The sequence below is a fragment of the Carassius auratus genome, chromosome 21 (genome assembly GCF_003368295.1).
Source record: "Carassius auratus strain Wakin chromosome 21, ASM336829v1, whole genome shotgun sequence".
NCBI classification, from domain to species: domain Eukaryota; kingdom Metazoa; phylum Chordata; class Actinopteri; order Cypriniformes; family Cyprinidae; genus Carassius; species Carassius auratus.
In genome coordinates this window covers 2,374,249-2,446,337 of record NC_039263.1, presented here as the reverse complement: position 1 = coordinate 2,446,337, position 72,089 = coordinate 2,374,249, and the positions used below count along the sequence as shown (strand labels likewise).

Here is a 72,089-nt window from a genome sequence, read left to right as displayed (position 1 = left end):
ATCCGAAACCCAACAGGAAGTCGGTTATTACTAATATTATGAGCAAATTTTGTGTCATTTTTGTCATTTCCATGCGTTGTATTTTGACGAACTCCTCCTAGAGATTCATTCAGATCAACACCAAATTTGGTATGCCTAATCTGAAGGCCTTTGCGATGTTAAATTGCGAAGCTTTTGAGTTTTCGTTAATGGGCGTGTCCGTGGTGGCCTGGCGAATTTCGATGATTCGCCATGAAACTGGAAGTTGCTATAACTCAGACATACAATGACCAATCTGCCCCAAACTTCACATGTTTGATGAGACTCCTGACCTGAACAGATTGACATGCCCATATTCAGTTATAGTCATAGCGCCACCTATTGGCAACAGGAAGTGACATATTTTACACTGCGATGAACTACTCCTAGAAATTTTATGACATCAATGTATTTTTTGTTGTCAGTCTAATCTAAAGGCCTGTGCGATGTTAAGTTGTGAAGATCTTGAGTTTTCGTTAAAAGGCTTGTTCATGGCGCCGTCACGAAGTTCGATGTCTCGCCATGGGAATAAAAGATGTTATAACTCAGGCATAAAATGTCCGATCTTCCCCAAACTTCACATGTGTGATAAGAGTCCTGGCCTGAACACATCTGAAGGCCAAAATTCCATCAGGTGTGGCAAAATGGCTCAATAGCGCCACCTATACACTTTCAACAGAGTGCGCCTCGAGCTATGTTTCACGTACATGTACAAAAATCGGTATACACATGTAACACACAAATACCTACAAAAAAGTCTCTTGGTACGAAATCCGAATCCCAACAGGAAGTCGGTTATTTAGAATTTTCTCTGCAAAATTGGCGTTGTTTTTGCCATTTTCAGGGGTTGTACTTTAACGAACTCCTCCTAGAGATTTATTCAGATCAACACCAAACCTGGTCAGTGTAATCTTAAGCCCTTTGCGATGTTAAATTGTGAAGATCTTTAGATTTCGTTAAAGGGCGTGTCCATGGCGGCCTGACAAATTTTGATGTTTCGCCATGAAAAAGGAAGTTGCTGTAACTCAGACATACAATGTCCAATCTGCCCCAAACTTCACATGTTAGATAAAACTTCTGCCCTTAACAGATCTACATGCCCACATTCAGTTATAGTCATAGCGCCACCTATTGGCAACAGGAAGTGACATGTTTTACACTGCGACAAAATACTCCTATAATTTTTTTGAGATTAACATATATTTTGTGGTCAGTCTAATCTAAAGGCCTGTGCAATGTTAACTTTTGGAGATCTTGAGTTTTTGTTAAAGGGCGTTTCCATGGCGCCATGACAAAACTTGATGTCTTGCCACAGCAAGAGAAGTTGTTGTAACTCAAGCATAAAATGTTCAATCTTCCCCAAACTTCACATGTTTGATAAGAGTCCTGGCCTGAACACATCTGAAGGCCAATATTCCATTATAATGATAGCACCACCTGCTGGCAACGGTAAGATTGGCACATATATTGGATATACTTTGATATATTCCACTTATATTTAGGACATTAAATGCATATTTCTCACTGTTCACCTTTTTACTAAAGCCACTCGCTGGCGGTGAGCCCGGGTGCGAGGGCCCGTTCATCGCTGCTTGCAGCTTTAATTAGGGCCCGAGCCAATGGGCGCAGGGCCCTATTGTTCCCCTAAGGATTATTCTTCTTATTATTATTTTTATTTTTTATGAACCTTCTGGGGGGTTTTGGGGGCCTTAACATACTCAAAAACTCTTGAAAATTGGCACACACATTGGAACCTGCGGCCATCAGGACGCCACAGAGGCTGGGACCCGGGCGTGGCACAGGGGCTCTACAGCGCCCCCTGGAACACAGTCAGAAACCTTGAACCATAGCTCACACACACTTGCATGTATTTATATGAAACTCAGTACACTTATAGATCTCATTGAGCTGAACAACTTTTGCGCTCTATGTCATAGGCTCCGCCCAACAGGAAGTCAGCTATTCAGGGCTGTTTAAAAAAAGCATGCTCTGGAATTTGAAATACTCCTCTGAGGACTTTCAACCGTTTGCTTCAAAACTCGGTGAACATGATCTCAAGACATTGGGGATGAAAAATTGCGAGGGGATTTTTGATATCTCGAACGGTTTGCCCGTGGCGTGGCGTTGAATTTAGGGCAAAAAATTAGAAACAGGAAATGCCTAATAACATCCACATACATTACCTGAGTTTGATCAAACTTCATCGGTTTGTTCGAAGTATGATACCGATCGTATATATGTGAGTATTAAGAGTCAACGTTATAGCGCCACCAACTGGCAGCAGGAAATTGAGTCATTTTCAAAATGCTTTGAATTCAGCATCTTATTTTTACTCGATTTGCTTCAAACTTCATCAGAATAATGACAAAACATGGCCGATGTAAACCTGTTGTGGGAATATTGATATCTTATATATTGTTGCCATGGCAACGTGTCAAACTTGAATATTCTGTTATGGTGATTTTGAGGCAGATAACAACCTCAGATTTACATGAAACTCAAAACACATATCAGTATTATTGACAGCTAGACAATGGAAAAAGCTTTTACAAGGGCGTGGAAGAGGCACTCTATAGCGCCACCTTTTGTCAAAAGTGGGGGGAGTTAGTTTTAGCTACAGACACCAAACTCGGTGCGTATATTGTTCTTATCAAGACGGACAACTTTCTAATTCACAGTTATCAGCTACGACCAACAGGAAGTCGGCTATTTTGATTTGAATATGGATTTTTGGAAAAAAAAATTAGCTGTGATTTAATCCATACTCCTCAGAGGAAAAGTTCACTATACTCACCAAACTTTATCTACATATTGCAAAAACATTGAGGAACTTAAATTGCAAATGGATTTTGGTTAGCTTGAACGGTTTTGTCGTGGTGATTTTTTGAAATGACAGTCAAAAAAGGAATCATTAACTGTCTTGTATTTTTAAATCGCAGCTTCCAAACACTTAAAAGCATTTTCTCATACAGAGATCATATCATTCTGAGGAAATATGCATAGTTTCATGACTTTACGACACTGTATGATTAAAAGAAAATTAAAAAACTGTCAGACATCTCATCTCACTCTGTCCCTCTGTTTGAGGAATGTATGTGTGCTGACTGAGTGTGTGTGTGTGTGTGTGTGTGTGTGAGTGTGAGTGGGGGATGGGCATGAGCTGAGTGGCAGACAGACAGGCAGAGAGAGAGGGACTTAAACATCTCTTTAATCACCAGAAAAAAATATATTATTTTAAATTGTTTTTTTGTTGTTGTTGTTGTTGCTAATTGTGCTGCTTTCATTACAGCTTAAGAAATCTCTTAGGCCTTATCCTTTTCTGACAGTTTCAGTGATTAAAAAAAATTCTAAAAATACTTATTTGTGCTGCAAATAATAATTTCGGTCCCACTTTATATTAGGTGGCCTTAACTACTATGTACTTACATAAAAAAAATAAGTACAATGTACTTATTGTGTTCATATTGTATTGTAAAAAACTTTTGCTGCTATTGAGGTGGGATAGGGGTAAGGTTAGGGAGAGGGTTGGAGGTATGGGTAAGTTTAAGGGTGGGTTAAGGTGTAAAGTATGGATCAACAGTGTATTTATAGATGCAATTACAGAAATTAAATACAGATGTAATTACATGTAGTTTTTTTTAAATATATAAGTACAATGTAAAAACATGTATGTACACAATAAGTACATTGTACTAAATTAATAATTAAAATGTAAGTACATAGTAGTTAAGGCCACTTAATATAAAGTGGGTCCATAATTTCAAACTCATTTGATACTGACCTCTGACACCCTGTGATTGACATTAATCTGAATTTATATAATCTCATGGATGTAACAGTAAAACTGTTCAGCTCACAGATGACGACCAAGCTGTGATGCAAGCAGAACTATTTCACAAATGCTTATAGGTCAATAAATTTATAACAAAACACTTTTAATTACTTAACGATTTGGTAAAAAAATTAAAATAATGTCTCATTTTTAACATTAGTAAATGCATTGGTAGATACCTACAAAATACCTACCACAAAGTCTCTTGGTAGGAAATCCGAATCCCAACAGGAAGTCGGTTATTTAGAATTTTCTCTGCAAAATTGGCGTTGTTTTTGCCATTTTCTGGGGATGTACTTTAACAAACTCCTCCTGGAGATTTATTCAGATCACCACCAAACTTGGTCAGTTAAATCTAAAGGCCTTTGCGATGTTAAATTGCGAAGATCTTGAGGTTTCGTTAAAGGGCGTGTCCATGGCGACCTGACAGATTTCGATGTTTCGCCATGAAAAAGGAAGTAGCTGTAACTCAGACATACAATGTCCAGTCTGCCCCAAACTTCACATGTTAGATAAGACTTCTGCCCTTAACAGAGCTACATGCCCATATTCAGTTATAGTCATAGCGCCACCTGCTGGCAACAGGAAGTGACATGTTTTACGCTGCGACAAACTACTCCTAGAAATCTTTTGACATTAATGTATTTTTTGTGGTCAGTCTAATCTTAAGGCCTGAGCAATGTTAAATTGTGGAGATCTTGAGTTTTTGTTAAAGGGCGTGTCCATGGCGCCATGACAAAATTTGACGTCTCGCCACAGCAAGAGAAGTTGTTGTAACTGAGGCATAAAATGTTCAATCTTCCCCAAACTTCACATGTTCGATAAGAGTCCTGCCCTGAACACATCTGAAGGCCAATATTCCATTATAATTATAGCGCCACCTGCTGGCAACAGGAAGATTGGCACATATATTGAATAAACATTGATATATTCTACTTATATTTATGAGTTTAAACGCATATTTCTCACCGTTCACCTATTTACTAAAGTCACTCGCTGCCGGTGAGCCCGGGTGCGAGGGCCCGTTCATCGCTGCTTGCAGCTTTAATTCTTCTTCTTCTTCTTCTTCTCCCGAATGAATCGCATTTTTGAGGGCTTTAACATGCTCAAAAAGTCATGAAACTTTGCACACTCGTCAAACCTGGTGAAAATTTTCGTCTGATATAGGATTCAGAAGAGGGTGTGGCAAAATGGCTCGACAGCGCCACCTATACCAAGAAAATCAACAGCCTTCCAGCTATGTTTCACGTACATGCACGAAAATTGGCACACATATGTAACACACCAATACCTACAAAAAAGACTCTTGGAGCGAAATTCTAAACCCAACAGGAAGTCGGTTATTTTTAATATTATGAGCATATTTTGTGTAATTTTGGTCATTTCCATGTGTTGTATTTTAACGAACTCCTCCTAGAGAGTTCTTCAAATCAACACCAAATTTGGTATGCCTAATCTAAAGGCCTTTGCGATGTTAAATTGCGAAGATCCTGACTTTTCGTTGAAGGGCGTGTCCGTGGCGGCCTGGCGAATTTCGATGATTCGCCATGAAAAATGAAGTTGCTATAACTCACACATACAATGACCAATCTGCCCCAAACTTCACATGTTTGATGAGACTCCAAACCTGAACAGATTGACATGCCCATATTCAGTTATAGTCATAGCGCCACCTATTGGCAACAGGAAGTGACATATTTTACGCTGCGACGAACTACTCCTAGAAATTTTATGACATCAATGTCTTTTTTGTGGTCAGTCTAATCTAAAGGCCTGTGCGATGTTCAGTTGTGAAGATCTTGAGTTTTCGTTAAAAGGCTTGTTCATGGCGCCGCGACGAAGTTCGATGTCTCGCCATGCGAATAAAAGATGTTATAACTCAGGCATAAGATGTCCGATCTTCCCCAAACTTCACATGTGTGATAAGAGTCCTGGCCTGAACAGATCTTCAGGCCAATATTCCACCGGGTGTGGCAGAATGGCTCTATAGCGCCACCTATACACTTTCAACGGAGTGCGCCTCGAGCTATGTTTCACATACATGTACAAAAATTGGTACACACATGTAACACTCCAATACCTACAAAAAAGTCTCTTGGTACGAAATCCGGATCCCAACAGGAAGTCGGTTATTTTGAATTTTCCCTTCAAAATTGGTGTTGTTTTTGCCATTTTCAGGGGTTGTACTTTAACGAACTCCTGCTAGAGATTTATTCAGATCAACACCAAACTTGGTCAGTGTAATCTAAAGCCCTTTGCGATAATAAATTGCGAAGGACTTGAGGTTTCGTTAAAGGGCGGGTCCATGGCGGCCTGACAAATTTTGATGTTTCACCATGAAAAAGGAAGTTGCTGTAACTCAGACATACAATGTCCAATCTGCCCCAAACTTCACATGTTGGATAAGACTCTTGACCTGAACAGATCTACATGCCAATATTCAGTTATAGTCATAGCGCCACCTATTGGCAACAGGAAGTTACATATTTTACACTGCGACAAACTACTCCTAGAAATTTTATGACATCAATGTCTTTTTTGTTGTCAGTCTAATCTAAAGACCTGTGTGATGTTTAGTTGTGAAGATCTTGAGTTTTTGTTAAAAGGCGTGTCCATGGCGCCGTGACGAAGTTCGATGTCTCGCCATGGGAATAAAAGATGTTATAACTCAGGCATAAAATGTCCGATCTTCCCCAAACTTCACGTGTGTGATAAGGGTCCTGGCCTGAACACATATGAAGGCAAATATTCCATTGGGTGTGGCAAAATGGCTCGATAGCGCCACCTATACACTTTCAACTGAGTGCATATGCACTTTCAACGGAGTGTGCCTCGAGCTATGTTTCACGTACATGTACAAAAATCGGTACACACATGTAACACACCAATACCTACAAAAAAGTCTCTTGGTACGAAATCCGAATCCCAACAGGAAGTCAGTTATTTAGAATTTTCTCTGCAAAATTGGTGTTGTTTTTGCCATTTTCAGGGGTTGTACTTTAACTAACTCCTCCTAGAGATTTATTCAGATCTTCACCAAACTTGGTCAGTGTAATCTAAAGGCCTTTGCATTGTTAAATTGCAATGATCTTGAGGTTTCGTTAAAGGACGTGTCCATGGCGGCCTGACAAATTTCGATATATTGCGATGAAAAGGAAGTTGCTGTAACTCAGACATACAATGTCCAATCTGCGCCAAACTTCACATGTTAGTTAAGACTTCTGCCCTTAACAGATCTACATGCACATATTCAGTTATAGTAATAGCGCCACCTGCTGGCAACAGGAAGTGACATGTTTTAGGCTGCGACAAACTACTCCTATAATTTTTTTGAGATTAACATATATTTTGTGGTCAGTCTAATCTAAACGCCTGTGCAATGTTAACTTTTGGAGATCTTGAGTTTTTGTTAAAGGGTGTTTCCATGGCGCCATGACAAAATTTGATGTCTTGCCACAGCAAGAGAAGTTGTTGTAACTCAAGCATAAAATGTTCAATCTTCCCCAAACTTCACATGTTTGATAAAAGTCCTGGCCTGAACACATCTGAAGGCCAATATTCCATTATAATGATAGCGCCACCTGCTGGCAACAGGAAGATTGGCACATATATGGGATAGACTTTGATATATTCAACTTATATTTAGGACATTAAATGCATATTTCTCAATGTTCACCTTTTTACTAAAGCCACACGATGGCGGTGAGCCCGGGTGCGAGGGCCCGTTCATCGCTGCTTGCAGCTTTAATTTATTATTATTATTCTTCTTCTTCTTCTTCTTCTTCTCCCGAATGAATCGCATTTTTGAGGGCTTTAACATGCTCAAAAAGTCATGAAACTTTGCACACTCGTCAAACTTGGTGAAAATTTTCGTCTGATATAGGATTCAGAAGAGGGTGTGGCAAAATGGCTCGACAGCGCCACCTATACCAAGAAAATCAACAGCCTTCCAGCTATGTTTCACGTACATGCACGAAAATTGGCACACATATGTAACACACCAATACCTACAAAAAAGACTCTTGGAGCGAAATTCTAAACCCAACAGGAAGTCGGTTATTTTTAATATTATGAGCATATTTTGTGTAATTTTGGTCATTTCCATGTGTTGTATTTTAACGAACTCCTCCTAGAGAGTTCTTCAAATCAACACCAAATTTGGTATGCCTAATCTAAAGGCCTTTGCGATGTTAAATTGCGAAGATCCTGACTTTTCGTTGAAGGGCGTGTCCGTGGCGGCCTGGCGAATTTCGATGATTCGCCATGAAAAATGAAGTTGCTATAACTCACACATACAATGACCAATCTGCCCCAAACTTCACATGTTTGATGAGACTCCAAACCTGAACAGATTGACATGCCCATATTCAGTTATAGTCATAGCGCCACCTATTGGCAACAGGAAGTGGAATATTTTACGCTGCGACGAACTACTCCTAGAAATTTTATGACATCAATGTCTTTTTTGTGGTCAGTCTAATCTAAAGGCCTGTGCGATGTTCAGTTGTGAAGATCTTGAGTTTTCGTTTAAAGGCTTGTTCATGGCGCCGCGACGAAGTTCGATGTCTCGCCATGCGAATAAAAGATGTTATAACTCAGGCATAAGATGTCCGATCTTCCCCAAACTTCACATGTGTGATAAGAGTCCTGGCCTGAACAGATCTTCAGGCCAATATTCCACCGGGTGTGGCAGAATGGCTCTATAGCGCCACCTATACACTTTCAACGGAGTGCGCCTCGAGCTATGTTTCACATACATGTACAAAAATTGGTACACACATGTAACAACCCAATACCTACAAAAAAGTATCTTGGTACGAAATCCGGATCCCAACAGGAAGTCGGTTATTTTGAATTTTCCCTTCAAAATTGGTGTTGTTTTTGCCATTTTCAGGGGTTGTACTTTAACGAACTCCTGCTAGAGATTTATTCAGATCAACACCAAACTTGGTCAGTGTAATCTAAAGCCCTTTGCGATAATAAATTGCGAAGGACTTGAGGTTTCGTTAAAGGGCGGGTCCATGGCGGCCTGACAAATTTTGATGTTTCGCCATGAAAAAGGAAGTTGCTGTAACTCAGACATACAATGTCCAATCTGCCCCAAACTTCACATGTTGGATAAGACTCTTGACCTGAACAGATCTACATGCCAATATTCAGTTATAGTCATAGCGCCACCTATTGGCAACAGGAAGTTACATATTTTACACTGCGACAAACTACTCCTAGAAATTTTATGACATCAATGTCTTTTTTGTGGTCAGTCTAATCTAAAGACCTGTGTGATGTTTAGTTGTGAAGATCTTGAGTTTTTGTTAAAAGGCGTGTCCATGGCGCCGTGACGAAGTTCGATGTCTCGCCATGGGAATAAAAGATGTTATAACTCAGGCATAAAATGTCCGATCTTCCCCAAACTTCACGTGTGTGATAAGGGTCCTGGCCTGAACACATATGAAGGCAAATATTCCATTGGGTGTGGCAAAATGGCTCGATAGCGCCACCTATACACTTTCAACGGAGTGCATATGCACTTTCAACGGAGTGTGCCTCGAGCTATGTTTCACGTACATGTACAAAAATCGGTACACACATGTAACACACCAATACCTACAAAAAAGTCTCTTGGTACGAAATCCGAATCCCAACAGGAAGTCAGTTATTTAGAATTTTCTCTGCAAAATTGGTGTTGTTTTTGCCATTTTCAGGGGTTTTACTTTAACTAACTCCTCCTAGAGATTTATTCAGATCTTCACCAAACTTGGTCAGTGTAATCTAAAGGCCTTTGCATTGTTAAATTGCAATGATCTTGAGGTTTCGTTAAAGGACGTGTCCATGGCGGCCTGACAAATTTTGATATATTGCGATGAAAAGGAAGTTGCTGTAACTCAGACATACAATGTCCAATCTGCGCCAAACTTCACATGTTAGTTAAGACTTCTGCCCTTAACAGATCTACATGCACATATTCAGTTATAGTAATAGCGCCACCTGCTGGCAACAGGAAGTGACATGTTTTAGGCTGCGACAAACTACTCCTATAATTTTTTTGAGATTAATATATATTTTGTGGTCAGTCTAATCTAAACGCCTGTGCAATGTTAACTTTTGGAGATCTTGAGTTTTTGTTAAAGGGTGTTTCCATGGCGCCATGACAAAATTTGATGTCTTGCCACAGCAAGAGAAGTTGTTGTAACTCAAGCATAAAATGTTCAATCTTCCCCAAACTTCACATGTTTGATAAAAGTCCGGGCCTGAACACATCTGAAGGCCAATATTCCATTATAATGATAGCGCCACCTGCTGGCAACAGGAAGATTGGAACATATATGGGATATACTTTGATATATTCAACTTATATTTAGGACATTAAATGCATATTTCTCAACGTTCACCTTTTTACTAAAGCCACACGATGGCGGTGAGCCCGGGTGCGAGGGCCCGTTCATCGCTGCTTGCAGCTTTAATTAAAAGTTATTATTTCTCACTGGCTCATTTACCAAATGAGTGCTTTTTCTTCGTCCTCCACAAATTAAGCTACTGTAGGTAGTTCAGTAGCGAGATGTTTTAATAAATTAGCGTTTTTGATTGACAATGTTGTGATAAGTAGGCTATACCAACTTTGTAACTCGTTACCCCCCGAACACTGGACATAGCAGACGTATGTACCAAATACAAGAAGCTATCAATCAAGAAAGTATCAGGATTATGATTTCTTTTTCAGTTTTAGTTTTTGATCAATCACTTGGATTAATCATTCATTTTGACAGCACTATAATGTTTACTGTAAATAGACCACCATACAAGTGTAATTGTTACTAAGCCTGCACCAATGTTCTTGTCCATTGCCCTCACTGATTCCTGCAGCTAAGCTTGGATGTACATAAACATTCCATTAAAAGTTATTGATGACATGCCTCTGAAGTTTGACTTTTTGCACCATAACAATACTTATTGGCAACTAGTCATCATATCTCTAGTCCTTTAATGTATTTGCATTGTACTAAAGTGCGTTCATTTTAAATGGGCATATATGCGGCTGAGGAAGACCTGAAGGTCGAAACGTTGCTTAATTAAATTCCTCTGGAGCAGTAGTTTTCAGTGTTCAGACTTCACTTCTTTATTTGTCTATATCATTTAGTTGTCTTGCACCTGTGTCCTAATTGGATGTTTGGGATGTGCACACCATTTTTGTATTTTCATATATGCGGCTGAAACAGGAAGCCTAGTGCATCCCAAATTTTTCAACATGAACATTATATTCATTATGGCCTATGGCCTTTAGAAAAATGTTTTTTGAGGCGGTGGGGTAGTACACAATAGGCCCCTGTGGTGCGGCCTAAGCTTTTGTTCTTAATGGCATTTTTTTCCCCTTACATTACTTTTACTTTTATACTTTAAGTAGTTTTTTAAACCAGTACTTTTACACTTTTACTTGAGTAAAAAGCTTGAGTTGATACTTCAACTTCTACAAAAGTCTTTTTAAACCCTAGTATCTATACTTCTACTTGAGTAATGAATGCCAGTACTTTTGACACCACTGCCCAGTACTTGAGGAAATAAAATTTAGTAAATAATTGTAATAAGACAATACAGTAATATAGTGATTCGAAATCAATTGCAATATTTAATTTATGATAAAATAGTATCTTAACTGTTTATACGTTAAAAGTGTTCATACAAATAGTGCACAGCAAATCAAAATAGTTCAATTAGGTGATATGTAAAGACAAAAACAATGTTTTGTTTACTTTAACAACTTTTATAATTACACATTTCCCTGTACATTAGGTCATGGAGAACTATAGAAATTACTTATAGTTTATATATATATATATATATATATATATATATATATATATATATATATATATATATATATAAAGTAGATATATCTTGACATACAGCACGATCTAGTTAGGTTATGGTTAAGTAGTACTGTTATTTTTAATCTCTACATTGTTAATACATCAAATAAATGTATGCATATATACTTACTGTACAGACCAAAAGTTTGGACACACCTTCTCATTAGAAGAGTTTTCTTTATTTTCATGACTATGAAAATTGTAGAGTCACACTGAAGGCATCAAGGGCTATTTGACCAAGAAGGAGAGTGATGGGGTGCTGCTCCAGATGACCTGGCCCCCACAGTCACCGGACCTGAACCCAATCCAGATGGTTTAGGGGTGAGCTGGACCGCAGACAGAAGGCAAAAGGCCAACAAGTGCTAAGCATCTATCGGGGAACTCCTTCAAGACTGTTGGAAGACCATTTCAGGTGACTACCTCTTGAAGCTCATCAAGAGAATGCCAAGAGTGTGCAAAGCAGTAATCAAAGCAAAAGGTGGCTACTTTGAAGAACCTACAATATGACATATTTTCAGTTTTTTCACAATATTTTGTTATGTATATAATTCCATATATAATTCCACATTTGTTAATTCATAGTTTTGATGCCTTCAGTGTGAATCTTCAATTATCATGAAAATAAAGAAAACTCTTTGAATGAGAAGGTGTGTCCAAACTTTTGGTCTGTACTGTACATTAAATAGATATAAAAATAAATATAAAATAGGTAAATATAAATAGTGTTCTTTATAAGTGGATAGCATGTTCTATCCACTAAATCAGAAAGATGTATTTTAATGTTGTCTCATAACATTTTTTTTTCAGGTACCTTTATTTGTAATTGCATAGACATAAAACCATACATTGTTGACAAGGATTGTGCTATATGTAGTGAAGTGAAGTAAAGCAACATGATGGTGAAGTATAATAATAACAAATACTTGGAATTTGTGGAGTTTATCCCATCCACATGCACCTGGCATATACTTTGTATATTTACACATTACTCCTGTCATTGGGTCAACAGTGTATGGTTTATGTCTATCCTTTATGTTTTTGTAAGCATAATGAACTCTTAACTCTACTTATCACAATTTTGTTAGTTTGGACTTAGTCTGTCTTTCATACTTTGTCATTTGACCTATATTTTGTCTCACATTTTGATTACATAAGTTCACCTGTGGTGTTGCTAATTATTTCATTTGTTCTGTCTACATTACGTTCTTGTCCTTTTAGTTTGACTTTGTCGGGAAATGTTTTAGACCTCATGACTGCTATCTGTGGATACCCTTTTCCTATTTCATGTGGAATAAATACCTTCTGAATCTTCTCCTATGTGCACCTTTTTCTACAACCTAGCTTCAGTGTGAAACTACAAAATATAAGGTTCTTTAAAAGTTTAAGATCTTAAGAACTACCATCACCATGTTTCAAGTAAAACACTTTATTAGTAATATGTAGTAACCAAACCACAATAAAATAAAATAACTATTCACTCATGCAAATTAAATACATGTAATTAATTAAAATAATTAGTAACACTATATTTCAGAGTCTATTAATTAACTAGTTGCTTATAAGTATGCATATTTATAGAATATTAGCCATTTATTAGTAGTAAGCACATATTAACAGAGGTGTAAAATACTTGAGTAATTTTACTTGAGGCAGCAAAAGTTGCGTTTCCCCCGCAAAAAAATCTGTTTTGGTAGAGCCATTAGCTATGATAAACTGAATGCACAAAATAGTGCAAATAAAATCTGTGATTAAAATTTAAATACTATTAATATTTTTGTGGGACTTTTTTCTCATGAATGTAATTAGTCACAAATAACAATTTATCAATATTTGCTAGGAAAAAACTATAAATGCCCAAAATAAAAATTGAAAAGATTAATTGTCCTTTTAGACAGTGACGCTGAATAGACAACACAAATAAAATGGACTTTAAAAACGTTAACGTTGTTTGTATTAATTCTATGACTCTACTCATTAATTGAACACATTCTAGTATTCTGTTTCGAATATATTTCTAGCCTCTCCATCACATCTTGCTCATCTGTCACAGTCTTATGTCTTTCTGTCACTTTCTTCTGTGAGTGTTGTGTTTGTTTGGTGCCATGTGCTCTCTCCTGTCTTTTTCTGATCCCACCCACCTTGTTACCTCATTATTGTTTAGTTGCTCCACCTGTGTTTCTCAATTGCTCCCGGACTCATTACCTTCACTCCGCACAGCTGTTTCATCCACTCACACACTTACACAAACACACCTGGTGCCCATTGTCAATGAGTATATATTCTCCACTCTCTAACCACTCTGTCAGGCTGTATTAATTGTGAAATGTAAATTGTGATTTGTAAGTGTTCCTGATTACTCGTGTTTTTGCATCTTGGCTGCGTCTGCTCTTGTCTCCGTGATTTGTTTCTGTTTTGTTTTGCCTTGTTGGCCTTTTTGTTCTCATTTATTAAAAAGTAATTTATTCCCTGCACTTGGACCCAGACCCTTTTTTCTCCACTGCTCCGTTTCTACCACGCCCTGACATCTTCAAAGGGATAGTTCATCCATAAATGAAAATTCTATCACCATTTACTGACCTCTGTCATCCCAGATGCTTATGACTTTCTTTCTTCACATGAACACAAGCAAATAATTTTTATTTTTATTTTGGACATGCAATTCCCTAATAAGCCACTTGGGGTAAAACGAAAGGTTGTGAAAAATGTCCACTGTCCCCTTCTATTGATTGACAGTGGTTTCATGTCTCTGTCTCCCTGCTGTAGAAAGTTATTACAAAAAGAAGGTTTATTTTGGACATGCAATTCCCTTTTCTACCAGTAGGGATAAAAAGAAAGGTTGTGAAAAATGTCCACTGTCCCCTTCTATTGATTGACAGTGGTTTCATGTCTCTGTCTCCCTGCTGTAGAAAGTTATTACAAAAAGAAGGTTAATTTTGGACATGCAATTCCCTTTTCTACCAGTAGGGGTAAAAAGAAAGGATGTGAAAAATGTCCACTGTCCCCCTCTATTGCTTGACACTGCTTTCATGTCTCTGTCTCACTGCTGTATAAAGTTATCACAAAAAGAAGGTTCAATTTGGACATGCAGTTCCCTAATCAGCCACTTGGGGTAAAATTAAAGCTTGTGAAAAATGTCCACTCTCTCTCTCTACTAATTGACACTGGTTTCATGTATCTGTCTCAGTGCTGTAGAAAGTTATTACAAAAAGAAGTTTAATTTTGGACATGCAATTCCCTGATAAGCCACTTGGGGTAAAACGAAAGGTTGTGAAAAATGTTCACTCTCCCCCTCTATTGATTGACACTTGTTTCGTGTCTATGTCTCCCTGCTGTAGAAAGTTATTACAAAAAGAATGTCAATTTTGGACATGCAATTCCCTTTTTTTACCAGTAGGGGTAAAAAGAAAGGTTGTGAAAAATGTCCACTGTCCCCCTCTATTGATTGACACTGGTTTCATGTCTCTGTCTTACTGCTGTAGAAAGTTATTACAAATAGAAGGTTAATTTTGGACATGCAGTTCCCTTATCAGCCACTTGGGGTAAAATTAAAGGTTGTGAAAAATGTCCACTCTCTCCCTCTATGGATTGACACTGGTTTCATGTCTTTGTCTCCCTGCTGTAGAAAGTTATTACAAAAAGAATGTCAATTTTGGACATGCAATTCCCTTTTCTACCAGTAGGGGCAAGAAGAAAGGTTGTGAAAAATGTCCACTGTCCCCTTCTATTGATTGACAGTGGTTTCATGTACCTGTCTCACTGCTGTAGAAAGTTATTACAAAAAGAATGTTTATTTTGGACATGCAATACCCTTTTTTACCAGTAGGGCTAAAAAGAAAGGTTGTGAAAAATGTCCACTCTCCCCCTCTATTGATTGACACTGGTTTCATATCTCTGTCTCACTGCTGTAGAAAGTTATTACAAAAAGAATGATAATTATGGACATGCAGTTCCCTAATCAGCCAGTTCGGGTAAAATTAAAGGTTGTGAAAAATGTCCACTCTCTCCCTCTATTGATTGACACTGGTTTCATGTCTATGTCTCCCTGCTGTAGAAAGTTATTACAAAAAGAATGTCAATTTTGGACATGCAATTCCCTTTTCTACCAGTAGGGGTACGAAGAAAGGCTGTGAAAAATGTCCACTGTCCCCTTCTATTGATTGACAGTGGTTTCATGTCTCTGTCTCCCTGCTGTAGAAAGTTATTACAAAAAGAAGGTTAATTTTGGACATGCAATTCCCTTTTTTTACCAGTAGGGGTAAAAAGAAAGGTTGTGAAAAATGTCCACTCTCTCTCTCTACTAATTGACACTGGTTTCATGTATCTGTCTCAGTGCTGTAGAAAGTTATTACAAAAATAAGTTTAATTTTGGACATGCATTTCCCTAATAAGCCACTTGGGGTAAAACGAAAGGTTGTGAAAAATGTCCACTCTCCCGCTCTATTGATTGACACTTGTTTCGTGTCTATGTCTCCCTGCTGTAGAAAGTTATTACAAAAAGAATGTCAATTTTGGACATGCAATTCCCTTTTTTTACCAGTAGGGGTAAAAAGAAAGGTTGTGAAAAATGTCCACTGTCCCCCTCTATTGATTGACACTGGTTTCATGTCTCTGTCTCCCTGCTGTAGAAAGTTATTACAAAAAGAAGGTTTATTTTGGACATGCAATTCCCTTTTCTACCAGTAGGGATAAAAAGAAAGGTTGTGAAAAATGTCCACTGTCCCCTTCTATTGATTGACAGTGGTTTCATGTCTCTGTCTCCCTGCTGTAGAAAGTTATTACAAAAAGAAGGTTAATTTTGGACATGCAATTCCCTTTTCTACCAGTAGGGGTAAAAAGAAAGGATGTGAAAAATGTCCACTGTCCCCCTCTATTGCTTGACACTGCTTTCATGTCTCTGTCTCACTGCTGTATAAAGTTATCACAAAAAGAAGGTTCATTTTGGACATGCAGTTCCCTAATCAGCCACTTGGGGTAAAATTAAAGCTTGTGAAAAATGTCCACTCTCTCTCTCTACTAATTGACACTGGTTTCATGTATCTGTCTCAGTGCTGTAGAAAGTTATTACAAAAAGAAGTTTAATTTTGGACATGCAATTCCCTGATAAGCCACTTGGGGTAAAACGAAAGGTTGTGAAAAATGTTCACTCTCCCCCTCTATTGATTGACACTTGTTTCGTGTCTATGTCTCCCTGCTGTAGAAAGTTATTACAAAAAGAATGTCAATTTTGGACATGCAATTCCCTTTTTTTACCAGTAGGGGTAAAACGAAAGGTTGTGAAAAATGTCCACTGTCCCCCTCTATTGATTGACACTGGTTTCATGTCTCTGTCTCACTGCTGTAGAAAGTTATTACAAATAGAAGGTTAATTTTGGACATGCAGTTCCCTAATCAGCCACTTGGGGTAAAATTAAAGGTTGTGAAAAATGTCCACTCTCTCCCTCTATGGATTGACACTGGTTTCATGTCTATGTCTCCCTGCTGTAGAAAGTTATTACAAAAAGAATGTCAATTTTGGACATGCAATTCCCTTTTCTACCAGTAGGGGCAAGAAGAAAGGTTGTGAAAAATGTCCACTGTCCCCTTCTATTGATTGACAGTGGTTTCATGTCTCTGTCTCCCTGCTGTAGAAAGTTATTACAAAAAGAAGGTTAATTTTGGACATGCAGTTCCCTAATCAGCCACTTGGGGTAAAATTAAAGGTTGTGAAAAATGTCCACTCTCTCCCTCTATGGATTGACACTGGTTTCATGTCTATGTCTCCCTGCTGTAGAAAGTTATTACAAAAAGAATGTCAATTTTGGACATGCAATTCCCTTTTCTACCAGTAGGGGCAAGAAGAAAGGTTGTGAAAAATGTCCACTGTCCCCTTCTATTGATTGACAGTGGTTTCATGTCTCTGTCTCCCTACTGTAGAAAGTTATTACAAAAAGAAGGTTAATTTTGGACATGCAGTTCCCTAATCAGCCACTTGGGGTAAAATTAAAGGTTGTGAAAAATGTCCACTCTCTCCCTCTATTGATTGACACTGGTTTCATGTCTATGTCTCCCTGCTGTAGAAAGTTATTACAAAAAGAATGTCAATTTTGGACATGCAATTCCCTTTTCTACCAGTAGGGGTAAAAAGAAAGGTTGTGAAAAATGTCCACTCTCTCCCTCTACTGATTGACACTGGTTTCATGTGTCTGTCTCACTGCTGTAGAAAGTTATTACAAAAAGAAGGTTTATTTTGGACATGCAATTCCCTTTTTTACCAGTAGGGGTAAAAAGAAAGGTTGTGAAAAATGTCCACTCTCCCCCTCTATTGATTGACACTGGTTTCGTGTCTATGTCTCCCTGCTGTAGAAAGTTATTACAAAAAGAAGGTCAATTTTGGACATGCAATTCCCTTTTCTACCAGTAGGGGTAAAAAGAAAGGTTGTGAAAAATGTCCACTGTCCCCCTCTATTGATTGACACTGGTTTCATGTCTCTGTCTCCCTGCTGTAGAAAGTTATTACAAATACAAGGTTAATTTTGGACATGCAGTTCCCTAATCAGCCACTTGGGGTAAAATTAAAGGTTGTGAAAAATGTCCACTCTCTCCCTCTATTGATTGACACTGGTTTCATGTCTATGTCTCCCTGCTGTAGAAAGTTATTACAAAAAGAATGTCAATTTTGGACATGCAATTCCCTTTTCTACCAGTAGGGGTAAAAAGAAAGGTTGTGAAAAATGTCCACTGTCCCCTTCTATTGATTGACACTGGTTTCATGTCTCTGTCTCACTGCTGTAGAAAGTTATTACAAAAAGAATGATAATTTTTGACATGCAGTTCCCTAATCAGCCACTTGGGGTAAAATTAAAGGTTGTGAAAAATGTCCACTCTCTCCCTCTATTGATTGACACTGGTTTCATGTCTATGTCTCCCTGCTGTAGAAAGTTATTACAAAAAGAATGTCAATTTTGGACATGCAATTCCCTTTTCTACCAGTAGGGGTAAAAAGAAAGGTTGTGAAAAATGTCCACTGTCCCCTTCTATTGATTGACACTGGTTTCATGTCTCTGTCTCACTGCTGTAGAAAGTGATTACAAAAAGAATGATAATTTTTGACATGCAGTTCCCTAATCAGCCACTTGGGGTAAAATTAAAGGTTGTGAAAAATGTCCACTCTCTCCCTCTATTGATTGACACTGGTTTCATGTCTATGTCTCCCTGCTGTAGAAAGTTATTAAAAAAGAATGTCAATTTTGGACATGCAATTCCCTTTTCTACCAGTAGGGGTAAAAAGAAAGGTTGTGAAAAATGTCCACTCTCTCCCGCTATTGATTGACACTGGTTTCATGTCTCTGTCTCCCTGCTGTAGAAAGTTATTACAAAAATAAGGATAATTTTGGACATGCAATACCCTAATAAGCCACTTGGGGTAAAACGAAAGGTTGTGAAAAATGTCCACTCTCCCCCTCTATTGATTGACACTGGTTTCGTGTCTATGTCTCCCTGCTGTAGAAAGTTATTACAAAAAGAATGTCAATTTTGGACATGCAATTCCCTTTTCTACCAGTAGGGGTAAAAAGAAAGGTTGTGAAAAATGTCCACTGTCCCCCTCTATTGATTGACACTGGTTTCATGTCTCTGTCTCACTGCTGTAGAAAGTTATTACAAATACAAGGTTAATTTTGGACATGCAGTTCCCTAATCAGCCACTTGGGGTAAAATTTAAGGTTGTGAAAAATGTCCACTTTCTCCCTCTATTGATTGACACTGGTTTCATGTCTATGTCTCCCTGCTGTAGAAAGTTATTACAAATAAATATCAATTTTGGACATGCAATTCCCTTTTCTACCAGTAGGGGTAAAAAGAAAGGTTGTGAAAAATGTCAACTCTCCCCCTCTATTGATTGACAGTGGTTTTATGTCTCTGTCTCCCAGCTGTAGAAAGTTATTACAAAAAGGAGGTTAATTTTGGACATGCAATTCCCTTTTTTTACCAGTAGGGGTAAAAAGAAAGGTTGTGAAAAATGTCCACTGTCTCCCACTATTGATTGACACTGGTTTCATGTATCTGTCTCTTTGCTGTAGAAAGTTATTACAAAACGAAGGTAAATTTTGGACATGCAATTACCTTTTTTACCAGTAGGGGTAAAATGAAAGGTTGTGAAAAATGACAACTGTCGCCCTCTATTCATTGACACTGGTTTCATTTCTCTGTGTCCCTGCTGTAGAAAGTTATTACAAAAAGGTGGTTAAATTTGGACATGCAATTCCCTTATCAGCCACTTGGGGTAAAATGAAAGGATGTGAAAAATGTCCACTCTCTCCCTCTATTGATTGACACTGGTTTCATCTCTCTATCTTCCTTCTGTAGAAAGTTATTACAAAAAGAAGGTTAATTTTGGACATGCAATTCCTTTTTCTACCAGTAGTGTTAAAAAGAAAGGTTGTTAAAAATGTCCACTGTCCCCCACTATTGATTGACACTGGTTTCATGTCTATATGCCCTTTATCTAAAAAGCTATTACAAAAACACCTACTGAGCTATAGCAAAAAACGAAGAAAGTTTGCACTTTCCCCACGGTCCCTAACTGAAGGCTCAGAATGCTGAGAGCGTTCTCTCCCGGCTTTTTGCACATTGCCACGGCTTGCACGGGGCCGTGCTTATTATATCGAGGGAAAATATAGAAAAAGAAGGATGTGAAACATGATCAGCTTTGCCCTTTTGGCGGTCACACTGCTTAGATTTTTTTAGGGCAATTCGTTTTGGAGTTATTGGCGTTTACCGCTGAATGTGTCACGAATATCGAAAACAAAACCAACTTGACCCCGCTGATATTTTGTGTGTAGAAATAGCCCTACTTCCGTATTGGCATATAACATAGAGTTAGTTCCAGTTCTCTGCTGATTTTCCAATGTTATTCTGTCTAGACAAAGGTGAACGTTGTCTTCTAGTCTCAAGACAATAAAAAAGCAATACAGCACAGACGTTTTAGAATTGCAAACTAAAATAAAACAAACTTTTTTTAAGTTAAACTTTAAAAAAAATGTTTTGCCCCTACTTCCTCTCCACTGCCCTTTGCCTCTTGTTATTAAGCAGTAAAAACTAGTTCTGAGCACTCCTTTCTTTCTCCATTGTTATGTTGGCTTGGCAACAAGCCAACATACTGTTATGCTATGGTCCTAAAATTCTGAGCGCTACTCCTCCTAGGGCTTTAAAGCCACAAGCCCCAAACTCGGCAGATACCTGCAGCATAGAGGGGTGCTTTATGCTATATCTTTTCAGACTGATCAGACTTAAAGTTTTTGTTTTATTAATTTAAATAGAAGAAGAAAGGTTGTGAAAAATGTCCACTGTCCCCTTCTATTGATTGACAGTGGTTTCATGTCTCTGTCTCCCTGCTGTAGAAAGTTATTACAAAAAGAAGGTTAATTTTGGACATGCAGTTCCCTAATCAGCCACTTGGGGTAAAATTAAAGGTTGTGAAAAATGTCCACTCTCTCCCTCTATTGATTGACACTGGTTTCATGTCTATGTCTCCCTGCTGTAGAAAGTTATTACAAAAAGAATGTCAATTTTGGACATGCAATTCCCTTTTCTACCAGTAGGGGTAAAAAGAAAGGTTGTGAAAAATGTCCACTCTCTCCCTCTACTGATTGACACTGGTTTCATGTGTCTGTCTCACTGCTGTAGAAAGTTATTACAAAAAGAAGGTTTATTTTGGACATGCAATTCCCTTTTTTACCAGTAGGGGTAAAAAGAAAGGTTGTGAAAAATGTCCACTCTCCCCCTCTATTGATTGACACTGGTTTCGTGTCTATGTCTCCCTGCTGTAGAAAGTTATTACAAAAAGAAGGTCAATTTTGGACATGCAATTCCCTTTTCTACCAGTAGGGGTAAAAAGAAAGGTTGTGAAAAATGTCCACTGTCCCCCTCTATTGATTGACACTGGTTTCATGTCTCTGTCTCCCTGCTGTAGAAAGTTATTACAAATACAAGGTTAATTTTGGACATGCAGTTCCCTAATCAGCCACTTGGGGTAAAATTAAAGGTTGTGAAAAATGTCCACTCTCTCCCTCTATTGATTGACACTGGTTTCATGTCTATGTCTCCCTGCTGTAGAAAGTTATTACAAAAAGAATGTCAATTTTGGACATGCAATTCCCTTTTCTACCAGTAGGGGTAAAAAGAAAGGTTGTGAAAAATGTCCACTGTCCCCTTCTATTGATTGACACTGGTTTCATGTCTCTGTCTCACTGCTGTAGAAAGTTATTACAAAAAGAATGATAATTTTTGACATGCAGTTCCCTAATCAGCCACTTGGGGTAAAATTAAAGGTTGTGAAAAATGTCCACTCTCTCCCTCTATTGATTGACACTGGTTTCATGTCTATGTCTCCCTGCTGTAGAAAGTTATTACAAAAAGAATGTCAATTTTGGACATGCAATTCCCTTTTCTACCAGTAGGGGTAAAAAGAAAGGTTGTGAAAAATGTCCACTGTCCCCTTCTATTGATTGACACTGGTTTCATGTCTCTGTCTCACTGCTGTAGAAAGTGATTACAAAAAGAATGATAATTTTTGACATGCAGTTCCCTAATCAGCCACTTGGGGTAAAATTAAAGGTTGTGAAAAATGTCCACTCTCTCCCTCTATTGATTGACACTGGTTTCATGTCTATGTCTCCCTGCTGTAGAAAGTTATTAAAAAAGAATGTCAATTTTGGACATGCAATTCCCTTTTCTACCAGTAGGGGTAAAAAGAAAGGTTGTGAAAAATGTCCACTCTCTCCCGCTATTGATTGACACTGGTTTCATGTCTCTGTCTCCCTGCTGTAGAAAGTTATTACAAAAATAAGGATAATTTTGGACATGCAATACCCTAATAAGCCACTTGGGGTAAAACGAAAGGTTGTGAAAAATGTCCACTCTCCCCCTCTATTGATTGACACTGGTTTCGTGTCTATGTCTCCCTGCTGTAGAAAGTTATTACAAAAAGAATGTCAATTTTGGACATGCAATTCCCTTTTCTACCAGTAGGGGTAAAAAGAAAGGTTGTGAAAAATGTCCACTGTCCCCCTCTATTGATTGACACTGGTTTCATGTCTCTGTCTCACTGCTGTAGAAAGTTATTACAAATACAAGGTTAATTTTGGACATGCAGTTCCCTAATCAGCCACTTGGGGTAAAATTTAAGGTTGTGAAAAATGTCCACTTTCTCCCTCTATTGATTGACACTGGTTTCATGTCTATGTCTCCCTGCTGTAGAAAGTTATTACAAATAAATATCAATTTTGGACATGCAATTCCCTTTTCTACCAGTAGGGGTAAAAAGAAAGGTTGTGAAAAATGTCAACTCTCCCCCTCTATTGATTGACAGTGGTTTTATGTCTCTGTCTCCCAGCTGTAGAAAGTTATTACAAAAAGGAGGTTAATTTTGGACATGCAATTCCCTTTATTTACCAGTAGGGGTAAAAAGAAAGGTTGTGAAAAATGTCCACTGTCTCCCACTATTGATTGACACTGGTTTCATGTATCTGTCTCTTTGCTGTAGAAAGTTATTACAAAACGAAGGTTAATTTTGGACATGCAATTACCTTTTTTACCAGTAGGGGTAAAATGAAAGGTTGTGAAAAATGACAACTGTCGCCCTCTATTCATTGACACTGGTTTCATTTCTCTGTGTCCCTGCTGTAGAAAGTTATTACAAAAAGGTGGTTAAATTTGGACATGCAATTCCCTTATCAGCCACTTGGGGTAAAATGAAAGGATGTGAAAAATGTCCACTCTCTCCCTCTATTGATTGACACTGGTTTCATCTCTCTATCTTCCTTCTGTAGAAAGTTATTACAAAAAGAAGGTTAATTTTGGACATGCAATTCCTTTTTCTACCAGTAGTGTTAAAAAGAAAGGTTGTTAAAAATGTCCACTGTCCCCCACTATTGATTGACACTGGTTTCATGTCTATATGCCCTTTATCTAAAAAGCTATTACAAAAACACCTACTGAGCTATAGCAAAAAACGAAGAAAGTTTGCACTTTCCCCACGGTCCCTAACTGAAGGCTCAGAATGCTGAGAGCGTTCTCTCCCGGCTTTTTGCACATTGCCACGGCTTGCACGGGGCCGTGCTTATTATATCGAGGGAAAATATAGAAAAAGAAGGATGTGAAACATGATCAGCTTTGCCCTTTTGGCGGTCACACTGCTTAGATTTTTTTAGGGCAATTCGTTTTGGAGTTATTGGCGTTTACCGCTGAATGTGTCACGAATATCGAAAACAAAACCAACTTGACCCCGCTGATATTTTGTGTGTAGAAATAGCCCTACTTCCGTATTGGCATATAACATAGAGTTAGTTCCAGTTCTCTGCTGATTTTCCAATGTTATTCTGTCTAGACAAAGGTGAACGTTGTCTTCTAGTCTCAAGACAATAAAAAAGCAATACAGCACAGACGTTTTAGAATTGCAAACTAAAATAAAACAAACTTTTTTTAAGTTAAACTTTAAAAAAAATGTTTTGCCCCTACTTCCTCTCCACTGCCCTTTGCCTCTTGTTATTAAGCAGTAAAAACTAGTTCTGAGCACTCCTTTCTTTCTCCATTGTTATGTTGGCTTGGCAACAAGCCAACATACTGTTATGCTATGGTCCTAAAATTCTGAACGCTACTCCTCCTAGGGCTTTAAAGCCACAAGCCCCAAACTCGGCAGATACCTGCAGCATAGAGGGGTGCTTTATGCTATATCTTTTCAGACTGATCAGACTTAAAGTTTTTGTTTTATTAATTTAAATATCAATTTCCCATAGACTTCCATTGTCTGAGAAAAATCGCGCCCCTACTGGTTTCAATACCCGGAGTTTTGTTTACTTTCACTTTTAAATTGGTTAAAAAAATAAGTAAATAATAAAATTTCCTTCAAACTGACAAGCTAAACCAACATATCTGATTATTACAGGGGTCAGGGCTCATTAATAATTTATTTCTGGGCAGAGAGCAGTCAGAAAGACGAGAGAAGAGCTCATTGTCTCCACGGAGCTCACAACGAGGGAATTTATTCTTCTTTAAGACCTTTTAAAAACAAAATATTAGGGCGAATATATATTACTACCCTTTAGAACACACCAAGAGCTAAATTCAGATGTTTCTGAACTGTTTAAAGTAATAACATGATATATTCGATATATATATTTAATATGAGCTCGCGATGTATTTCTCTGAACATTTGAAGTCCACAGCGAAATTAAAGCCTTTCACATTAAAACACTGCAGCGAAACGGCACAAAACAATTAGAATAATATATTATACACATGAAAATGAGTGTTTATGTGCTTGTGAGATGTTCTCTGTCGGACTGAACGTCACAGCGATTGCTCACTACACTGCGACAAAAATGGTCACATATGCATCACTGATTTTTTTTTTTTACCTACTTATGTGTTATGCCTCTGATTTTAATATGAGCATTTATTAAAACCGAAATATGTATTTTAAGAATTTTAAGAATACGTTTTATTACGTGCTCCGAGTTGGCTTCAGCCCTGCGCTGCGGGAAAGTTGAACTGAGCAGCTGGTGGCTCGCGCTGTGTTCGGTGCGAGAGAGAGCCGCGTCTCGCAAACAGGGACCGCAACACTGAACCGAGCTCTCGTTCACCTGCACCTGAACGAACAAATGCAAATCGCAGTTTAAATAAGAGCGTAAAGCAAAAGAGCTCAATTCAGCAGCGCGGTGTTCTGGTGTTCAAGGAGCAAGCAGAGACGCGTCTCAAAGTCTTCTTGCTTATGTACCGACAACAAATACATACTAAATATGTCGAAATACCCTTATTGGAAAGTGTGTTCGAAAGAGTATGTGGTTATGTTTTAAGTGGAAGTAAAGAGTTGCAAAAAAATCCGATGTGTATCATTATAATGGATGCATTTGTCTCTTAAAGGGACCGCGGCTAATTTATTAGCTCTGCTGTCAGTGTCTTTAATGTATGAAAATGAAAGTAAATCACTCACTGCTCTTGATTGAATTACTTCGTAGTTTTAACAAGAATTTATCCAAAATCAATCCAAAAATCAGATAGAATTGTTTTACTAGTGGGTGCAGGCCACTAGTTCATTTTATGTAAGTGAGTATGGCAAAATAGGGATCTGTGAAATATTATACCCAAACATTCTTCATACTGTAGGCTACCAGTGAAATTGATTAAAAAAAAAAAAAAAATTAGGGACCTGACCATTTTTTGCTTAAGTGTTTCTTTCTTTAATTGCTAATGCAACCTTTTCACACCACAGACTGAACAAAATTAAGCATTGCTTGCTTGGTAACTGTTCAACAAAGTATTGATAGTTGTGTAAATACTGACAGTTGTCTGAAGTTTTGGTTGATTCCATTACATATCTTTTTATCAAAGTTATCCGACATTATCAAGATGACTTTTTTCTGAGTTATTGTCATATTTTATTACCAATTTCTAAACTACAGCAGATAAATTGTGATAATTTGAGAAATGTTGAAGGTGTCTGAATGCACTGTGTGTACAGCTTCAGAGGACAGTGATTCTAGCTTTTCGTCTGTAGATCGGACAAATCAAGTACACGATTATTTCAAAATTCATTATAGCTTGGTGAATATAAACGAAAACAGCCACGTGAACATAAACTGTTGAGAAATAAATCGAAAATAATTATTGATGCTGGATTGAATATTAAAAGAGGCTGCATTATCAGCTGTTTTCAGTATGTTGTCCACACGATGGCGCCACAGGATTAATACTAAATACTTAAAGCTATATTCAGAGACAAAGCAGTTCATACAAGTGAACACATAAATTGCCTATTTTCAAGTAAATTATGAGTCCTTCTGTGAGTACTATTATATGCACAACATGAAAATAGATAACTTGTATTAAGATAACTTCTTTAATTTTTCAGTAATGTGTGATATCTTGAGAAATATGTTGTCAGTACTATTAAAATAATATCAAATTGAATGGTATTTAGGAGATTATGGTTTTTGCATGACTTATTTTGCATTCAGCTAGACAACCCTGTCGTAGCTGTTATCATAGCCTAGGCTTTTTATTAAAAAAGAAAACAGCAAGGGAACATGGAAAAAGACTGTTGCAGGTGTGTTTTTTTAATGGTATTATTATTTTTTTGCAGCAGGGCAACTCAAGAATGTTGGGCACACAAGTACTGTGGCTCTTTTGCCCCATGGCCAAGATGGCCAAGCCAACATCAAAGTTGATTCACTAACTTTTAATTCTAGTTCATTTTGTTATGCTATAATAGAAGATCAGTAAGGTTAACACTCTAAGCACGGTATTTAAAACAAACAATAATGGCATCAATATGTAAAGGCCACCTTATTTATTCATTTTTTTCTTTAACTTTAAATTGTATTTTATATTAATTTAAATTAATTTGTATTAGGGTTTCGAATGATTCTGCTATATTATGGTATGGGTAATGAAAGCAGTGATAAACTCCTGAATAATCTTGACTTAACTTATGATATGATAATGGTATGGTATGATAATTAAATAATAGGCTATTTGTAACATTACCATATGATGATAAAAGACGTGTGTATGCATTTTAATACACAGCAAATATACAGGACAAATATTCACAATCATGAAGAAGCTGTGCCATTCAGTTCAACTGAGTATTCTAACAGTGTTACTGACATTCAAGAAAATAAATCATAAATGCATTACATAGGTACTGTGGGTGTAATAACATTAAATAAGCAAACTTTAATTTATTTATTTTTTCATTAGTTTATTAATTTATTATTTATTTATTCGCGTAATGATCAGAAACAATAACAAGTAAATAACTGAACTTATGTTCCCTAACTGGCCAGAAATGGATTTCATTTTGTATAATTTAAATAAAGTATCTTAAATGTACTCTTAAGCCCTGTTCACACCAAGAACGATAACTATAAGGATAATGATAAAGATAACAATATTAGCGTCCACACCAAACAATATTGCCTCTTTAAATCTTTGAGCTCGTTATAGCAGGATGGATTCCGATTGGATGTCAATGTTTGTATCGTTCATCAGCTGAAAAAAAATCGTTCTGAAAATGATTCCAACGATACCGTTTCTCTATACCTCTCTATACCTATCGTTATAGTTGTAGTATGGACTCTGCTATTCTTTATTACTGAGAACAATTTTTAGAACTATATTTTTATCGTTATCTTTATAGTTATCGTGCTTGGTGTGAACGGGCCTTTAGTCTCTGTTAAATTACAGAATTTTAAATAGTTAAATAGAAAGCAATATTTCTATGGTCATGCTGTTTAGGGCTGCCGGCGGTGAAGATTGTCTAGCGGGCTAACCTGTAGATAAGGCCGGGTATAGGAGTGCGTTGGGCGACGCGGCTTCTCAGGAAAGGGGTGCTCCGTTTTCGCTACAGTCGTAGGCCTCGTGAGCGCTGGACTGGTGTCTGCTTTTTCCCCTCTACCAACCAGCGCCAAAACCTAGACCCCAGGGGAGGGTCTCGCATCCCAGTAGAGTTAAGTTTTTAACTCTTTGTGTGTGTGTGTGTGTGTGTGCATAATTTTAAATCTAGCAGTATAGCCATTTAATGATTGGGTGGGAGGGTTATGGTGAACTAAGTTCTTATGTTGCATTTTGATGGTGTCTTTGGTGTGACGGTGACGTGTCGTGTGAACGTGTGCCGTGTCCTGCAGGGGTGATATGTGTTTCATAGCTTTTGCCTATTTATTGCATGTGCGCTAGGTTTTTATGGTGTATGGTTTTTATGTTCTCTGTGTAGCAGCTTCCATGGTGGTGTTGTTCGCCCAGATTTGTTTAACATTAGTGCTTGGGACTTCCAGAACCTGACACAGTCTGACATGTTTGGTAACTGCATGAATTATATACAATAAAGATTACTGTTTCTACCCCTGTGGTGTTGCTTGGTCTGTAGAGTAGATTCCTCTAACCACAACATTAAGTCTCCTGTCTAGGTTCACTACAGTATAAATGACACAGAACATCTTAAGTGCATTCTAATTTCGAACTTACATCGCAGTCTGTTCATTATTAAAATAAAGTACAGTCAACCTAACATTTAAAAAGTTACACTGGTCAGTTTAAATACACCGTATACCGGTCCACTCTGCTGTTATGCCAAGGACGTTTTTGCTCATGTGAAGAGGATGATTTGTTCCGTCTAGATTACATAAAAAATAAAAATCAAACTCGTCAAACCCGCGGTCGCTCATCCTCGTATGGATCGGATCATTTTTCGGATCAGCAAAAAAAAAAAAAAAAAGGCCAAGACAAATAAACATACGTTTTGTCTTTTTTATTAACATTAAATTATTAAATTAAAATATATGAAATCAAGTTAGTGCACATGGCATAATATCTTCTTTTTAACATAATACCCCGGCTTCTCATCTCCCAGTCAGAATCAGAAGAGCTTTATTGCCAAGTATGCTTACGCATACAAGGAATTTGTTTTAGTGACATAAGCTTCCAGTACAAAGAGACAACAACACACAGACAAAAAAAAAGAAAAAAAAAGAGAGATTTACAAATTGGCAAATAAATAAGTGTATAAACAATTGTGCTATAAATGATAATGGAATAGGATTGAGTGAGATGCAGGAATGTTCTAGGATGGAGGGTTAACAAATAAATATAAGGATATTGCACGTTTATAAGCATAAGTAGGGAACATTTAACTTTTCATGAGGTAGGTTGCCTGGGGGAAGAAACTGTTCTTGTGCCTTGCTGTTCTGGTGTTTGCGGCTCTGAGGCGCCGGCAGGATGGCAAAAGTTCAAAGATGGAATGACTTGGATGTGAGGGATCCAGAGTGATTTTCTGAGCCCTTTTCCTCACTCTGGATGTATACAGTTCTTGAAGGGTGGGCAGGGGAGCACCGATAATCCTTTCAGCAGTCCGAATAGTTCTCTGTAGTCTTCTGATGTCTGATTTTGTTGCTGAACCAAACCAGACAGTTATTGAAGTACACAGGACAGACTCAATGACGGCTGAGTAGAACTGTTTCAGCAGCTCCTGTGGCAAGTTAAACTTCCTCAGCTGGCGAAGGAAATACAACCTTTGCTGGGCCTTTTTAACAATGGAGTCAATGTGATTGTCCCACTTCAGGTCCTGAGAGATGGTGGTTCCCAGGAATCTGAATGACTCCACTGCAGTCACAGTGCTGTTCATGATGATGAGTGTGGAAAGTGCAGCTGGGTTTCTCCTAAAGTCCACGATCATCTCCACTGTTTTGAGCATGTTCAGCTCCAGTTTGTTAAGATTGCACCAGACAGCCAGCTGCTCAACCTCTTGTCTGTAAGCAGACTCATCACCGTCCTGGATGAGGCTGATGACTGTAGTGTCGTCTGCAAACTTTAGGAGCTTGACAGAGGGGTCTTTAGAGGTGCAGTCGTTGGTGTAAAGGGAGAAGAGCAGAGGGGAGAGAACACATCCCTGAGGGGCACCAGTGTTGGTGGAGCAGCTGTTTGATGTGAATTTCCCCAGTCTCACTAACTGTTGCCTATCTGTCAGAAAGCTGGTGATCCACTGACAGATAGAGCTAGGAACAGAGAGCTGGGTCAGTTTGGTCTGGAGGGTTGTTGGGATGATGGTGTTGAAAGCCGAACTAAAGTCCACAAACAGGATCCTCACATAAGTCCCTGTTTTGTCCAGATGTTGCAGGATGAAGTGCAATCCCATGTTGATTGCAACATCCACGGACCTGTTTGCTCTGTAAGCAAACTGCAGGGGGTCCAGTAAGGGTCCAGTGATGTCCTTCAGATAAGCCAGAACCAGTTTTTCAAACTACTTCATGACGACAGACATTAGAGCCACAGGTCTGTAGTCATTAAGTTCTGCTATCTTGGGTTTCTTTGGGATGGGGATGATGGTGGAGCATTTGAAGCAGGAAGGCACTTCACACAACTCCAGGGATCTGTTGAAGATCTGTGAAAAGATGGGGGCTAGCTGGTCAGCACAGATTTTCAGACAGGCTGGTGTAACACCATCTGGGCCTGGTGCTTTTCATCTTTTGTTCTTCTTGAAGACCTGGCACACATCATCTTCACAGATTTGAAGAGCAGGAGGTGTGGAGGGTGGGATTGCAGGATGTGTTAATGGTTGTGTAGGGAGATGGTCAGAATGGGTGTTGGGGGTTTCAAATCTGCAATAAAACTCATTCAGGTCGTTAGCATTCATTCAGTCTGCAGTGATGAAGTAAGCAGTTATCGTCACATAGCTCTCACATAGCTCTCAATCCCCTGAGCGCAACAGGGGATGCTCGGGATAGTTCATCCACAACTTTTTTCTTCTCCTGTTCATAAAGATCTGACCTCTTTCCTTAATCATTATATCTGACAGGGAAACCAAAATGTGCGGTGCGTTCAAGCTCCTCCGCTCCGGATTACCACTGAGTGTGGACTGAACATGCGCAACTTTTTTTTTTTTTTTTTTTTTCATAATTCAATCCGTGGGTCACGTGTGTGCCGAACCGAAGATATTGATCCGAATGGATCACTGATCAATGATGATCCGTTGCCCCACTACTATAGTGTCATTTGAAAACACAGCATTTTAAAATACATGAAAAACGAACACCACAAAACCATTTAAATAGGCGCATTCAGTGGTCTCCTTGCCGGGAAACGGTCAACAAAGTAAAATAATCTTAAACGTATGGCGCGCTCTCTTCATTTTATCAAATGATCATAATCACATTTATTCATTTTACACTCCTGCTACTAGCATTTTATTCAGACTAAAACCCCTTTAATTCGTGTGAGAAAGCTTTTTTTCCAAGTGGCTTTTGCACATAATAATAATACCGCTGCAGACGCATTTTGCAGAATTAAGGTTATCACTTGATCGTTAATTTAAACGACGATCGATCATGGAAATTATCAAATGTAGACATCCCTAAATACAAATGCATCAAACCATGCTTCCGAACAAATGTTATTCACTGTTCTGGGCAGCTCCAGGACAGCTGTCTCTCGGAGCACAGTGCTGTCTGTGAGCGGGGTGGAGTAACGGAGCCCTCAATCACGCTGCAGTGTTTGTGAGAGCTGCCAACTTCTCCTCTCCATTTACAGAGTGAAATTCTCTGACTACCTTTATCTCCCAGGTCTGTTGTTGAATCTTCCAAAAGTTTTGGCTTGGGGTGCTTCACATGCAGTAGCAGCAGCAGCACTTTCCACCACACCAATAGCACTGGGCTGCCCGCCGACGTGCCTGACTTTAAATCGGCGCTACTAAACACGGATATCGGCCAATGCCGATATATTTAAAAAAATGACAAATATCGGCCTGATATATCGGTCGACCTCTACTCAGCAGCAGTCCAGTCCTTTTTGAAGGACTGGCTTGGGGTGCTTCACATGCAGTGGCAGCAGCAGCACTTTCCACCAAACCAATAACACGGGGCTGCCCGCCGACGTGCCTGAGTTTAAATCGGCGCTACTAAACACGGATATCGGCCAATGCCGATATATTAAAAAAATGGTCGATCGACCTCTACTCAGCAGCAGTCCAATCCTTAGTGGTTCTTGAAGCACTGACTCCAGCTGCAGTCCACTCTTTGTGAATCTCCCCCACATTTTTTAATGGGTTTTGTTTCACAATGCTCTCCAGGGAGCAGTTATCCCTATTGCTTGTACACTTTTTTTTCTGCCACATCTTTTCCTTCCCTTCGCCTCTCTATTTATGTGCTCGGACACAGAGCTCTGTGAACAACCAGCCTCTTTTGCAATGACCTTTTGTGTGTTGCCCTCCTTGTGAAAGGTGTCAATGGTCGTCTTTTGGACAACTGTCAAGTCAGCAGTCTTCCCCATGATTGTGTAGCCTACAGAACTAGACTGAGAGGCCATTTAAAGGCCTTTGCAGGTGTTTTGAGTTAATTAGTTGATTAGAGTGTGGCATTATGTGTCTTTAATATTGAACCATTTCACAGTATTGTAATTTTCTGAGATACTGAATTTGGGATTTTCCTTAGTTGTCAGTTATAATCATCCAAATTAAAAGAAATAAACTTTTGAAATATATCAGTATGTGTGTAATGAATGAATATAATACACAAGTTTAACTTTTTGAATGGAATTAGTGAAATAAAGAAACTTTTCATGATAATCTAAATGACCAGCACCTGTATAATAGTGCTCTTAAACTCCAGTTTTGGGGGACAGTTCACTCAAAATGTGTCCATCATTATTCATCTTTGTGTTGTTGACTTTCCCATGTAGTTAAAATTCTTTCTTATGCAGAACAAAAAAAGAAGAAATGTGGAAAACAAAGAACAATAGAGGACATCAAAAGTTCCACTGAATAAAGGTTTACTCGATCTTGGAATATTTAAATAATTCAAAAGACTAATTTAGAATAGAAAGCACTTGTACTTTTAAAGGGGTTATATTTTACTTTTAAAACATTTTACTTCACCTAAGGAGGGTAGGGATTTTGACATCAGAATAGACATATAAAATGTATGGCTGTACCAGTAATGCATTTACAGTCGCAGCTTATTAAAGTGACCTATTCTCTTTTTCAGACCAGGAACATCTCAGGAAACAGATGGAAGTACAGGAAGAGATGAAAAGACTAATACAAGATATTGCCAGAGAAAGTTCAAACATTGGTAAATATGAAGCCATTTTTTGGTTCTTTTTAATTCTGAGAGATTTCCCGAAGAAGCCGTCTCCATCCTGCTTCAATGACTACCGTCCAGTCAAACTTACTCCTATTATCATAAAGTGCTTTGAACAGCTAGTCATGTACCATATCAAGTCTGCCCTGCCACTTCCCTGAACTAGAGGTCTTCACAGTGCACCCGAGACCCATCGACCCCGGACCCGACCCGGGACCCGTACGGGTTCGGGTCTAAATTTTAAATCATCAGCCGGGTCCGGGTCGGGTCCGAATCTATTACCTCGGGTCCCGGGTCTGTTTAACATTGTGTGTAATACCCGTGCGATCGCTGATCGGAGTCATCGGACTCAGAGAACATCCGGCCGTGATCAAAGACTGCTTGTGTTTTTTGTAACTTGCAACTTGTAAAATTAGGAAAAGAAAAGAGTGAGCCAAAAAAAGTGATCTCTCTCTCTCTCTCTCGCTCGCAGACTCAAGAGTTAATACAAGTGCACACACGGTAATGCTTGCAGACTTGACACACTCATGTTTAATATATTTCAAATCAGCAACACAATCTGAGGTGAACTGTCACATGAATGTTTTCTATTACGCTCAAATTGCGTTAAGGCATTTTAGGTTGATTAAAGCTAGCACGCATGTGCAGTCATGTTTCTATGGCAAGCAGTGAGGGACACTTCGACCGCCAAACCGCGTTTTACATTTTCTCCCATTTTTATAATATTATAAATGAACCGTTTAATCTTAAAGTTTTAGTGGTTCAGATTCAGACTCGATGCAGAGCAGAGAGCACAGACAGAGATCAGATGATAGTAAATAAATAATGTCAGCGGCCATGGCATTGCACGAGCGATCGTTATTATAGTTCAAAAGGCAAACAGTGTAAGTTATTATGCAAATTAACTCGAGTCAGAATGTACATGCGCACAGTAGCATTTGTCATCCGTCACCGTGACATCAAGTGGACTTCTGAAGCTGAAATAATGAGTGGATTCAGCTTGGACTTGGAAAAACGAGAGGAATAACATGAATAACTTTCTTGACGGAGGATTGTAATGCATCACAGGCAGTCAGGTACAAGGAAGAGAGACCACGGCTCTTTAAATTAGGTAAGACAAAAAGCTGTATTCTTCGCAACAAGTTTATTGACTTGTAATAGCAATTTAAGGTGGAATATGTCAACGTCGGGTCCAGTCGGGTCTGTGTCTTCCCGGCGGGTTCGGGTCCAGATTTCAAGTAATATACGGGTCCGGGTCGGGTCCGGGTAGGCATTTCTCGGATCTACACGGGTCCGGGTCCAGCTTTTGAAATAATAGACGGGTCCGGGTCAGTTCGGTGTAGTACATTACAGGTCTCTGTCGGGTTCGGGCAAGAATTTTTGGACCCGTGAAGACCTCTACCCTGGACCCCTTCCAGTTTGTATATCGGTCCAACCGCTCAACCGATGATTCCATCGCAACTGCCATCCACTCAGGACTCACACATCTGGACAAAAAGCACTCATACGTCAGAATGCTGTTCATAGTCTTCATTTCAACATTCAACACAATCATCCCTCAACAGCTGATTTACAAACTGGTCCAGCTGGGTCTCAACACTCCGCTGTGCAACTGGCTGTTAGACTTTCTGACTGGAAGACCTCAGGCAGTACGGGTCAGCAGCAACACATCCAGCACCATCACACTGAACACTGGGGCCCCCCAAGGATGTGTGCTGAGTCCCCTCTACTTCACTCCTCTGACCCACAACTGCACATCATCACACAATTCCAACCTCTTTTTTACGTTTTCAGATGACATGACTGTGGTGGGTCTCATTAGCAACAAAGTTGAGACCAACTACAGGAACGAGGTGACCCATCTGGCTGGGTGGTGCAGTGACAACAATCTCTATTTTAACATGGAGGAGACGAAGGAGATTTTTGTAGACTCCAGGAGAGCGCACACTCAGCATGCTCCTCTAACCATCAATGGTGCGACTGTGGAGAGAGAGAGCAGCACCAAGTTCCTGGGTGTGCATATCACAGAGGACCTCTCCTGGACTGAAAACACAGCAGCACTGGCCAAGAAATCACAGCAGTGTCTCTACTTCCTCCGGAAACTGAGAAGGGCCAGAGCCCGGCACCCATCATGTACACCTTCTACAGAGGCACCATCGAGAGCATCCTGTCGAGCTGCATCACTGTGTGGTATGGCGCCTGCAACGCGTCCTGCTGAAAGACTCTTCAACGCAAAGTGAGAGCAGCGGAGAAGATCATTGGTCTCTCTCCCCTCCCTCCAGGGCATTTATGGAACCCGTCTCACCCCCAAAGCCCTCTGCATTGCAGGTGATTCCACACACTCGTCACACAGCTTCTAGGCCAAGACCAGCAGACTGAAGAACAGCTTCATTCATCAGGCTGTCAGGAAGCTGAACTTGCTCCCTAACTTGCACCCTCTTCCCTCTTCTGCCCCAGGCACCACAGAACCATGACCCCTCCACTTCTCGGGTCTGCACTCTGCCATGTGCCTTGCATTGCTTTATCTAACTTTATTTTTATTTTAGTATTTTTTACATGCCCTTATTATATAGTTATATTTTATATTTGATCTAGATTTTTAGGCTCTACTGTGTTATCTGTATGCACCGAGGGTCTGAGAGCAACACAATTTTAATTATCTGTATGTATGTGCTGTACATGTGGAAGAATTGACAATAAAGCTGACTTGACTTGACTTGATTTCAGGGAAAAAGGTAAATTATATGTTATGATATGACATGTATGTAGGTGATAATCTATGACTTGGTGTGCATTACATGGAGGCAAAAAACAAACAAACACGGTATGTAGGCAAAGAACCACCCAACACCTGGCCATGGACTATTCTGGTGTACCATATATATGGAACATGGTATATTGGTATATAATTTCCAGTTTTATATATTAAACTTTTAAAACTAGGTGACCTCACACAGCATGTAAAAGTTATTCAAACTATGGGTACCCTGGTTCTTCAATGGAAAAAAAAAAGGTGGCAAATAATGTTAATTAAATTAATTATGAAAACAATGTTACTTAACTTATTTTATATAAAACAATGCTTGTTAACTTTTTTTGTTGTGTCTTATTTTAGTCATTTGAAATCTTCTTGAGGAGTTTTTCTGAGGCCTCATAGTGAGCGAAGGCAAATGTGAAGCTATAATTTTTTGAAGCGTATATAACAAGCGTATATAAAATTCCTCTCTCTTTTTCAGATCTCAGGATTGTGCTGTTGGGTAAAACTGGATCAGGGAAGAGTTCAACAGGAAACACCATCATCGGCGACTCTGTGTTTAAGAGTGGTATGTCATCTAGGTCTATTACTAGTAATTGTCAACGACATCTGACAACAGTGGAGGACAGAATCATCTCGGTGATCGACACTCCAGGGATGTTTGATACGTCCATGACTGAAGAAAAACTGAAAGCTGAAATAGAGAAGTGTGTCTACATGTCTGCTCCTGGTCCTCATGTATTTCTGCTGGTCATGAGACTGGACGTGAGATACACAAATGAGGAGAAAAACACAGTGAAATGGATTCAGGAGAACTTTGGAGAAGAAGCTACTCGATACACAATCATTCTGTTCACTAGAGGAGATCAGCTGAAGGGACAAACATTAGATGATTTTATCAGTGAAGATAATGATCTCAAGGCTCTTATTAAAGAGTATCGTGATAGATATCATTTATTCAATAATGAAGATATGAAGAATCGCTCTCAGGTCACTGAACTGCTGGAAAAGATTGAGAAGATGGTGAATGAGAATGGAGGACAGCACTACACTAACGAGATGTATAGAAAAGCCCAGGATGAAATTAAATGGGAGGCTCTGAAACAAAGAGCTAAAGATTATGGCAAAACAGCACTAGTAATAGGAGGAGGAGTAGCAGCAGGAGGATTGGCAGTAGCAGCAGCAGGACCAGGAGCAGTAGCAGCAGCAGCAGGACGAGCAGCAACAACTGTAGGAGCAGCAGTATTACGAGCAGCAAAAACAGGATTCAGACTGTAATGCACAGTTACTCTAAATGACGAAAAAAAAAAAGAGATTATAAATATTCTTCTGATAGCTGTATGTGGAGCACATCATGTGCCACAGTTGTGCTACCCGAGTTTGAGTCCTTGCCTTGTGGTCCTTTTCACAATTCTCCTGTTTTGCTTCTTGTCAAATCTCTATGCTTTCCTGTCCAAATACAAATATTAATATGCGGTTTCTAAATGCCTAATCAGTTCTTTGCAAGCACAAGCAGATTTAATAGAGGGACTGAGTTGTTTGTAAAACATTTGCAAGCATTGCATTCAATGTTTTAATTATTAAGTATGGTTTATTTTGATTAAAATGATGTATTTCAATTCTTGTTTAGAAACCACACATACACATCCATATTCACATGTACTTCCTGATCATCTTTGTTCTTCCTGCTTCAGTGGATAAATAAAGTGGTCGTGTGGAATTCACTGGACTCTGTGTCCTTCTAGACACCCCTGCTGGACTCAAACCAGATGTTTTCTAAACCCTAACCTCCTTCACAAAATCTATTAATGACATTTGACACTGTCTCCTCTTGGTTTGCTAAGTTGGGGATAGGCCTAGTTAATATTTGGCAACATTGGGGACTAGATCCCACAGACACTACTGGATTGGAGCTGGACAAGCTGTTTTCTCCAAAGCTAGGGAAGTCATGGCATAATGGTTAGAGGGTTGGATTCCCAATCGAAGGGTTGTGGGTTCTAGTCTCGGGCTGGCTGGAATTGTGGGTGGGGGGAGTGCATGTACAGTTCTCTGTCCACCTTCAATACCACGACTTAGGTGCCCTTGAGCAAGGCATCGAACCCCCAACTGCTCCCCGGGCGCCGCAGCATAAATGGCTGCCCACTGCGCCGGGTGTATGCTCACAGTGTGTGTGTGTGTGTTCACTGCTCTGTGTGTGTGCATTTCGGATGGGTTAAATGCAGAGCACAAATTCTGAGTATGGGTCACCATACTTGGCTGAATGTCACTTCACTTCACTTTTTTTTTTTAGCTGCTTTATAGATGACTTAAACACATTTCATAATTTATTAACTTTTCAAAGTTATTGAACAGAACTGAATCATCAGTGTACTAACTTTAAACCGGGAAAAAAACTTTACAACTGTCTTCTTTACAGTATTAGAATCTCAGCTTCACAAAGAATATCATGACATTTGTGTTTGTTAGAGAAGAGAACTTAAAGAGTTAAATCCCTGCCGCCAAGATGCTCCTCTGTCGATCACGGATCATGGAAAGCTTAAAAGCTTCTTTCTTTTCACATTTGTATTAACCATATTATCATAATGGGTTGTATAATAACTTACTGGTAGAAAAACAGTAGTTCTATGTGAAATCAGACATCGATCATCAAAATGGCCTGATCCTCTTTTAATAACACATCCTGGAAGATCGGATTGTGAGACTGGTAGTCGAATCTGGCTCCTCCTGTCAAAGCATCAAATCTTAACACCTAAGTAGGTTTATTTACATCACTTACCTTCATCTAATGTAAGTGCAACACATTTATAACTCACTCAGATGTCTATTTCAAATTGTGCTGTGCTCTCCTGCAATATGTTGAATAGACATTTAGTAACCTCCGTGGAGTCTGCACCTCATAAGAAGAAATAATCACCAAAACAATGCCATTGCTTTGTGCTGATTTCTGCTGCAAAATTTAATATTTGTGCTGGTTTGGTGTTTGAGATACCACATTTTCTTGATGTATATGATTTATGTAAATCCATTTTGGAGACATATGCGTGTAGGAGCTCCCCTGTTACAAAATTAAAACATTTTTTACAGAGAAATCACAAATATACTAATACTATACTGTCTAGCATCTTTACACCTTCAACAATTCAACAGTTTACTCTACAGTAATTCAAATAATGCAAAAGGTTTTTGGTTTCTAGTTCTAACATTTGAAACCACCCTCATTGCAGTTTGACTATGAAGTATCGTGCCATTCTTTGACAGAAAGTGTCCATCGATAAGTTCTTCAGATTCTGGGCAAAAGCAACATCCGAGGATTTTTCGCCTTCTGTTTTATAAATAATGAGGTTTCAGATATACTACTCTTTTCACATACTGTTTTCTCTGGCAAGTAGGCATATTTTGAAACAACTTTAGTATACACACATCCAAATTAGTACACCAGCGAGGTAAATCTTGCCTACTCTTTTATGAATAAGGATTTAGTCGTACTTATTCTTTCGCCTACTGCTTTTTGCCTCTTTATTAGGGAAGTATACATTTCGGATACAGTGTATTTTATTAGAATGCATGACGGTGCACTTCAGCCATATATCTTCCTGTGACACACTATTATTACTGCAAATAAAATACCACAATTATACATCACTTGTGCCGACAATATGTAAAATGTAATCATCCATTCAATCAAATGTCCTGCATGTAAACGTGAGCATGGTTTGTGGAACTTCATATAAATCATGGTAAATTCCCTTTAAACTTTGTCAAATGCACAGAAACAAAAATCAAAGTAGTCTAATATTCACATCAATGTTTATAAATAAGACATAGCTTTTTTAAATCAATGATCCATGTAACATTGCATGTGACAAATCTAAAGCTGTCTGACATCTGCTGGAAAGTCAGGTGAAGTTCTGTGTTCACACACATATCCCCATGATTCCCAGATGATCCATAACAATTTGGGAACTACAGCTTTGACGTGTAAATTGTAATGTGCGTGTGATTGTTATCCAGAGTAGTAATACACATATGCTAAGTCTTCAGCTATTTCTAATGTTCAGTAGGCTAATTACTGTAGAAACTAGGAGGCTGTGTTCAATCAAATGATCTGAGCTCAGGATGGTTCTTACCAATAATGCATCAATAATGAGCATTAACATCCGTCGCAGGTCAGGTCCCGATGTAAAATCAAGCCATGACTTGTTATTTAATGATTCTCTATCACTGATCAGCTGAGGACAAGAGATGTGTCGGCATCTGAATATTCAGCAGCACGTTCAAAGCCCCGCCAAGTTGACAGAGAATATTTAAGGCCATTAAATGGATGCTTTTTTCATCTCATCTGCTTTGGAAATTATTTCAAACTGCTCTTCACAATATGCATTATAGATCACAAGAGCAGCTCTCCGAGTCCAGACAGAGGAGAATTAAAGGATCATAAAAGGGAAAGAAGCACTTCCCAATAATTGTGTGTCATGTTCAGATTCTATACATCTCTTTAACATTTCTTTGCCTTCGAGCACAACTGCAAATCTTCAGATCTGCTCTCGGAGGGCCACTGTCCTGCAGAGTTGAGCTCCAAACCTCATTAAACACACCTGAACCAGATAATCGAGGTCTTTCAGACGGGTGAGGTCTGAGCTGTGTCTCAAGACTGAGTCCTCCCTCATGTATGGTCTAAAACAGGACAGCAATTATATTCTTTTGTCATCTTTGCAGGAATAAAATATGAAGATTGTAGAAGGAACATAAGTAGTATGTGTGTGTGTGTGTGTGTGTGTGTGTGTGTGTGTGTGTGTGTGTGTGAAAATGAAACTTTTATTTTGGATGAGATGAATCATTTGACAGCACTAATATTTATCTATATTAATATTGATACAGTACACACACACACACACACACACACACACACACACACACACACACACACACACACACACACACACACACACACACATATATATATAATAGAACAGTCATAGAACAGTCAACATGTCATCAGTCATTAGAGTTGGCAGTAAAACTCTGATTCTGACTCTGAGTAAAAACTGAAAGCCTACTGGATGAAGTAGTAGGAACAGTTCCACTAACAAGAAGGTCTTGGGGATTCCTGGTCCAGAGACACTTCCTTCAGAATTAATTTCTCATCGTGCTTCAAAAAACACCAGGTGCATGAGTTTAATTAAAGGGGTGAGGAATCCTTTAATAAACAAACAAGCAAAAAAAAAAAAACATGTTTTGAGACAGTAAATAATAAGAATCAGTTTTAAAGAAGATCTGAAGCTCAAGAGAACATTGATCGTAGTTCCACAGAGAAACACTAGGTGTCAGTGTGCAATCATTCTTGAAGCTCCAGTGTTTCTCGACTCACTTTCAGAGCTAAACATAGATCAGTCTTACTCACATATTATTGTTTGTGCTGAATACAAAAAAAAAAAAAAAACACCATCAAACAGGTATTACAATTTGAACAATAGTAAGTTATTTGAGATCAGTATGTTATTTATTTTTGTCTTTAAATATGTTATATGCTCCTCAAGACTGCATGTAGGGCCCATTTGATCATTTTTTCATCTTGTGAAATATTATTAATATTTAACAATAACAATTTTCTTTATAAAATACTTACTTTATAATATAATTTATTCCTTTCATGCAAAGCTGAAATTTCTTCAGCATCATTACTCCAGTCTTCGGAGTCACATAATCCTCCAGGAATCATTTTAATGCTGATTTATTATCAGTGTCGGAAACATTTGTGCTGCTTAATATTTATATATAATATTTAACAGTTGTGCTGCTTATAACCCTTTTATTCGGGATTCTTTGATGAATAGAAAGTTTGAAAGAACAGCATTTATTTAAAATAGTTTTTTTTTAAATAGAAAATTCTGCTTTGCATCACACACACAGGTGTATTGTTCACCTGGCCTATATAGAGGGCGCTAGAGCTCTGCCTTCCCTGAACCACACACACACACACACACACACACACACACACACACACACACACACACACACACACACACACACACACACACACACACTAAAATGAAGTAGAATAAATATATATTATATATTATAATATGATAGACAATCAAAATCTTTATATATGTCCACTATGCCTTCACATATCTCAAGTTCAGTTCTGGGGTGAGGTGGGCCTATAGCAGTTGAATATATATATATATATATTATATATATATAATCTGCTAATCAAGGCTACATTTGAATAATAAAAAAACTGTAATATTGTGAAAATTTCTGAGCCTTGATGAGCAGAATAAACTTCTTTAAAATACATTAAAAAACCTTACTTTTGAACAGTATATATATACTGTACTGTACACACACTGTATTTTTGCACAAGCACATAGCAGTATAGCCGCATGTCTGGTGAGTGTTTTCTAATGGATCCTCATCGAAGATCGATTTTAGGATTTGAGAATCAATACTGCTTCATCAAAACGAAGATTGATAAGCTGATATTATCAACCCAGCCCTAGAGTAAATGATCTGCTCTGTGCTTGTCTGGTGAAGCACTGAATCCTGTGTCTATTCATGTGTGGACTGGAGCTCCGTCTCATGCTGTTTACTCAGTAGATGCTCTTCTCCCGGTCTGTTCTTTCTATCGCAGGACACACAGGGAAGAGAGATTTGAATGTGATGACTTTGAGAACACGTGGAACCGGGGAACTGACACCGCTGACCTTCTGCGGCTCACAGTGATGCTGTTCCCCACACAACACCAGAGACACACACAGTAACCTTACATGTACTTCAGACATAAGTGTCTGGCTCAGGATAACATACGGCAAAATATAATGGAGCTGAGCAATACCAGACATCCCTGGACTAAAATAATTTAACACTGGCCCAATGTGTATTGCCTTCTGTCTTTTATAAATGTCAATTAAGTCACATTTTAATGATCCGATCATAGACTTTCTTGAGTTCTAACTTGTTTCACTCTCAGGAAAAGCTGTCAATGGGACATTATCTTTTCAAAAGAAGCACCTTTGTATGTAAAGTGTGCATATTGGTACCATAAAGATGCATATTGGTACCTAAAGCTTACATATTAGCACCTAAAAGGTACAACATTTACTTTTGAAAAAAGTACCACCCCTGGCAGCTTTTTGCTTTTGGTAATTTATTTAAATGTGCCTTGGTTTCACAATATACTCGACTAAAAGCAATGCTTTCAGACGCGTGATTCCTGTATACTAGAGGAACTCCTTCAGCAGATGTTCTTACAGTCGTTAGAAATTTCCCTTCGCTGTTACACAACACACAAGGCAACCGTTAAACTTAATGAGTCCCAAAAGATGTCAGCTTACTGTCATTGATTTCCACCATGTTTATCGGCTGGCAGCAGTGGAGTTCTTTGGCTTTCTCCAAACTAACACTCAAGCAGCCGTTCTGTCACTCGAGGGTCTGGAAGGCAGTTGTGGGCTTCAAATTGCAGCACTATGTGTTAATTAATTATACAGCCAGTGCTATTAACCATGTTTGGCTCCTGATTTCATCAAAGTGCATTGGAGAACTGGGTAACAATATTTCGTAGAAATAGTTGAAGCTGTGTTTTGTGACATTTAGCAAGTACACACCACTGATTTGTGCATCACTGCTGACTTATACTGTATATGCCTACTGAACTCATGAGACAAAATTATTATGAATCTAGAAGTGAGGCATTCATGGAGATGTGAGCTCTGTTTAAAATCATATCAGCTAGCTCAGTTTTTAGAAATGGCTTGTGAAGAACATTTTGAAGATAATTGTGAACCTGTGAGGTTTAATGGAGCATCTCAGTAATGCTGCAAGATCTAAATCAAGTTTTTTTTTTTTGCCGCTTTCACTGACATAGTTTTTTTTTTTTTTTTTTTGCCAACATCAGTCCTGATCAAAACTACAAAAAAGAAAACAAGTTACCCCCCAATTTGCCAGTGTGTTTACATAATGTCACAGTTCTTTCATTAAAAAAACAAACACACACACTCACACAACTACAAATAAAATATGTTCCATATACTAAATGATAAGCAGATCATAATTATTTTATTATTCTTGGATAAGTCAGTGAAACAGCATTCTTTTTGACACACACACACACACACACACACACACACGCACACACACACACACACGCACACACACACACACACACACACAAAACCTACCAGTGACACACTCAATTTTCTCCATAGGCCAAACTTCAAGAAATGATGCCATTGTGTAGAAATTGGCAATACAATGAAAGCCTATTAGCAATAAATACATGATTTTATGTTTAAATGACACTGGGATTAAATATTGCCATTTTATCATGTTTCAGTGATGACATTTATTTATGAAAGAAAATCAGGATGAAATATTAGAATTGCATAAACACAGACAAAATAATCAAAAAACAAACAAACAAACATTGTTTTAGAGCAAATGTAAATGGAGAGTACATTTAATGACACAAGTAAAACCCAAGGAGCAAAATATTAATGTGGCCCATTTCTGTGATCTGTCTGAGGAATTGACTGTACAGAACAGTTCTCCATATTGCAGTAATGCTTCTCCTGAATCATGTATTTTGTATATTTTTTATTTATTTTATTTGTATATAATGCTGTTGGAGAAAAATTCTGTAGTGCTCACATTTGCTTTGATTCACCGATAGAATGAAAAAGTCATGCAGACAAACAATAAAAAATAAATACAAACATAAAAATCTGCATGATTGGACACCACGTTTCTCAGCTAGTAGTCATTATTGCGTCCTTGTCTAGTGATGCAATAACGCGTAACTGTGCTCTTTCAAGGACATGAATGTTAATCAGCTTTTATGAAGCACTATGATCATCTTTTGTCTTTTTCTAATTGAACTAACCGGCAGACTAACGCCAGACAGAACAGTTATCTGTTATTCCACAGAGGAAGTTCATTAGCCGCTCTTATCTGCTGCCTCTCATTTGAGTTTACTGGAGGAAAACATATTCACCTGAGTAAAATATCAACACTCACAGAGTAACCTGTCCCTGTGATTTACAGCTCATCTTAATTGCCAGTGAAATTCTCAGAAAGGCTGTTCTCACACATGGAAAGGCTCTGTTATCTTGTGAATCCTAATGGTCACAAATGTAACCGGCATCCTCACAGCTCACTCATCCTTTCTTAAGGAGTTATAAATAAAGCAGTTTGAAGAGGATCCCAGTGGGAAATGATTGATAGGTTGGCTAACGAACATTGCTGCTGTATTTTTTGTCTCCTCTCGCCTGTGTGAAAATGTCTTCCCTAATGCAAACCCCACGTCCCATTTCAGAAAAGTCAGTCTGGTAAAGCAGAGAAGTAGTGATGGCCATAAACTGGCCTTGACCAATGAAGACAATCATTGTCTAGTGGAAGAGGAAGATGTGATGAAAATACACCTGTGTTAACCATTATGTCTTTGGGACTTTTTGTGTGTGTGTGTGTGTGTGTGTGTGTGTGTGTGTGTGTGTGTGTGTAAATTTATACATAACATAACATAACATAACATAGTTACAATTAAGGGCAATAAGGGCATACACTAATTTATTTTTATCATTTTAAGCATAAAGTCATGCATTCTTGTTTATAAGGTACTGTATCAAGGCTTCAAAATATGTTTTCTTAATCTGCCATTTCCCAAAAATAAAAATGCATCAAAATGAATATTGTTTCTAATAATCAACTTGTCCACTCAAAACTGGAATAATCCCAAATACATTCTGGTTAGTATGTAGTATATAGAAACATTAACAAACTCAGCAGTGGCATTGTGCAAACAATATTTGAAATAGTTTGAATAGTTTAAACAATATTTAAATAGTTAAATAGCAAAAAATCTGTGAATCCGTGAAACTGTCTTAGTTTTTAACTCAGACATTTTTGTCCTCTGTGTAACAAGGGTTAAATCAGACTTCAATAGACTTATAGATTTGGACTGTTTATGCTGTTTGTTATGATGCAGTATGAAAGGTGTTGAGGAAGCTACATAGTAAGTGTAGTTCATATGTAGCCTGCATTGTGAAATATGAGTGTTTCGAAACAGTTTGAACCATTCGCTTACAAAATTTATTGAACAATCAGTTCTTTCTTTTTATGTCCAGTGATTGAGGCTCACCTGCCGTCTGTGTCTTAATGAATGGATGCTTCCTGCCACTGATCAATGACCCTCACAATGACCTGTCACTGACCTCTCTGGCCATACATCATTACTGGAGGCAGAGCATTGTGTCTGTGATGGATGAGGCTCGGGTGAGGTGGGCTGCTTGGTGGGTTTGAGCTGAACTGATCGTCCTCATGCACTTTCACCTTCACGGACGCCTGAAATTAAAAGCAGCGCTGCATCTCTCTGCAGCCCTTCATCACCCGATCCTGTTTGATCACAGCAGGAGAGGAACTGCAGTGCATTTCACTCAGCCCTGATGAAGCTGCTTATATCAGCATGCAGAGGGAATGCTGGACCTTTATTATGAAGAGGCATGGCATTGCTATTGCACAGCTGGCAGAGAAACACTGTGTGTTACTGAAATGTATTTGTTTATAAAGATGCAGTATCATCTTAGCAAGGTGCAGAGGTGCCAATAACCTCTATAAGGATTATAGACCGTTAGAGCAAACTCATCTTCATGCTGACCCACATCTGAAGTTCATATAAAGCAAGCCCATGTAATGCAAGTGGATATTAACCCAAAAGATGAGTTTTCAAAGGTACATTTTTATAAGGTACACTTTTGTAGCTGTTAGGTACTAATATGGACCCTTTAGGTAGAAATGTGTACTTTTTGTCATTTACTGGCCCAATAAAGTGTATAGGGACAGTAATAACACAGTAACACAATAACACACTTTTTGGATTCCTGACATACTGTACATGCCACAAGAAGCTGAAAAATAGTTTCTAAAAATGTACTAGCTTGATCCTCTGGTGTGCTTTGATCAATTCTGACTGAATAATTTTTACGTTTTGGCTTTTTATAACTTTTTACTTCATTATGAAACACATGGGGAAAAAAGCACTTGACTCCACATCGGGAATGAAAGGAAATTACAAGTTTGGTCTAACTGAAAGCTTTTTTTTTTTTGTTTTTTTTTTTTGATATCAACTTCAAATTTGGTACACAACTTGCTTATTTATGTCTTTGATTTTCTTGCATTTGCATGTGTTTGTGTTTATGTTTCATACAGAATACACTTAGATTTATATACATTTATATAAATGTTCCCCTTTTTTTGTTGTTTTTGTTTATAACCTTTGTTCTTCAGCAGTAATCTGCCAAGTGTCTTCTTTAAAAAGAGACCAAAGGCAAGATGCATGATTTGAAACATTCAGGTCTATTCTCAATAAATGGATTTCAACTATGTATAAATATAATCCCATAAAGTCCCCTAAAATGCAAAATAATAAATAAAAAACAACCTCAAATATTGCATAAACCAGCTTAGTCCTATATTAAATTAATGGTGTGTTTATGCTGAATTTTTCAGCATGGGGAGAAAATGAAGCATGCATTTTCTGCTTTATTAAAGAGCCTATGAGAAGCTGTGATGTGTTTAAAAGACATTTAGAAACGAGGAGGATGGGATCTGTTTGTTTTTCAAACACAGCGTTGCATCCAGCACTCGGAGCAGAACAGGGCTTTGAAAGAGATAACACAATGCTTTTCTGGAGTGATCAAGCCTTTTAGTTGTATAAGTCTGTCATTCCTTTCTGATCCATGAGGTGTGTGGCTACTGGCTATTCTTCAAACACAATCTCTCTGAGATCTTAACTCATCATTGATTACACATATTTAATTGATCAAAATGTGTATTTTCTAAGCATGCTCATACAGAAATGTGATACATGACTTACAGTACATTACTATCCATATATGATGCTTAGCTTATAAGGTAATACAGTATATTATTGGCAACTACATACATTACATTATCTGAATATATGAAGGAATGTTTAAGTTTACAACGTATAAAATATGCAAAGGAAATACGTAACCTACATAAGTTAAAAAAAAGTGTGCTTCAATGGTATTTTTTATAGTTTATTGTCTGAAGACTGGGTTCACAAACTGTCTAAATATGGTTCATTTATGTACAATAAAAGTCTAAAATATAAAATTGCATCTTAGCAAAATATGTCAACATTTAAAATGTTATGAAATGTTATCATTGAAAATGGTGTTAAAAATGAGTTGAAGCAGCACGTTGTAAACCCAGCGGTTGAAGAACAAAACTACCAGGTACTCGTGGAGAAACATTGTTTCAGTCAAGATGTGGGTTGTGCTTTGGCTCTGGTATTCTGCACCGATGAATCTGATGTTCGCTTAATCTATATGCACCAGACTGCTATTCATATCAGATTATGATGGAAAGAATAACTTAAAAATGCTATTCATACAAACAGACCAGGCAAATAGACTAAAGCTGTAAATTGTTTAGAAATTGTTACCAACATTCAGTTGTTTTGTGCATCTGACAGGTATAATGCAATGTAAGCTATGTTGATTCGTGTTTTCTTATGGGTCCGGACACTAGTATAAAGTATGTTTTGCAAGTTTTAACCAGCACGGGATGCTGTTTTGCCTGGGACCAGCATGGAAACAGGGTTGCTAAACCAGTTTAGTTTTGCTTAGGTGGTCTATCAGCTGAGCCAGCAGTGTATATCAGCACTGTACCAGCTCTAACCAGCAAAAATCAGCCTGGACCAATTTAAACTGGTTTAAGATGGATTTTCATTTTCCTTCCAAACTCTTCTTTGCAAGCTTCTTCCGCTGCATATACTGTAGTAGGATATACTAGATCCTGACTTGTAACTCACCTCATGTTTTCAGGTATTAGTGACAAAGTTGTATTTCCTAAATCTAGCTTTGAATTAAACAGCATTATGATCAGTTGAATACAGGTTACATTCATGTTTATATTAAGAGTACGAGGGAATGACATTTCAGGCTTTTGATTTAATAAGTGTGGGCTTTTTATTTCAGTGAATACATCAGTTGGTCACAGATTTGGTGGCATAAGGAGTATGCAGCAGATCACACAAAATGATTAGCCATAAAAACAAAGAGATCTGTTTTTAGCATTATTGTACCTCATAGCTAACATCTTTTCTAGGGTATATGGTTCTTTCACCAATGACTTCTCTCATGTTTTCATCATGGAAAGGTGACTTCGAGATGGCTGCTTTCATATTGTGCTGGCAATCATCTAGCGTTGAGGTCATGTGTGTCTTGAGGGGGAAACGGTATATTAGGGCAGAAATTGCCCTTGTGGTCTTCATGCTTGTTTTTTTATGATAACCCCACTTTCTCCTGTGACTTTGACAAGTCCTCTCACCTCGTGCTCTGACGCCAAGACATTTGCATCAGAAATGTGCTTGTTGGAAACAAACATATCATGCTGCTCCTGATGACTTGAGAAAGGGACTCCAGGGATCGTGTGCTAGGTTGACATAGCTGCGTGTTGACATTGCCATAGTTCTCTGACTTTCTTAAATGCTGCTCTCAATTAAATTTCGCCCTTCTCTTCAATATGGGTGGAGGTGATGTTGTCCTTGAGCATCAACAACATGCTCCTAGATTAGATAGCTGCATGTGCTCCATTTCTGAGGAACTGCTCTGGGACCTGGACTGTGCTTTCTCCCAGCCTAAATAAAAACATTTATGGGTTCTTTTAAACACCCCTTATGCATCATAATCAAGAGTAGTCAAGGTTTCGTTTTTGATATTATATTGAGAATAAGATTATAATATAACTGCTGTCATTGTCTGTTAACTGTTAAATCTGTCTAGAGATTTAAAATACCTTTTCGAAACAGTTTAATAAAGAATTTCTGTATAGATGTTTTCGACAGGTGTTTTACCTGTATTTTAAATTGTGCATTGCATTGATTTGCGCTTTTCTTAAAACATTTTGCGAACCCAGAACATTTACACTCATGAAGTTAACTTATTATTTGGAAAATAGACTTGAGCAGGTTCTGTTTAAAAGATTGCAAATAGGTCACACAAAACTCACTCATTCATAATTATTGAGAAGGGAAGAGAAAAAAAGTTTGTGATTCATGTAATAATCGTATTTTAATACAATGTCGATTTTTAAATGATACTAGATGGTGTTTTTATTCAGAAATTATATTAATGGGCTTTTTAAAAAAAGGATTCTCCTGAAATAATTGTAGAATTTTTATCAAATAGTAAGTTAAAAGTCTCTCTATATTTGTTATTGCTATGTTAGTTTATATTGTTTTTCTTTTATATGTTGAATTTTAACTTTGTTGTTTTTATCCATTTTTTTATATTTTTTTTTACGTATGTCTGTAGAGTTTTTATTTATTCTAATTTCAGTTGACATTATTTTGGTACATCAAATGTACTAAACTGGCTAAAAAAAATTTTTTTTTCTATTTTCATTTTCATTTTCTATTTTATTTTATTTAATAACAAACATGACTGGTAATTTTCTACCAGAACATTTTTTTACCTTACAAAAGTATATTATCAGCATTTTGGTGTCTTTTCTAATCATTACTCAGCCTGCTGAGGTAAATGTGTTCTTCTCTATATCTTGATTGGATCACGTCAATAAAAGCGAGTAAATGTAAACACGCAGTGTGTGCTGATTGAAGACATTGGCTGAATCCCTCTAAATGACACTGTCAGTCACGCAGGATCTCATCCGTATAAATATAATATTTTCACAGGTAGTTCTCAGAGCTGTCACCTTTGAATGACACCGTCCTCAGGTGAGGCTGTCCTCTGAGAGCGCCGAGCGATGAATGAGAGATTTCTGAAGAAAGATGAGAGACTGCGCTTCCCGGGTCGTCGCCTCACTTCACCTCGGCTGTAACTCAGCATATCTCGTAGTATGATGCTCTTATTATTTAGTTTCAAAGTCACCATGAGGCTGCTTCCATGTGCCATTTTAGCAGAGGACTTGATTTGATGCAGTAACCATTATGCTTCTTTTAATGAAAAGTCACATGAACTTTATGACTCTCAAATCAAAGACAAGACCTTCTTGATTTGATCATTCATGAACAAGTATCCCAAAGGTGATGCTTATTTTTCACATAAAGCTGTCTGACAGTTAGTTAACATTAACAGCAGAACATGTTGGCATTTTGTTACACCGCAAATATCTATTAACTCCTTTAATGTGGGCTCACACTTCAGATCAGGCCAGAAGAGAGAAAATTGTGCAAAGTAGTCTATTTATGGGTGATGAGACGTGAATGGCTTTCAGTGTCAGATGAACAGTGTTTCAATCTAATGGCTTTTCCCTCTGGAGAAATGAAACCATTCTCTCATTATAAAACACGTCTGCTCCCCTGAAGGCAAACGGTGGACTTAACTTGGCCCTTTTACCGAAGAATTGTCACTGAATTACTCAGCAAACCCCAACATGAAAATAATCACAATAATAACGGTGGCTCACCATCTCAGATGTTTTTATGAGTTTGCTGATGCCTCGTCAAATGACATCTGGAAAGGTCTGTCCCTGCTTGATGCCGGCAAAATATAGATCCACGCAGTCAACCTAATTAAACTTACACCTGTGCACAAAAGACCCAATTACTTTCACTTGGTGTATTGACACGTGAGATTGATCGTGAGGTAAAACAGGCCTGGATTGTGGCGCATGCACACACTACACTGCAATCCACTCAGAAGTGAGGATTTAGGAAAATGCTGCCTCTATATGAGTCACACATTTAAAAGAAAATCTGTTAGTGCCATTACATCAAACACAAGTGGTGTTTGTTAGTCCAGCACCAATATTACTAATGTTTATTTGGATTTAGGATTGATCGAGTAACATTTTGCCTTTTACATTACCAAACAAAATATGTCATTAAAAACGTGTAATGAGTGAAATTCTACAAAAAATATATGTGTGTTTGTGTGTATTTGTAGATATATCACATGATAAAGTTTTAATGACACATTTTGTGCGGCACGAAGGGGCATGCAGTATATGATATTATTTTAATATGATATTCAATAGCAGAATTCATAAGAGTTGACTAGCCCCCAGTTCATTAGCAAATCACAGCTAAGAACTAGTTCATGATTAAAAAGGTCAACAACAATCATGGAAATACTACAACAACAGCTAATCTATTCAACCTTAAGAAACAATACAAATAATATTTACTCAGTAAGGTAGTCTCGCTCATTACTGTACACATTAATGATCTTACTCTTTAGTTATTAAAGGTATAGGTCAGCCAAAAATGAAAAGTCTGTCATCATTTACTCAGGTTGAGTTTCTTTCTTTCCTCAAACACAAAAGAAGATATTTTGGAAAATGCTGGTAACCGAACAGTTGCTGCTCCTCATTGACTTCCATAGTGTTTTTTTTTCATACTATGGAAGTCAATGGTTATCTGCAGATAAATCATATCAGCAATATTATTAATGTGACATTTACAGTTCATACCTCCTGTTATCCTAGTGTCTTGTACTGGTAATTAAAGTAATATCACATGCAGGTGACAGGAAGAAAACAGTTCCTGTATCATTACATACTGTATGCACTCACTTGCTTCTGTTGCTTCGTCGTCTGTCTGGATTCAGTACGTTTTCAGAAGATGCGGTACAGCACGTATAACAGTGAAAAAACAGAAAGCCAGAAAATTCTGTCGATGACAGGGAAGCGTTGTCTCATAAATTTTGGAAAATTCCATCAGTAGCGAAGGAAGGGTTAAAGACTGGCCAGTGGGAGTATCTTGACACAATTCCTCAGCTGTAGTGTTTTGTGTGGATCATAAGGTAGATTTAGGAGCTGGAAGGGCAAAGTGTGCAGTAACATGATCATGAAACACAGACGCTTTAATTAGAGAAGAATGGCACGTTGTTAGCTTAATGGCGTTTTAATCAGTGCTAATGTAGTTGCGACTGGAGCTTGTGTAATGTGCCTTAAACAGTCACTTAAGAAGATACTTGTCAGGTGACCTGTTAGAAAGCAGTGGATTTTACAGAACACAGCTGTACATGAGAGCTGTTCCTTATTTAAATGATAAGGGGATAAGTTATGCCTTCCTTAAATCCAGTGAATGTTTATTGTGAGTGTAAATACCCAGGGAGAAAACAGCAGACAAAAGTCTCAAGTGTTGATTCTGTGCTTGTGCAGCAAACACAGCAAGGAATTTAAAGGAACACTCTGACTTTTTGAGACTTTAGCTTATTCACAGTATCGACCAGAGTTAGATAAGTCCATACATACCTTTTTCATTTCTGTGTGTTCTGTAAGTGTTATTTGACGCACCCACTGCTAGCCTAGCTTAGCACAAAGACTGGATGCAAAGGGATACTGTTAGCATAGTAATCCCAATAAGTGACAAAATAATGCAAACATTTTCCTATTTACATGTTGTGATCTGTATAGTCACAGCATGTACAAATAACAAGGTTATATGAGACAGAGACCATTTTTAATCTTATAAATACTGAGAACTATATTCATAGCTAATTCTGTAGGATCCTTTTGAATTACTAACATGGCACAGTTAGTAGGACTTATGTATGGCCCAATGATTTTCATGATTCATAAAACGCGGAAGGAATCGCAAAAATCAAGTCATAAAAATGGAATTAATGAATAAATCAAAAGTAGATTTTCTGGGGAGAAAAAAAAACAACATTTCATAGTTCTATCTATCTATCTATCTATCTATCTATCTATCTATCTATCTATCTATCTATATATAACCTTTGACTATTACAATTTAATTAAACCATTCAAATGGAATGTGATAATAATAATAATAATAATAATAATAGTAGTAATAATAGTAGTAATAATAAAGAATAAAAAATTAAGCATATTATAATCTAATTAAACTTTTTGTTTTGAATGGTTTTGTCTTGTCTTGATCCGTGTTTTTAATATGCTCTTCATCATAGAGCTTTTTAGATGGATGCCAAGGCTTTTAAGGTCGGGTAGAATATGCAATCTCTGACCCAGTTTGTTTGGTGGCATTTTGAAGTTTGGTGAATTCACCTGACGAGAAGATGTGAGACCAATAGTGGAAAACTGGAGAAGATGTGAGCTGTCACATTCCGAAGGAATTATATTTTCTTGTGTGTTGTAATGTTTATTCAAACTGACAGTGTGCAACATCATGTACGTCGTAGTGTTTAGAGGAATGTCATCAATCCACACTCACTGGAAATTTGTTCCCAGGGCGATGTTTCAGCAAAATGATATGATTTTCCTCCTGCATGTTTCATGTTCTGAAACATTCAGCGAGTCAGTTTTATATGAAACGTATGAATGTGAATCTGTCTATGCTTTATTATGCTGGTAGATGTATGTATCACAGCAGTTCAGAAATGAATTAAAAAGTTAATGCTCTCAACCTAAATAATAATAATAAACAGATTTGTTTGAAAATAGCAAACACCTACACTAAACCCTTTACTAAACCTTACCTATAGTGTTGCCAACGTGAGATAAAAATGCCTTTGATAAACGTATGGAGCTAGTTATGTGATGCAAATGTCAAAATGATTTATTTCTGCATGTGCTTATCTAGAAAAGAAATATTAAAAGCTGCATTCAACTTTGAATGTTGCTAGCCTTTGGTCATAATATCTTCAATTTAAATAAACTACCAACTTTATTTGCATTTATATGCAACCGCCTGTTATTCTTCACTCAACCCTTTATTCTACACCCTTATTTTATTCTTCACTCAACCCCACTTTATTGGTTGTTTTTAAGTGATTTTTATAATGATGCTTTACATTAAATTGACAATTAAATTGTGCAGTGCAGTATACCCATGGTTGATTGGTTCTGGCCTTATACACACATCCACAGTCTGGTCTGGTACAGTTCCCTATCTGTCGGTCACTACGAGTTATGTTGACCGACAAATGGGGTCTCACTTGGGAGGCCAATCACCTCTGACTTTAAGAGAAAATGCCAATGAAAATTGGCTAGTGGATTAACACACCTGAGCCACTCCCGTGCCGACGGGTATAAATAGGGTGACAGGTGCATCCACTCACGGTCTACGATCACGTCGCATGTCTCAACTCGCCCGCCATCTCCTCCTCTGGAGTCAGACGTGGCTCAAGTCGGTGCGTGCTGTCCACATCCCGGGGGAGCTCAATCGTGCAGCCGACGCACTCTCACGACAGCTCACTTTCCCCGGGGAATGGCAACTCCATCCCCAGATGGTCCAGCTGATCTGGAGTTGATTCGGGGAAGCCCAGGTAGACCTGTTTGCTTCCCACGAGTCCTCCCACTGCCAGCTGTACTATTCCCTGTCCCAGGCCCCCCTGGGCACAGATGCACTGGCACACAGCTGGCCTCGGGCTTTACGCAAGTATGCGTTTCCCCCAGTGAGCCTGCTCGCACAGACACTGTGCAAGATCAGGGAGGACGAGGAACAGGTCCTGTTGGTTGCGCCTTACTGGCCCACCCGGACATGGTTTTCGGAACTCATGCTCCTCGTGACAGCCCCTCCCTGGCGCATCCCCCTGAGGAGAGACCTTCTCTCTCAGGGGCTTGGCACCATTTTGCACCCGCATCCAGATCTCTGGAACCTCCACGTGTGGCTTCTAGATGGGACGCGGCAGACCTAAGTGATCTGCCCCCAGCGGTGGTAGACACTATCACTCAGGCTAGAGCCCCTTCTACGAGGTAGGCCTATGCTCTGAAGTGGAGTCTGTTCACGAATTGGTGTTCTTCACACCGAGAAGACCCCCGGAGATGCCCGGTCAGAGTCGTGCTTTCTTTCCTGCAAGAAAGGCTGGAGAATGGGCTGTCACCCTCATCCCTGAAGGTGTATGTGGCTGCCATTGCAGCCCATCATGATGCAGTGGACGGCCGGTCCCTGGGGAGGCATGATCTGATCGTTAGGTTCCTGAGGGGTGCCAGAAGGTTACATCCTCCTAGGACACCCCTGATTTCCTCCTGGGACCTCTCTATTGTCCTGGCGGGACTTCAGAGGGGTCCCTTTGAGCCACTGGATTCAGTCGAGCTTAAGTTCCTGTCTCTCAAGACAGCGCTCCTGATCGCGCTCACTTCCATCAAGATGGTCGGGGACCTCCAAGCATTTTCGGTAAGTGAAGAGTGCCTTGTGTTCGGGCCGGCCTACTCTCACGTTGTCCTGAGACCCCGGCCTGGATACGTACCCAAGGTTCCCACCACTCCCTTCCGAGACCAGGTGGTGAACCTGCAAGCGCTGGCCCTGGAGGAGGCAGATACAGCCGTCATTGCTGTGTCCCGTAAGAGCACTTCACATATACATGGACCGCACCCAGAGCTTTAGAAGCTCTGAGCAGCTCCTGGTCTGTTTTGGAGGTCAGCAGAAGGGGAAGGCTGTCTCCAAGCAGAGGTTGGCCCACTGGATAGTGGACGCCATCGCCTTGGCTTACCATTCCCAATGCGAGCAGTGCCCCCTGGGGTGAGGTCCCACTCCACACGGAGTGTGGCCCCCTCCTATGCGCTGGCGCACGGCGCCTCTCTGGCAGACATCTGTCGAGGTGCGGGCTGGGCGACACCTAACACCTTTGCGAGGTTTTACAACCTCCGTGTAGAGCCGGTTTCTTCCCGTGTGTTGGGTAACAGGTAAATGAGGGGAGGGCTGGCTGGGTGTCACGCTTGCTGCGCCATTCCCCCTAACACGGGGATGCGAGCGCCTGTCTTCTCCCAGTAGAGTTCACCGGTTGGCGTACCCTGGTCGAGCATCCTCCAGCACCCTCGGCAGTCAGACTTGGCGGAGCAGTCTGTCGCCAGGCCCAGTACTGGCGTTAGCATGCCCGGAGATCCGGTCAGCCCCTGTACTGGGCTAGGTGTTCATATGGCTTGGTTCCCTACGGGTAATCCCATTTGTGTATTCTTCCACGGTAAGGTTTCCTTCTTGGCAAACCCATGTCTTCCCTTGGCAGACCCGTTCCGTCAGTCTCTTCTGGCAGCCGTTCCATCCCTACTCCAAGGTAGGACCTGCCTCAGAGACCCCTTCCATATGTAGTACTGCCCCCCGGGTCAGTCCATATCGGTTACCCACATGTCACCTCCCTACGGGTAGGATGTGGTCTCTGTAGCGACCTCTTCCTAAGGCTCGCTTCCCCAATGTCTTGCCAGCTGAAAGAACAAATAGGGAAGATTTGAAGCAGTCTTTCTCTGAAGGTTGAAATCCCTTCCATTAACTTTATGTGGGCGGAACAGCAGCATGGCCTTCTCCAGCAGCGATGTACTCACCCTTTGGCCCCTTCGGTACCAAGGTCAGTGAATTTGCGCTGGGGCTTTGGGAAGGTTACGACCTTAAGCGTAGCTTTTGTGGCACGCCAGGGCTTGTCAACAATTGCAGCGCCACAGGGTTGTGACGAGGTTCAGGTTGTGGCGTTTTCCATAGGACCCCATTTGTCGGTCGACATAACTCGTAGTGACCGACAGATAGGGAACGTCTCGGTTACGTACGTAACCCTCGTTCCCTGATGGAGGGAACGGAGACGTTATGTCCTCATGCCACAACCTTGAACCATTCACTGTTGCCGGGACATGTTCTCGGCTCCTTAGCATAAAACCTAATGGGTGGATGCACCTGTCGCCCTATTTATACCCGTCGGCATGGGAGTGGCTCAGGTGTGTTAATCCACTAGCCAATTTTCATTGGCGTTTTCTCTTAAATTAAGAGATGATTGGCCTCCCAAGTGAGACCCCATTTGTCGGTAGACATAACGTCTCCGTTCCATCAGGGAACGAGGGTTACGTACGTAACCGAGACGTTCCATTTCAGTTCGTCATTCTAGACATCACGTTGGATGACTGACGAATTAGAATTGGTATTGGGATATCACTTCGATAGACCAATCTACTTTGAGTGTAAACTAAACGAACTAATGCACATTGGCATGCAACTATTGCATTCAGCTGCTGCTGATCAGAGCCTCTCGTAAAGAAGACCGCCGAAGATGCCCAATCAGGGTCGTGCTCTCCTTTTTGCAGCAAGGGCTGGAGCGAAGGCTGTCTCTCCCCACCCTCAAAGTCCAGGTTGCTGCGATTGCTGCGTAGCATGACCCTGTAGAAGGTAAGTTGGTGGGTAAGCATTACCTGGTCATCAGGTTCCTTAGAGGGTCCAGGAGGTTAAAGGCAGGGTAGGTAAAAAATATATAAAAAACTTTTTTTCCAAATTTGTTTAAACTTTATTTATATATCAATACATAATTAAAATGTAAGTACTCTGAAAAAGAAAGTATAAAAATCGAGTGTCTGTAGACCTCTCACGACTGTTTTAAAGACAGCTCATTATTTCCATTCACCCCATCCCCTCCCTTCTGGGCTCCTTCCAAAGCCACGCTATAGCTATCATCTTGAGCTAGGACTATAGATTATTTATCGTCTCTACTACGGCTCGCTAAGTAATGTTATGTTAGCTATATTATGCAGCTACGTGTGCTAATGACACATGCTTCATGAAAAAATAAACAAAAAAATATGTATGATCAAAATACAAAAATAAAGATTTACCTGTCCAGCAGAAATAAAGCCATCAAGGAGGTCACTTTTCAGCCCCTTGAGTTCCCTCAGTTCTCGCATCGCTGGAAAGCCACGCCGATATTAACTCACGTTTTATTTCTTTGTTTATCCAAAGACTTTTTGTTCATTGCCTTTTCTTGTACTGTTACTGTCTTCCTTTTTTTTGCCTGGTTTGCCTTCACTAACTGCATAGGCCGGTACTGTGAATTTTGCTTGCTGTTTCTCTACAATTGTTTTGGTATTCCTAGGATCTGTGCCTCTTGAATTCCTCAAATCAAATGTACGCGCGCAAGTGGGCAGGTCATGTGTGGCAAAAGTGTGGTTGCCATGGTTGCGAGAGAGTGACAGTCGCCTAAGCCAATCCTTTTGTCCCGAATGGAAATAATGAGCTGTGTTTAATACAGATTAAACGGTCTAGAGTCACTCGACTTTTATACTCTTTTTATCAGAGTACTTACATTTTAATTATGCATTGATATATATAGAAAGTTTAAACGAATTTGGAAGAAAGTTGTTTATAAATTTTTTACCTACCCTGCCTTTAAATCCATCCGTCCCCTCCAATACCCTCTTGGTACCTGTCTCTAGTGCTTAAATCACTACAACAGGGCCAATTTGAGCCTTTGCACTGGCCTCCATCAGGAGGGTAGGGGACCTGCAAACATTTTTGGTTGTCAATTTGTGCCTAGAGTTTGGGCTGGCTGTCTCCCAGGTAATTCTGAGGCCTCGGTTCCCACAACTCCCTTCAGGGAGGAGGCGGACCCAACCCTAGCTTTGCTCTGCCCCATCCAAGCCCTGGTGGGCTGGGCGACCCCCAACACATTTGCTAGATTCTATAGCCTTTTTGTAGAGTCGGTATCCTCCTGTATTCTCACCTCAAATGGGTAGTGACTCTGAGGGGCCCCAGTTAGTGTCAGTGTTTGGAGTGTTAAAACCAATCCAAAGAGTCCAGCACCAGGCCTTCACTGAATCCTTGAGAACCGGTAGAAGGCTGTGTTCGATATGTGAAACATAAGTGGATCTTATTAGTGTAAAGTCCACAGTATAGCCTCAGAGCCCATGTTTCCCCCGGCAGACTTCTGCCATTCCTAAAGGGTTACAATCACCTCCAATTTTCCATATGCACTTAAATGGATGTTCATATTGCTCCAGAGACCTCCTTCAGGAAGGATGGAGCCTCTGCAGCATCCCTGTTCTGAGTGAAATGGGAAAGTTTTACCAGTGTTATCTAATCTCATTGAGTGGGTAGTGCTTCAACAATGGTGAATGGAACTACTTGTTGCGAGCCCTGGCCTACACCAAAAGTGGCACAGGTGGCTCACACAGGGCACTGGATGGGGAGGTATCCATAGTGCTTTGGTAGGAATCCCAATTCGTCTGTCATCCAATATGACATCGAGAGTGACCAACTGAAAGGAAATGTTTCAGTTACGTATGGTAACCCTCGTTCCATGAAGGAGGGAAAAGAGATGTCACATCTTGTCAACACGGCTGTTTTCCACCACTGAGTGACCGTGTCACCGGCTCGGCTCCTCAGCAAAGACCTGATATGCATTGCACCTGCTGTCGTCTAATACTCATGCTGCAGCTGAATGCAATAATTGCATGCCAATATGCGTTGGCTTGTTTAGTTTACAATGATGTGAAGACTCCGTTCCCTCCTTCAGGAGCAGCCTGATTCAAACTATTTTTTTTTTCTTCTGTTTTTGCACATTGGTCTCAACTTTGAGAAAATCGTGTTCAGTTTGACCCTTTCAGCATTTGTCATCTTGGGTTAAAATAATACTACAGTGGGAAATCAAAAATTGCAATTATTTTTCATGCATTATCTTGATGTTTTTATTGTCTATATTCTCTAGTCTGAGTTGTGTTCAGCAGTGTTTATTTAAAGTGGTCTGTCAGATGATAAAAAATGACAAATCATATGAGCTTGTTATGCAGGAGCATCTGTAATTTAGTAATAGCCTAGTTATTTACAAAACATGGAAGAATTTCATCAGAAAATGAGAAAAGTGAATGATAGGGACCATCAATCACTAGAAAGGATTGTGGACAAACAACACAGAACTACTGCAGAAAAGTGACAACAAAACTCAATATTAACTGTGTATACCCTGTTTCTACAAAGATCAACCACAGAGAACTTCACATCAATGAAAGAGCTGCAACTGCTAAAACTTTAATCACAAACAGCAAGACCAAAATGGGGAAAAGATGGAATCATGATTCAAGCACAGAGATACAGATCAGCTGACTGTGCTACTGCGGATAATTTTGTAGAGAAACAACTGGCAGATTTTCTAATAGATGACATTCAACTGTACACTATTTAAAAGATGTATGAAGGGTTCACATTTTGTTCAAAGCCTGTGTATTGTTTGTATAATATATACAGTATATAACAAATATTTATACACATCAAACCGGACTCCATCAATTGCATCTTTCTGTTCTCTTGCTCTCATAAGGCAATATTAGAAACAGGCTTACATCACACACGTGATAAATGACTGCAGTGAGCAACAGCGGCATCTGCATTGCAGAGTCATTGTCACCTTTAGACCTGGTAAAAGTCCTGACAATGAGTCTCAGGACTGGATGCATCATTCCCTGCATGATGGCTAAAGCAGGTGAAATATAAATTAACTATTCATTGCACTGAAGTGGTGTCGTACGATTAGATCTTCTTTTATCATGCAATAAGAGTTTGTTGGAACCAAAGCAATTGACCGCAGCCCGACAGCCAAGGACAAACATCTTTAATGTTAGCTGGTTATAACAGAACCTGTTTACCCATTAACATAAGATTACACTTTACTGTTCATAAAGATTTTCCATTAATCGTACCCTTGACTGGGTCTGGCACAGTGTAACTCTCTGGGTAAATAGGACGGGGATTCGGGGAAGGTAAATTACTTGCCACTTTTATTGCCAGTCTCAAGATGGGCATTCCAGAATGCAGAAGGCAGCATATGCCCGTCTAATCTGTTCCCACAGCTGTGCCAGGTGTCAGGCTGCCAGAGCTTTCTGCAAGGACACGGGCACTGCACTACAGCTCACAATCATTTTATGTCTCAAAATACAAGCAAAAGATGCACTGGAGTAACGTTGCCATATATGACATTCATTGTACATATTGCCCAGAAAGAAAGAAAATCATGGCAATATGTAATTCTTGGATGCAATAAAATAAAAATGAAAAACAACAACCTATAGATTTAAACCATTAGACCCTGTCTTAAAACGGTTTGTCTTTATAATGTCTAATCAAAGTGAATATACCAAAACCCAGTAAACATTTTAACTCAATTAACAGTAAACTGCATTTTTTTTGTTGCAGGTATATGTTCATATAATAATAGGGGTCTTTTAGGTGTTTTTTTATTAAACAGTGGTTTACTGAATAAATTTGTGCCTCTGTCTAAAAAAATTTAAAAAATAAAAATAAAAAATATATATGTATGTATATATATATATATATATATATATATATATATATATATATATATATATATATATATAATAAAGTAATAATAAACAAAAAAAGAGTTGGGTACTAATTTCTCACTATTAACTAGTTCTTTATTAGCATGCATATTACTAGCATGATGGAAATGTTTTTGTAATTCTAAAGCATATATTAGTGTCATTCTGCATGATCATCTTTTAGATCGCTAAATCCACCCTATAACTAAACTTAACTAAACAACAATATTACTAGCTATTAATAAGTAGTAAATTAGAAGTTTAATACGGCAAAAGTCATAGTTAATAGTGAGAATTTGTCCCCAAACCAAAGTCGGACCAAAATCAGTATTAAATTCAGTTGTAATTGAATAAAATTAAGGCTAAAAAAATCTAGCTTTTCCAATGCTGTGAACCATAGGAGCATGCTGTTTGAACTGATGCATGTATAGTGATCTGTTATGATACAGTACATGAAAGAGCACCAAAACAGCTTTTTTTTTTATTTCCTGATAAAATGGACAGAATTTGAAGGATGAAACATAGTTTCTTACTGAAAGTAGCAAAAAAGTGGGATGGTAGGCAGTAGGCACTAGGCACTGTTCATGCATAAACTCAAAAATCATAGACTAAAAGATTAATATTGGGATTTAAGCATTGATAATGATTCATTAAAATGAAAATATTTATGACTACGTGTTTCAAATTAAGTTCTGCACATGCATTTTTTTGCATTATTGACATACTATTTTTCTAATTAATGCTGTACAGTTGCTTTGTCACAACCTGTATTGTTAAGTTGACTTGACATGCGGTGGTTAAAACACTTAAAACTATTTGTTCAATACACATGAATACCAAACCTAAAGTACCATTGGACTGATCATATCATATTAGTATGACATTATTAGTATGGCATGAATAAAGATTAGAGTGTTTTCATGGTTTGTCACAGTATTGGCTGGTATGTTTTTTTTTTCCCTCTGTATTACATACTGTACTATATGCACAAGCTGGATTGTCTGTATATTCAACAGTAGAAAGGCTTTCAAAAATGGGTGAGGATAAAACAGGACTGTATAGTGGTTCCTCGAGAAGCCCTAAGGTGCATGTCTTTTGAGGAATCTACTCCACCTTCAGTAAGGCTCTCCCATGGGATACTTGTTTAACTGGTCCAAGACGAAATCCAGGCTTGGGACAAAATAGCATGGTAAAAAGTCCCCACCATACATGGCGTGTGTGATTTGATGGCCAGATGGCTGCAGCTGACGTCTACATTTTTCAATAAAAATTGGTTAGCATTTCTGTGGCCATGCATTTGTTTTTTTGTTCGTTTTGATCCCTTTTTAAGGGATGTATGGGACAGTTTTAGTCTGTGAAGGTCTTTGTCGTCTCTTCGTTTTAAGCAAGATTGTGTCATTAGTTTAGGGAGATAGGGAGCACTGTCATCAAAGACTTAATTCAAAACATCCTAGCAGCTTTGACAAATTGATTTCGCCAGTAGATGCGCTAACTCTCCCAGAGTGCTTTGCTTCCAGTAGCAGTAAGGGACTGTGTAACGTTGTTCTCACTCCTTGTGTCGAGCTGATTCTACTCCCACTCAACAGGGTGTGATTTAACATTAATCAAAATGACTTCCTAATCTCACCCTCAGTCGGCTACGGAGTGCCATTTCCCACTTCACAGGTGTGAAAGCCAGCCGTATCAAACCGTTATGTGTGACCTAGTGTGTCTCATTCTCAGATTCCCCTCTTGTGGGAGGATGAGGGCTAACGCTATCTTTGATGTGTCCTTGTGATGGCGGCCGCTGTCCCTGGAATGAGGAGGAGGTGAGGAGTTGTAGTAATGAATATATATATTTTACTGAGGGTTCTTGCACAGCCAGATGTGCTCCAAATGCTTGTGTTTCAATCCGTCCAGTACTGGAGATCAGTAGTTTAGCTGCTTCAGGAGCTTCAGTTACTTACAGTAAGCATCAAGATCATCATCAGTCGGATGGAAAAAGAGAATCCAATTAAATAACAGAACAACTGCTTGTTTGTTTTCTTTTGGGTCAAACAAAGTACTTTGTATCAGTTTATGAGAAGATTCCATTTGTTAATTATATTTAATGCATTAACTAACAATAACTTACAATGAGCAATGTATTTGTTAAAGTATTTATTAATCTTTGTTAACGTAAAAAAATAGAACAGTTCGTTTTTAGTGTCCAAAACAATGAACATCCTGGCTTGAGGAGTTGGTTTGAAGGATTTTAAAATGTAGCTTTGCCACTGTTTATATTTTTCAGATATCTGCACATATCCTTGTTTCAGCTTTTCCTTTGAATGATGAATATTTACTATTGATAGCTGCTGATTTAGACAGCTAATTTCTCTCATGCAGGTGCAGAATGTGTGTGTTTAGTTTGCAGTCGGCTGTCGTCTGTGCAGTGTGTTCAAGCCCATATTTCTTGTCCGACGCGAGGTAATAACAACATTGGCTTTGGCCACTGTTAGTTCTTTGAAGTCAGCTTGTGGTGGCCTTTAAGGTTCTTCTACAACATGTGTGTCCCAAGATTTAATTCGTTCAACCTGATTGCAAAGCACTTTTGAAACGGTTTCAAGTATAGTGCAATCGTTATTGGATATGTGCTAAGTGAAAACGAGGGTGCAAAAATTGTGCCACAGAGAATGTCATACAACATCAATCCAATCAAATAAACTGTCAAACCAGTCAAGCCTTCCATCCCAAAATCAATGAAGAGAGAGAAAATGTGCCATATGCAAATCAAAATGGCATTTTGGCCGGTGCTGGTGTCTATTAGCATAACTCATTCAAGGGCCACAGAGCAGCTCCGGAGAGCAGTTCCTGTCATGGAGCAGTTGTTTTATTGAGCTCTTTTCACACTCCTGGTTTTAATTGACATTAAAAATCAGTGAACAGCATACTAATTCTTCGTGCACCTGACTGTTAGAGCACCATTAGCACATGTGCAGCAAAGCACGTCCTGCCTGTAAAACTGCTGGGGAAACAATACATTACATTATCTCAAGTTTAGGACATATGGGGACAATAGGGAATGCATGCTTCAGTTTTGTTAAGCTTTTGTCATGATATTGAAATAAGTTGCACAAATTTCTTAACTGAATTTAAGTTTTTAAAGTAGACAAATGTTTCAAACTGATTAAAGTCAACAGAATTGTAAAGAACAATTGACAACACTTTGCAAGAGAGTCACCCTTTAATCTTTTGGTTTACTCTGCTGGATATAGCAAATGATGAAAAAATAAACATTTGGAACAAGATAAATGGTCCATGCTTAATTTCAAGAAGTGTGTGATTAATCGCAATTAATCATAGAAAGATGGTGTGATTAATTAGATGAAACATTAAAATAATTAAAATAAAGCATTAAATAATATTAACAATGAGAAATTGTTATAATTGTTACAGAAGTAATTGTTAATGTTAACTTTGTAAGTTGTTAGCATAGATCCATTGAATAATAGTTGCAACATTTGATTTCAATAGTGTTATTAAACATTAACTAAGACATTTACATTAGCTAAGATCGATAAATGCTTTAGATGTAGTTTTATATTGTCAGTTTATGTTTACTAATTAATTAAATAATGTTAACTAATGGAACTTTATTGAAAGTGTTACTGAGCAAAAGGCCTGTAAAAACAACAACAACATTCTCAACCAATATCTATGGCATGTTGTAATCCAGGTTAAAATGTAAAAATGTTGATGTTTGAAAAAATAACCTACTAAGTCTAAGTAAGTGTTTGGTGCAGTGAAAATGAATTTAAATTGCGGTTTATAGACATTTCAACTACAAAAACATAAACAAACGGCGTTAGGTAACGACGTTATTTTTTCAGTAACGGGGTAATCTAACTAATTACTTTTCCTGTCGTTACAACGCCGTTAACGTTACTGAACGTTAAATGCGGTGCGTTACTATGCATTGATTTAAGAAACTTTGCAATCCGAATGCACCCCTGGCTCACACAGCGAGTGAGGAGGTGGGTTAATAACGAGATAAGCAGTTGTGATTGGCTAAGGCAGAGTCATGTGTTTCATGGTAGCCAATCAGAGCCAGTGTTTTTACACAGATGACAGCACACGCGGCAGCGCCAGCGGCGCCAAACACAAACACACACACACACACACACACACACACACACACATGCAACAGCTACACAGAGATTCGAAGCAGCAGCAGAAATGGCGAGTCAGGAGCAATCCGATGAAAAGTTGGCATTTTCAAGGTGAAGATATAAGCACTACTTCAAATTCATTGTGGTCAAAGGCAAGAAAGTGCATGTAATGTGTACATGCAATGTGTGACACGCCTCTACAAAGCTAGTGGCCAAAAACACTTTTCTTACAAAGATAATACTTGGAAGTGCAGAATAAAACTCTTGCTGTCTGTTGACGTGCAATAAATATCGAAAGTTATGTACGAACACCTGTCTGTTCTACTCATTTCAACTGACTTGTGAAAGCTGAAAAAAAAAAGAAACTTTTTTATTATTTTTATATATATATATATATATATATATATATATATATATATATATATATATATATATATATATATATATATATATATATATATACAGTAACGCAAATAGTTACTTTTCCTGGTAACGAGTTACTTTTATTATAGAGTAATTCAGTTACTAACTCAGTTACTTTTAGGAACTAACTATAACTAATTACTTTTTTAAAGTAACGTTCCCAACAGTGGTAATTAATGACAACATTTTCATTTTTGGATGAACTAACCCTTTAAATTAGCACTAGGAGATTCATCTGACAAAATATCACATGCAACACTATTTTGCTTTTGAGGCCAGTGTTACCACAGAAATGAAATATTGATTGGGACACATTTTATCTGTTCTTTAAAGTGCCTTTTCTCACAGGTCTGAGTTGACACTGAGGTTTTAAAGCTTTGGTATTGTGGTGTAACTTCCATTAACTGATTACTGCATTGGGTCATGCAAATATAAACATTATTTGAGACCTTCTCCTAATTAATGGATTTGATTTGATCTACATGTAAGTAATGTGTTGTATAATTTTCCTAATTTACACATTTTAGTCTATCATACCTTTTTTATTCAGCACTCTTAAAATGAATTCATTTTCACAGCTTTTCTTCACATCCGCAGCCTGCAGAGTGAAGAATGATTCTTTCACTGTGAAAATCTGATGTTTATTTCAGTGATACAATGATCATTTTTGGGGGATAGATAGCTCACCCAAAAATTAAAACTGTCATAATTTTCTCACCTTCAAGTTGTTCCAAACTTGTATGAGTTTCTCTCTTCTGTTGAAGGCAAAAGAAGATAATTTGAAGAATGTTGGTAACCAAACAGTTAATGGTTGCCACTGACTTCTATTGCATTTTTTTTTCCATACTATGAAAGCCAATTACTGTTTGTTTTGTTTTACAACATTCTTGAAAATATATTTGTGTTCAACAGAAGAAAGAAACTATTTATTAATCTTAAAGTCAGCTCAGGTCCATTTTATAATATAAACAGATCAGAGCTTTTGATTTTGTTAATGCATTAATAGATTAAAAAATGAACATATATATATATATATATATATATATATATATATATATATATATATATATATATATATATATATATATATATATATATATATATATATATATATATATATTGTCTATTTAGTAAGTTTTCAGATCTACCATAAAACTAAGTCACTTTTATTTTAGATGTTTTATTGTTTTCTACATTGTTTTAATTTCTTCTCCTTTTGTTATTCTTATTCATAAGTTGCTTTAAAAACTTTGCAAAATGAATAAATGGAAATGTCTGATTAAAATAAATCAGTTAAATAATTTCACTATAGGAATTTTGAACCTGTTTGTCTTTTGAATCTTTTCAGAAGTATTTCTTTTCTATTTCAACCTTAATCAAATATGAAATAATTATAATAATAACTTAATGGCTTAATTTAATTATTTTAGTTGAACTGCTGCACAACAGAATGCAGATTGTTTGATTTCTTAGATACTGTACTGTAGATATTAAATCTATGATCTGTAATGGTCGACCCATTTTTATCTGACATTTCCTCATTCATGCTTGAGCGTCTCTGACCAATTGGGGACTCGGTGACAAAGAGAGGTTGGGCTGTGCACTAAGCCATATCCATTCAGGGTCAAAACCTTAAAAGGTGACTCGTGGTGGGCATCACAAAAAAAAAGAAGAAAAAAAAAAAACCCTGAGCAAAAACAAAAAAAGTGAGTGGGGAAAGAGGAGCACAGAGTTAGAGGAAAAGAAAGTAGGTCGACTGGGTCACTTTGTGGATGAAGAGAAGCATTAATGGATTGCTACATCCTGTTAAGAGGCAGACGAGAGAGATAAAGGTACAACGAAATAAAAGCTGGATGTCAGAGCCACCTCAAGGAGAGTCAGAGTCGCTGGCACCAATGGCTTCAACCTCATGGTGAGGGGTCGAAAAGTGCAGTTTGGGAACATGAAACAATGCTCTTTCATCCTGAAGGTCTGAGTGAATCTTGTAGAAGACAAAGTTCTGCACAGAACATTAACGGCTCTATTGCTCGCTCCGTATCCGGATCCAATCCAGACTGAATGACTGTAACAGAAATAAAGGTGGTAATGGGTGAAATAAATAAACCATGGAAAGAGTTAGCATACACACAGCTGTTTGTACCAGCCTGACATGAAAGTGATAATGGGAAAACTGATGTGCTTTGAAAGGAACCGTTCATGAGAGCGAAAGTGCCTTTGTGATTGTGTTAGTTCACATGAAGTCATCGTGTAGGAGCGAATTATGCTATGACTGCTGATTTATCATCTGTTCACATCCGTGTTGTCAGGAGAAAAGGAAATCAACAATCAGAAAATCAGGGGACAGGAAGCAAATACCTGGGCCGTTTCTGACTATTGGCACCCTGGTAAAAATGTGTTGGTTCAGCTTAGTTAGCAATGAAAGTTTGCAGATTGAGTACTTTGTATACAAATCTAAACAGATTGATTGCCAATGTGATTTGTTTCCAGCACACTTTCTACACAGATTTCTACAAATATTGTACATTTCTCTCTGCCCACTAACCCCGACCACTAGTAAAACACACAAAAGAACAAAACCTTACTCTGGGTTCACTCCATATCAAAAGTATTTTAGTATGTATATTAGTATGCTGATCTCTAGACACAGTCATATTTTCGGTCACACTTTATTTTAAGGTCCAATTCTTACTATTAACTCTGACTTCTCCCTCAATCAACTCCTAATTTGCTGTTTGTTAATAGTTAGTAAGTAAGCTGTTAAGTTTAGGTATTGATTAGCTTTATAAGTACTAATAAACAGTCAATATGGTAGTTAAGAATGAGAACTGGTCTCTATACTTTTGTTAACACTTTAGTATAGGGACCAAGTAGTAACTTTGACCTCATATATTGTAAGGCAAACAGATTTCAGATCAGCTTTTGTTTAGAATATGTTTGGCTCTGGTTGTTACTGTTCCTTTAACAATGGTTTAAAATGGATTTCAGCAGGGAGAGATGTTGAAAGTTTTGTCAACACCACAGCTGTGAGCTAGGAGTGTAGAAATCAGCCGCTGTGTTGAATATTCGCTTCGACTTTCAGAGTATGTGACTGTTCTGTGTATGTTTGTGTGAGAATACACAATGTAGGTGTTATTACAGCTGAAAATGTGAAAGACAGTTGTTAGAGCAGCACCTCCAGTGTGCAGAGTCTAATCATCTCCTCGTCTCTGCATTTTGTGTCTTTGTCATTCATTCTTCTAAAGCACCACATCTGCGAGGTTTAAATCTAAGTCTCACACCAGAATAAGTTTTAAACTTTGTCCAGTACTATTCAGGGAGTCTCTGAAGTAAAATCAAGTATTTAGGGAGCTCAAAAACATTTGTCTATCAGTGTTTAATCAAGAATATTTCATTAGTTGAGCAAATTCAGGTGACATTGTTTAATCACACTGATTCAATCAAAAACGAAACGCAACTACTGTGTGTTCCTCTGAGATACATGAACATTAAAAGGATCATCTTACTCACCCTCACATTATTTTTGGATGAACTCAGATGTTTTGAAGTCAAAGTCAGTTATCTGAGTTTAGTGTAGTCGCATAATTTAAGATTTCTTGCCCTCATATTGAAGTTAAATGTCACCAATGGCAGTAAGCATGAAAGAAGTAAATATGACCAAACACCGAGCCTTGTGGGACCCCTGATAAATATGTGACGTGAGACATGCAATTTGAGGGTTCGAGCTCACGGTTAGTTATGTAAATGAGAAAAATGTTGATTAATAATGATTTTTTAAAATCTTATTATTATCTTGTGTTACATTAAAACATGTCAGAACCTCATTCAAAATGTTTTGTGTTCAAATCTCCCTCATTTAGAATGACTCATCAAAGTATACGCAGATGGTCTAGCACCTGTTTCCCTGCATTTCAGAGGTTATTGATTTCGCTATAGCTGCACAGTGACAGGTTTACAACCTTTATTTCCTCTGATTACTAATGTTGACTGTAATGTTTATTTTCCTGGGGATAAACATTACAGTCTTTGGTAGTTCCTTTAATAGCAATGCTAAATCAGACAAATGACATTTTATTATAGGGTTGTACATGGAAAGAAATCAGCATAAGCATGATGCTGAGTGCTTGCAGTATGAGATGTGCATGTAATTGAGCTGAAGGACTAGTTTAATAAATTGCTTTGTGTTAGCATGAGAGTGCAGCTTATCTTTGTGTTTATACATATCTCAAAATAAACTGTTAAAATAAGCCTTCTATTTACATCATTATATATAATCTGTATTATACAAACCATGCAAAATGTACATGCCTAGTATTCACATATCAACAGTGAGATTCTCTGTTATGCTTTTATCATAGGAATAAATAGCTTTTTAACATATATTCACATATAAAACATCTATTCTAAATATTAATTCTATTTCAAAATGTTAATGTTTATGCTGTATTTTTGAGCATATAAATGCAGTCTTGATGAGCATTCGAAACTTAAAAACTGTCACATAGTCACATATTTTGAACGTTTGGTTATAATTTAAGTGTCCAAGTCCTATAGGTCTCATTTCAGAAAAAATTTGAATATTGCTCAAATACTGTGGCTACTACAATAAGTCACCAAATGTAAATGAGTCAGTAAAGTAGGTGTGGATCACAGAGGAATATTAAGGTTGAGTCATCTCCTCAGTGTTATACGTTCTATCTTGGCTTGATAAGTTTCAATTTAAAACAAATCGAATCAAATTTCAGTGTAACTGAGATTTTTACAAATTCTGAGCACATAAACATGTAACTTTACCAGAGTCAAGGAAGGTCACGCAATAAAATACTAATAAAAAACAACAGTGAGAAATCAAACATATTTTCTGTCTTTGTGTTAGTGGGTGTATTTTTTCAGCTCTTTGTCAAATGTTTTTTTAATCTCATGTTATAAATCCCCTCCTCGTCTTCAAATCTGAAAATCAATACCTTATTACTTCTATCTCCACCGTCCGTCTGCACAAACTCAGGAATAAAGCAGAAGACCTCAAAAATGTATCAACAATTATCTTGAAATATCTGTTTTGCACGAGTGAAGAACATTGAGTCGAATTCAGATACACTCAATCTCGTCCAAGCAGAAAATATGCCAAGATTCTTCTAAAATGTTAAATTAGATTTTTCTGCTAGAATAATGTGAGCACAACACAAATCATCCATCTAACAGTCCCGTTCCTCTGCATTTCACAGCTACCTAACTAGCTATACCAGTCTTGCTGGTAAACAACTAGAGAAACTTACAGCAGCAGTCTTTGTGGAGGCTATCGATCCAGTATCCATCATATCCAGCACTAGGATAGTGGTAAAATTTGAGAGACGTGTAGGTTTTAGTGATTAGTTCTGAGTAAACGCAGTTGGCAACTTCAGCAAAGAAAACAAATTTTACTAAAATTTGCTTGATAAAATTAAATGCTAAAATGAATCTGAGACAAAAGTG

At 38.4% G+C, this 72,089-nt stretch overlaps 1 protein-coding gene across 1 annotated transcript; it reads left to right on the top strand.

The window, feature by feature from the left end:
• The first annotated feature begins 33,232 nt into the window (after positions 1-33,232).
• Positions 33,233-37,799, top strand: LOC113038203 (GTPase IMAP family member 7-like). The gene is made up of 2 exons (XM_026195461.1): positions 33,233-33,311; positions 36,557-37,799. The coding sequence occupies exons 1-2, from the start codon at positions 33,248-33,250 to the stop codon at positions 37,351-37,353; spliced, it is 861 nt and encodes a 286-aa protein (XP_026051246.1). The 5' UTR covers positions 33,233-33,247; the 3' UTR covers positions 37,354-37,799.
• The last annotated feature ends 34,290 nt before the right edge of the window (positions 37,800-72,089 follow it).

Coding starts and splice junctions, on each gene's coding strand:
- LOC113038203 (XM_026195461.1), top strand. CDS start 33,248: ATGGAAGTACAGGAAGAGATGAAAAGACTAATACAAGATATTGCCAGA. Junction 33,312..36,556: donor CAGAGAAAGTTCAAACATTG/GTAAATATGAAG, acceptor TCTCTTTTTCAG/ATCTCAGGATTGTGCTGTTG.